This window comes from Callorhinchus milii, unplaced genomic scaffold (genome assembly GCF_018977255.1).
Source record: "Callorhinchus milii isolate IMCB2004 unplaced genomic scaffold, IMCB_Cmil_1.0 Scaffold10, whole genome shotgun sequence".
NCBI lineage: Eukaryota > Metazoa > Chordata > Chondrichthyes > Chimaeriformes > Callorhinchidae > Callorhinchus > Callorhinchus milii.
The window spans coordinates 4,658,675-4,715,884 of record NW_024704751.1 but is presented as its reverse complement, the minus strand read 5'-3'; the positions used below and the strand labels follow the sequence as shown (position 1 = coordinate 4,715,884).

At 41.6% G+C, this 57,210-nt stretch overlaps 1 protein-coding gene across 2 annotated transcripts; it reads right to left on the bottom strand.

Annotated features, from left to right (window-relative positions):
* Positions 1-3,451: 3,451 nt before the first annotated feature.
* synrg (synergin, gamma) lies at positions 3,452-47,386 on the bottom strand. 2 transcript variants are annotated; one of them, XM_042338460.1, is made up of 22 exons: positions 47,338-47,386; positions 45,757-45,890; positions 44,398-44,528; positions 43,489-43,594; positions 42,863-42,974; positions 40,041-40,304; positions 39,388-39,633; positions 38,056-38,133; positions 37,110-37,306; positions 35,979-36,233; positions 33,883-34,025; positions 33,028-33,143; positions 31,977-32,039; positions 28,256-29,248; positions 15,891-16,538; positions 14,988-15,148; positions 14,102-14,155; positions 13,466-13,562; positions 12,328-12,476; positions 10,606-10,716; positions 10,044-10,076; positions 3,452-6,333 (listed from the first exon to the last, which is right to left on the bottom strand). In XM_042338460.1, the coding sequence occupies exons 1-22, from the start codon at positions 47,384-47,386 to the stop codon at positions 6,202-6,204; spliced, it is 4,272 nt and encodes a 1,423-aa protein (XP_042194394.1). In that variant the 3' UTR covers positions 3,452-6,201. The 2 variants fall into 2 exon arrangements, with proteins under 2 accessions (XP_042194394.1, XP_042194395.1); XM_042338461.1 differs by lacking the exon at positions 10,044-10,076.
* Positions 47,387-57,210: the final 9,824 nt, after the last annotated feature.

The window sequence follows — 57,210 nt, the reverse complement described above, 5'->3', positions numbered from 1 at the left end:
ACTGCGCATTCACACCCGTTTCCCAGCGATAAGTCGAGGAAGTGAAAGGCCGAGGTGCAGCCCTACACTGGTTGACACCAATCCCCCAGCCAAAGGACTTGAATGCCTTGCGATGCGTAGGAGGGAGTTGTACAGTTTTACTCCACTTTACGCAGAACAACTCTAGACCCCAAGTGTTGCAGAGTAAGCGGTGCATCCATGGCTAAGTCTTGCCTTAAGGGATTTTTATAAGGACGGCGTTAATGATAAGCCCTGGATCTTTCCTCGATCGAGAGACGTTTTGTCCTCTGTGAACTGAGAAAACAGGCCACTGGCAACTCTGCATCCGTAAATACAGATCGAGAGTAGCCCGGCAACTTCGAGAGAGAGAGAGAGACAAATGTGAGTGTGAGACACTTGGTCCTCACATCAGGTTTATAATATTTTAGATTGATTCAGTCAGATTAGCCCGAAAGAATGTCTTTCTGGGCTGCTATGACTTTCTGCTGTTGATTTGGAATGCCCTGTGCTGAAGAGGTTTAAGGGAGAGAGAGCAAAACACGGAGCAGCTGACTAAAACCATCGATTCCAAATGTACCACGGGAACACCCACATGGTGAAACGTTTGCTGGCTTTTTATGCAACAACATAACTTGTTATGCAGCACAAAAGACGGAAATATCTCACATTACCATTTAATGTCAACGTTCGAGGGAACATTTTCTACACGCGCACAGTCTCGTAGACGAACACACAGAAAGGGAAGTTATCAAATAGGAATTTTAACACAACCTTCCAACAGTTGCTCAGCACAGATGGGCCTTCCAGTAAGAATGGTCCCTACAGTTAAGATCCAGATCAGATGCCCCTATTGAATCGTTGCATCTGAATCTATATTGGGACGTCCTCCCGATGTGAAAGACGCCATACAAATGTAATTTGTTGTTGTTGCTATCTCTATCCTATGATGGAGGGATTGGTTTATACACATCACAGCTTACTTGTATTCAGTTCACTCAGTGTATAATTTAATGCACAACAAAACAAGTTTTGAAGTTTACGAGCGATTTGTTACAAGCAATTTTGTTTCTATGTAATCCACCTTCCGAGAATAATAAAAAGGCACAACACAAATGCACATTAATCATGCAAGTGAGCGCGGGATTCTTGCAAGCAAAAAAAAAAAACCCATTGATTCTCAGCCTTGTTTAATATCTGCACAAGAGGACATGAAATCAATTCATTCCTGCTTGTTTCTCAAATCCCAACCACGCTTTTTTTCTTCTCTGGAAACGCAAGTCACATTCATACGCTTGGCAGAACCGTGTTTCAGATATTGGAACAAATCTCCCATAATTAGGGCAGATAATTCAAAAGGCAACATGGTACTATCAATCCCTAGATTAGGTCTTTTGGAAATGGAGCTGAACTGTGGAAGATCGACAACAACAACAACAAATTACATTTGTATGGCGCCTTTCACGTCAGGAGGACGTCCCAAGGCGCTGGACAGTGATGTAAACAGGCACTTGAAGACCCCAGAGCATTATAGCCTTGGGTAAATCCATTTAAATTCAAATCCATTGCATTTGCTGACTCTCAAGGAGTAAATTGTGAGCATCTGCGTGTGCGGAGGGAGTGTTCCCCCATTTCAGCCCCGTTAGCACCATCAAGGCAAATCATTCTTTGATCAAAGGAGGTACGTGTCACTGTTCAACTGAACAGCTCAACAACGTGTTGGAATCTCCAAGTTTGCCGTTTCAGCTTCTCCCCCCAACGACACTTATCTTAGCCGGAGCACTTTCAAAGACTCAGTCTCAGACTCTCTAATGCCATTGACAGCACTGCCAAACAACAGCCAACAGCAAGATTTGCAATGTTACAATACAAAAGCGATTGTTTCGTGCCGTTGAACAAAGCACAAATGACTCACAAATGTGAGCCGGGTGTTTACTGGGAGCACAAGTCTGTGGGCGCAGGCTCGTCATGTGACAATTAGATCATTTGCTTCATGGACCGGTGAGTATGGCTTCATACAGAGCGTGCACATGGCTGTTTGTGGGGTTGCTTTTATCAAGTTCAGCGAGATTCAGGCAGAATCCTAATCTAGCAGAGTCTGAAAAGAAAAGGCAATCGAGCAAAGCGGCAGCAGGAAACGACCAGCAGTTTGGTTCGCTCACATGACGTGCATCTTAGTGAATCTCAACACGTTGCTCTTTCGCCTAAGAAACCCCAGGGTTGTTCCTGTGGTCTGTGTTGACCTCAGCCGGGGCTGCAGTTGGAAGTGTTGCGACAATTGATCTGTGGTCCAAGATTGGAGGGTGGGGGTGGGGGTGGGGGGGGGAGGGGAGGGAGAGGAAGAGAGAAATCTGCTGGGGCTCCCACTCCTCAATTGTTGTTCACTCCTACTGTAGAGCGCCCGCACGTGTATATTGTAGGAGACAGAATTAGGGATCAGCTGTAATGCCCCCAAGGAGGAATAGCCGTCGAGCACTCACTGTCCAAGAAAAAGGGCCACTTGAGCATATAATGCAAGAGGGGCTGTGGACCTGTACATCAGCGTGAGTCAGAGTCTGGGAGGGGGAGGAGGAGGAAGTGGTGCGGTGGGAGAGGAAGGGGGGCAGAATTGTGAAACGTAATTGCAATGAAATAAAGTCACTTGGCCCTGGTGTTACGACGTAATTCCTTGAAACGACTGTACGTGGGTCCAAGGAGGTAAATTAGATTTTTCAAAAGGGACTTTGAAGCATAAACTCACTCGGAAACCTCAAAAGCCGTAAAGCAGAAACTAGTCACCGGCTTAAACCGTTGGGACTGAACCCGTGGCCGATGGAACGACTGACTGCCTACGTCTAACTGATGCACACGGTTTCTAAGCAACTGGCAAGTAACCTTGGCTACGGTAACCAAGGACACAAGAGTTCTTGGCTACGAGGGAGACGTCAACTGGAAGTTAACGATAGCGTTGACTCATTACTGAGATAAGGGCACCCGGTCGTGTCTCGGAACAGTCCACGAGGTCCCGGCAGCGTTCGCCGGCACCTTCTTTCTTCGGAGTCTCGCGAAAAAAAAAAAAAAATTTTTTTTTAATAAACGTGATCCGAAGCACATTCGTCTACATTCATCTTTATTAAAATAATTTAAAAGCCTTGTTGCCCCCCCCCGACAAAAAAAAAAAAAAACGGGAAGAAAACATTCATCGAGGGGAGGAGCGAGCACAAGCCAAGTAAGTACAGGAGCCACTCGCTGGCCGTGTAAATCTGACCGGCACACCCTGACCCCACCACAACATGCTGCTGCTCCTGATGATGATGATGATGATGACGACGACGGCCGCGACGACGACGATGTTGATGCAGTGCGCAGTTCAATATTGTAACATTTTTGGTCGACACATCAAAAGGTTTATACTATCATTTCCTCACTTTGTACAGACACACGGAAAAAAAAAACAACTCAGTTTATCCAGATGTTGGTTAATAGCCACAAACGAACAGGTCGGAATTTTTTTTTTTTTTTTTTTTTAAAAACAAACTTACCGAGGCGAAGCAAACGTATAAACAGCAACGACCCGCACCCCCCCCCACCCCACCCCCACGCGCACGCACACACAATAAAACAGTTATATAAATATACCATGCAGAACACCATCGTCACAGTGAATTAATGTGGATAAAAAGGAATGTAAAAAGTGCACGTTACTCGTGAACCGGTTAAAACGCCCTTGCAATAGGGCTCGATTATGACCAAGGTGGTACTTAGCTTGCCTCTGCCATTTAATGTGCCATTGTGGAAGATAAAGGTGGAGAGCTCAGGTGCACGTCTTCCTAAACCAGCTGGCCACCTTTATTTAGGGGTAAAGACCATTTTAACTACGTTCCGTCTGCACTTCTTTTATAGCAAACGGACGCTTTGTTAAATGTCAAGTCGGGAGACCTTTCAATGAACATGATCGCAAAGAATCTCTATCCCTGGCTTTAGTAGATTTCACTGCAAAACGACCAAATCAGATGTACTCAACGTTCCAATGGGCCAATATGACTTTTGCCGTTCAGTTCACTGTACTCTGCTCTCTGTCCGTGTGAGTGAAGGTCAATCAGCGTACATTTTATTGAAATGATATTCCGTGACACAAATTTGCCAAGTTAGAAATGGCTGACAGATGAGTGGTTTTTGAAAAGAAAAAAAAATTCAACCCACTTAAAATAAACTACCATAATAAACCTTTCCTGAATAAGGATCATCCCTAAAGAATTGTACAGCACATCTAAAGAGTTTTAACCCCAAATTGCTGGTTAACTGGGCATTTCACACAGGCAGGAGGAGACTGCGAGTTTGAGAAAGGCAGTCTGTGCCTCAACCTCAGCTACAAACATGCTGGAGGGTGTACAGCACCTCACAGGTTTCACACTGGGCTTTGTGCAGGTTAGTACAGATCATGGTGAAGAAGCAAATGTAGAGGAATCCGTGGTGTAAATCATCATGATGAACAGGGAGAAAGGTTCCATGCAGTGAGGTGGGGACGTGGGGGAAGAGGATACATTAAATAAATAACCTACAGATCGCAAACTAACTTAATCTGCAAATGAAAAAATAAACTAACTGTTTTAAAAAAAGAGAGATGCTGAACTTTTTTCAAGAAGCCTGGCAGGTTTTAGAATGGCACGTTACGTAGATCTGATTTGGATAGTTCTGAGTTACAGCCAACCCCCAGAAAAGGGGTAACGTCTTTGGTCCCCTTCACAACTGTGTTTTTCAGAATTGCACCTGGCGAGAACTGGGCAAGAAGTGATTTGAGCACATTCGATCCTTGACGATTCGTTGCAGGTGAAATGCAGCGGCTGAATTACCTGTGCTTATGGATAATATGTTTTGTGAGGACATCCATGCTTCCAATTCAGTTCAATGCTCAGGTAGAGAGAGCATGAAACTTGACTGCGTTTCAAACCGGAGACCCAGGAAGGGCAACCGAAGAAGAAAAAAACAACACAGAAGTGAAAGGAGTTCGGCCAAATGTTTGTGATTTTCTATTCAAAAGAATTGTGGTACAATTGTGGTGTCTAGATAGAGATGAAGGCCGTAGTTTACACACCAGGATCCCCACTGTCTCTGAGCAGGAGAGCCCCCAATCAAGTCGAGTGGTTTAAATAATACGTGGGTGAAAAGCACTTTAGAAGTTTACAATCCAGGCCTCCACAGCTTAAAAACAGATTGGAACCAGTAAAGAGTTTTTAAAAAGGCACTAAACCCCTGGCGCACATGGTTAACTAAGGGCGTTCTTTAATTCACATTCCAATTAAATAGATTGGTGATTTAATTTTAAAATAAGGTTTCACACTGAACATCAGTGGTCTGTCCTACCAAACAGGGCGTGTGCTATTTCTCTTGCCTCTAAGAAGCATGCAATTACTTACAGTTTACCTCTGCTCATGAGCATTTGCCTTTGCATTGCCAAATTCAGATGGAATTTGGGAAGCAAAGAAGTTCTCAAGGCTTCAACATTAGAGCAGCACATAGTACAAAGGTGCTCGCTAGAAGATGAAATGAGCTGCAGCAATATCTTTTCTCTCCCCTTCCCTACCCCTCTCCCTCCCACCCTCCCCCCAAACCCAAGGCACTCTACCACTACAATACATTCCACCTACTAGTCCAGCTGAGAATCAGGAAGGTGTGGAGAGAGCATCTTAAAGCAGATAAAACATTTCAGCATCTTTTCAACAAGCTTTTCGGACTAAAAGAACATCAGAGCTAAACAGAACAAAGTGAATACTTCCGTATCTGGATCAGAGAGATGTCACCATGTAAAAATTCTGTCCTGTTCAACCTAATGCCATCTGGCGACATCTCCAGCAAAGCAGCAACAAACCTAGTTCAATGTCTGGACTTCAGATATGGGAACAGACAAACAGATAAGAATGTGTTAGGTCTGAATCTGAGCTGTTATACCGCGCGCGTGTTCTGGTTTAATTCTGGAGCATCCTTGGGACCGTTATGTTTTGTTAAGAGATAATGAATCGCAAGTAAAATATCTCCAAACCAACATCGATGCGTTTTAAATAATCTTTAAAAAATAATAAAAAGTGACGAGTTGGTTTGCTTCTGTTTTGCAGACTGACCTGGGTGGGCATTGCCTCCTCCAATTCCTGCCCTAACGTCAGTCAGTGAAGCGTCACTCTGCTGGATAAGTTAAGTTTAATAACAGCGAGTTCTTATGACTGTGGGTCAGAGCAGGTCGGGGAGGATGAGGCCTGGTGGTTTGGGCTCCACGCAGTTGATCCAGAAATTGGCACAACTTGCATGATACTGGTGACCGCCGTAAAACAACTTAAAATTGTCGCTGTCGGAGTTGAATGCCTGGAAGAGAAGGGGAATAAAGAAAGCAATGTGAACACTCAGTTTAATCACACCTGCACATTACCTGGAAACTATAAAAAAAAGACACACACACGCGACTGATCTGTTCCAGTCAACATTTGGGATCATTTCATGAGGTTGGTGTTTAAATTTTAAGAAAAAACAACCGTGAAAAGTACTTTGCGTGTTACACAGAACTGATCTTAAAAGAAACTACTGTAACTGAACAAAATACTACAGATGCTGGAAATCTGAAAACAAAAACAGAAGTCGCTGGGAACACTCAGCAGATCAGCTGTTGCCTGACCTGCTGAGTGTTCCCAGCGACTTCTGTTTTAGTCTACTGTAACTAAAGTTCACAGGAGCTGGACTTATTTGCAGAGCGGGAGATGAATTCCTGTACGATTCTATTTCCATGTCAACTCCGTAAGCTAAGGGTAATGTGGTAGGAATCAGTAACTAAATCCTAAAACCCTTGCATCTGACATGGTGCCTGTGATGCCAAAGTGTCTGTAAAGGCTTTACAAATAATTGCTGTCAAAGTGTAGTGACTCTGCATTTGTTCTTGAATGGTGCAACCTGTGTCATTGGGATTTATTTTTCTGCAAATCTAGCCATCAAACTGTTTCTTTTCCAAGCAATTCTCTCCTTATAATAGATTGAGATAACTGTATCGGTGAACTTGTTTAAAACCAAATGAGCTGCTAAATGTGTGCACTGATCTTAACTAGAATCGGGAGCAGGGTGCCCTGAGCAACAGTGAACTGCAAGCTGTGTCAGAAGGTGAATGGGAACAATCATTTATATGTGCTGAGGGATCCAGCTACGAGTTCTGTTCCCAGAAAACTGTGCTTGAAAAGAAAATTGGTTACAAGACATTATCAGACGAAGGCCTCTTGCTTCCTCTCATCAGTATGAAGGACTGAACAGGTCAAAAACAAGTGGCACACTGACATAGGACACCAGAGTGGATGGTGCTCTCTCCGTTCAGCGCAAACGCCACGATAAACCTACAGTAGCCAACATACTGAGCTCACGACTGAAATTCATAAAAGAAAAATAATATCTCAGGATACAGGATAGTTTGGGACATGACATGTCAAGCGACTGGCAGGATGGTGAAAGGTGAACTAGATGGACCTTGGTCTTCTTTCGCCAGCAAATTCTTATGTACTTAACAAATTCTGCTAATATTTACTATCGTGAGGAGGCAACTTGTAAACAATGGGCAAACCAGTAGCAACTAGAAGAGCTGTCAGGCGGTGAAATTAGTTTAAGGAATTAATCTAAGTGTTCCTACACAGGCGAGGGATGAGAGGTTGAGAGATTAGGCGTTGAAAAATCCGCATGTCTGAGGACCAAGGCTTCTTTGTCCAACACAAAACTTCAGTATCACTAAAAAAAAATAACTAAAATGCAGCACAGCAATAATCAATTGGCAGCTCACTTCCGACTCTTAAGGTGCAAAGTAGATATTGGCACAAGATTCCCGCCGAGTATCTGAGATCTTTACGCTTTTATATCATTAGAAGATCATTTTTTTGTGGTTTCTATAGAATAGATTCTTGGACACGATGGGACGGGGGACAGAGAGTAATCAAAAGTACTGAGAAATCCTGGCTGATTACATACATACTTTACAATCGACCTTATCTACCCCTAAATCGGCTTTTATTGTCAGTCGGAAGAATCCAGCCAACAGACATGTTCGAGGACTGCGTCATGAGATTCCAGACATCACTTGAGACACAAATTTGAAGATGGGTTTTCAACTGAGAATATCCAGTGCTCTAGTGCTGTGGGCCAAGAGCATTTGAAGCAACTTTAATCCAGTGGAAGAGACTGCTTTGCTATTGTAAGATTCAAAACCCCAATTCATTGCAAGAATAAATTCTTTACTGCCCTTTAAGCATCAACTCTGTAGCCCTCAATGCTAGATATCCCTCATCTCAAGATATCAGCAACATGGATTTCTATCTTTACATCCCAAGATCCAACGCAAATCGTTGCAGTGTTTAAGGAATTTAAACAGAACTTTTTTTAAAAAAATGAACGTTGGAGGGTCAATTCCTCACAGGGTTAATTTCTCATGAAAATCAATCAGAGCGAAATAGTGATTGTTTTCTCCCCTTCTTTTGAAACCGTGTCGATCCTCTGGAGGTTTCACCGTTGCACACAATAGGTAACGCAGCCAGCTTTTCCACGCAATTACATACAATCATTCTTCAAGATAATGCAGGCCCAAGCTTTAGTGAAACCGATAAGTGGGACTTTTATTTGCTGCTGTGTCTTAATTATAACGCTGACAATTACAGGACCATTTGAATTCTGCTCATAGCGACTGACAGGCTGGTGGGCTATAATTTTAAGACTACTGAAGATAAACACTGCCAATCAACATTTAACCTCGTAAAGTCTAGATTATTTCGCGATTCATGTTGACAATCGTGTCTCTCAGAGCAGACATGGTGCACCTTCCTGGTCTGGGTCTAACCTTTTCTAACGAGAGCATTCCAGCTTTTTACATTTTTACTAACGTAAATAAAATACAATTTGTATTTCCATAGTGCCTTCCATGTTGGGATGATGTCTCAGAGCGCTTTCACAGCTGTCAAAGTGGGGAAGGAGGGGGCGAGTCGGGGGGAAGAGACCAGAATAGAGTTCCAGAGAGCATGGCAGATTGGGGGAGACAGACAGACAGACACGAGGCAGACCAGTGGGTGCAGTGGAGGGAACATCCAGGTCGGAAGGATTTCCAGAGATCGCAGACGTAGGGAGGGGCAAGACCTTGGAAAACTAATGTTTCTCTTCCCACATTCATTTTTATTGTTATGAAGGGGCCAGCAAAGGGGAGCAATCATGTACAAAACAAAACTGGATGACAGTAAAGAGGCCTGTTAGATTAGCCAACATTTAAACTGGAAGTTGATATGCATATTGTACAGTGTTCAGGTGAATTCTGAGATGGTGACATTAATATGGATCAAGGACTGTGAATCATGCTCTTCAAAACATTATTCAGAAGCAAGCGGTCATTATAAATCCTGCATTGCAGGTTAAATAATGGTGCAAGCTCTGGTCTACATATGAATTGGACAGAAGCCCAACTTAAAATGGCCCTATTACAGGCAAAATAACAAGGCAGCAATTTCCATCATGAGACAAATTGATGAGGGTCATTTTGGGAGTATTTTTCCCCGCATTATCTGATTCCCCCACTCAAAACGATTTGTTTAATAATGGGCGGTTGAAAACCCTGCATTATTGTTTTTTTTAATAAAGTGGCAGCACTCACTTCTAACAATGCATTAGATGAGAATGATGCGCTTTCAAAATTAGAATGGAGTACATTTGTTAGACACAAGGAATCACACTGGTAGCCAAAGGTTTAGTTAAGTTCCTGCAGCATGCAGCCCACAACACAACACACAGATGTAACATCTGCTCCCCCATGCAACTCAAATGCTATGCCTGGAAGACAGAGATGCTGATTAGAATTCGACCAGGCACAGTATTTGTCAGGAGACAATCATTTATAACCATTCCCAAATTTAAGATCCGAAAATGAAGATAGTGGAAGAAAGGAAAGGAGATTAAAATTAAAATTACCCCGTGCTGACAGTTTAAAAGGGGGGTTAATTTTAATTTGGCTCGATTCCGTCACAACTTGGTGGGTGAAATGTTGAGAAAAATTTTTTAGAAGGTCATACTTGTTTTGGATGATCCTCCAACTTTTCTTCCTTCTGGAACAAGTGAGATGGGAAGTCAATAACAATGGCGAAGGACAAAGCACATTAACCGACCAGATTGTCTGCTAGAATAGCTTTCCAAGCGTGTCAACCTCTGGGGTCAGCCGAGCTTGCTTGTAATGTCACACTGTATTTTCATCTTGACGTGGGCTGGCTGGAGCCCAACCGTCAGGATGTGTGACTGTAGACATCTCTGTGTCCTGAGTCAATCTCCTGTTCTGTTCAGCAAGCCAACGTGTGAATGGCCACAGACTGTAACTGAGATTGTGTCTCTCCCATGTTATGGTGCATCTCACTTGTCGACTGCACCGCATGACACGAGTTCACAATCTAGTGGGTCTTGGAAAGCACCACAATGGTTTTGTTGATTTTCCAAATGAGTTTTGATTTACCAGCTCCGAAGCGAGCTTTAGATTTGCATTATTGGACACAGAATGTGTTTCACAGGCTCAATCTGCAGCCAGTGATTAAGCAACAAAAATAATAATCTGAATATGAGTAAAACATGTGGGGTTGTGCCTACCTTGCTTCTGGAGTCAACATTAAGCAGGCAAACTCCGCAGGCTAGATCCTTTGCATTTTTTATCCCCGGACGTAGAATGCAGGAGGAGAAATCTAACGAGTTTTCATCTGGCTGCAAAGAATGTAAATATCTCTGATTTACCACATTATTCTTTAAAATATCCTTTCACTTTTAACGTTTCTCTCCTACAACATTGTGGCTGAATCAATTACTTACTCATTGGTCAGCACGTAATCCAGGATTGATTGGGGAAATCGTTTTAACAAGTTGAGAACAGATTTTGATCTAACACTTTCAAGGTTTTGCATTAAGCAGTTCATACAATACGTCGCCTCACCTAGAAATTACAGCATCAGTAGAGGCCATTTGGCCTACACAGTTCAACTGTTTGTTTTAAAAAAGCAAAACAAAAAATTATTTATGGTGCATTTTACTCGGTGCTACTGCTAAGTAATGAGATGGACAGGTCACATAAAGGGCACAAGAATTCAGTTCACAGTATTGAAGCACTCTGATTGATATGGATACTGGATATAATATCTATATTATAAGTGGACCCAGGTGATGCAGACATTCCAATAAAATTATAGTCATTTGAACTAACAGAAACCTTCATCTGCTTTGGTTTGATATGAAGGATATCTGACTTTGCAAAAGTCAAATACTACCTTCAGCAGGTCAGTAAATTGCAATACTGTCCTTCGAAGCGTTCTAGTGTGGACACTGACAACGGAGCCATTGAGTGTTCAGATCTCACTCAGACACACATTGCAATTATAACGTCCTTCCAAACACATCAATTTGGTTGCACAAGGCTGCACCTTTGAATTTCCAAGCAGTTACTCTGTGCGATGTGTGAAAGCAAAATTGCTTAAAGTTGGACAGATGTAACAATCATTTTGACCAGTTGGCTGGCTTCTTCCGAGACATTTTTAATGATTGAGCCTTTAGGCGGCAATCGCAAAAGTGATGGAACATAAACACCACTACAGAGAAAAATTGATGCATTACGCTTTAAAACTACCGAAGTAAAGAGATTCTGGATTTAAAATCAAAATTAACGTGTAGTGGAAGATAATAGCGTTTCAAAATGGATCACTGTTTGAGGGGAGAAGCACATTATTAGTGCTGACGGGCATCAGCTTTATATTGCAAGGCTACTTGGTTCAGCAAGGAATTGAGATGAGAGGAGAGAGGTGCCTCCAGTGGAAGAACTGAGGATCGATGGACAAATCGCTGCCTCCTACACTGCAATTTCTGTGATACTATGAGCTCTACCATGGCTAAAAATGGAACAGATGACTTTTCAACTTCTTACCGTTAATAAACACTGAGGTTTTATCGCAATCTTACCACTAGATTTTATCCGCTATGTAGCAGTATACTTCGCTCGAAAAAAACTAAACTATGTGCACTGCTTACCTTCTGTACCATCCCAGAGGAAAGCAGATATGAAAAATAAAAGACCCCAGTGAATATCGCATTTTCTTGCTACAAGGCACCTACATCAATGTCATTTCCACGGCTGTTTGTGAGATGCTGCTGTGCGCAATTAGCTGCCGCGTTTCACCCACAATATATACAGTCAATTCATTTGCCTAGAAAATATAGTGATGCCTCTTTTAAAGTATACCCTTTAAAGCGCTTTAGGATGTTCTCCTGAAAGGTGCTATATCAACTATGAAATGTCCGCCCTGTGAAGTGTCTTTCTTTTACTCTCACCGTGAGTGGAGTGAGAGACATGAACACTACCAGGTTGCTCCAGATCTTCTCAATTTCCTTCATCAGATGCTGAAGTTTCTCGTTACAGACGGCTGTCGCCTTAATTCCAATCTCAACCCGTTTTGTTACTCTGTAGACTTCAATAACTCCTGTTGAAACCAACACAAACTATTTAAAGCTTGGACTTTTATAAAACAAATCTTCCAAATTGCTCACTTGCTGCAGTTTACTTAACATACGTTATGTTGATCAAGATTTAAAATATAAAGAAAAAAATGACCAAGTGCGATACACCATAGAATCCTTAATGGAACAAGTAACACATGGGCTAATATCTTTAGGAGCTCTGTGAATGCAAGAGCTGTACTGAAGGACTTGAGGATAGCAAAGACGCTCCTAGTACTGAACTTGGCTCTCACTACAGAGCAAGGAAGATCTCAGTAGAAACTGGATTCTTTCCATTCTGGGGAAATGTGGGGGAGAAGAGGTAAGGGAGGAAAAATCACCTCAAGCTGTTTTAATGCAGGTTATATAATAATAATAATCCTTGCATTTGATATAGCGTCTTATCGCGTCTTCTAGACCGCACAAAGCGCTTCACAGAATATACTGTAAAGTGAATTGACTGTATATTTGTGGGTGAAACCGGCAGACAATTGTGCACAGCAGTGTGCCCCAAACAGTCGTGGATTGAATGACCAAATTTTTTTTTTCCTTGAGGGATTATTATTAGGTGTGAGGAGTAAGGAAACTTGCCCAAGGTTTTACCCTGCTGGGAATTGAACTCAGATCTCTCGCTTTCAAGGCGAGTGCTCTAACCACTGATCTACAGGACTCCACAGTATTGGCAAAGTCTTGGGCTAAGTCACTCACTCAATCTCACACTCACAGTACTATGGAAGATGTGTACTGGCAGTGCAGCAGCTAAATGGGAGGAAAGGGAAGAGCGACAGGACTCTAAAGGATTACATCATCTGGTTTGATTTCTGTACCGAAAAAAGCGGCCTTTAAAAGGATTCTTAAAACAAAATTGCCAACATTCCTTATTAATACAGCAATAATGGGTAACATGAAGTGTACAGACTTAAACAAACATGAGCAAAAGGAGCGATTAATTTGCCAGTCACTTGTTTCATACCCAGGAGGTACTCCATGCCTTGCGTGGACTGGATAACTTCACTGCAAACTGTTGAACTGCTGATTCCGTTCAGAGTATCACCGGCCTTCTTAATCACCTGGAAGATTGATGGAAGGATTTGAGTTTGCGATGATTTAAATGAAGGCTGTGAGAATGAGACTTAAGAGTAATGAAACCCTTATCCATAACCATTATACAGAATCCTTATATTGTAAAGCACAGCAAGTAGATGACGACTGTACAAATTGTGACAATGCTACTGGGGGACACCTGTTACAGTGTTAACAATTTCCGGGTAAAGAAATTATTGGAACAATCGTCAGAACTCAGGCAGACTGGGATCTTGCAATTGTGCTTAGATATAAAATGCTGGGTCTAGTGTCAAATGTCAAAAAGAGGAACACAGATGAGCTAAAGTCTCTCACTATGAACCCCTCAGATCACAGACCCTTAGCACATATCCCAATAGAATCAGTTGGTTTAGTTGTATTCAGTCCCAGGGGTTGCTGGGACACTGCGATGATGCCAATCAGCACCAGAAGTGTACTGCACTACACTAAAGTAGGTTATAATGTTATCCGATTATCACCAAATAATAGCACTAAGAATGGAGAAAGAAAATGGCGATGGTTTTACCTGCAATGCACTTTCTAAACACCTTTGCCATTCATAAGCATAACGTTCATTCTCCTGCATGAAAAATAAGAAAAGTAACTTACAACGTAGATTCTTACTTAAATGATGATTTTTTCCTCACATGTCCCACGCTACAAATATAATACAAAGCTTCTAAAAAAAACACTCCAAGTAGAACTGAAGTAACTACTACAGTAAATTATACTACAGTAAAATACTACTGGAATCTTGCACATGCATTGCTTTACAACTGCAAGAAATGTTGAAGACCATCACATGAGGCTGTTAATGATAGGCCGTACAGGTAATGGAACTAATGACACTACGAGTTCAGAATCAACCCCAAACTTTTACAATGATTCTGTTGACCCAATATCAAATACACAACATACACTGACTGTAAACATGACCTTGTGGGCAGACGTGATGTCCAACCCACAACTAAATCACTCCATCTCTTTCCTGCAGCTTTTCGTATCCCTTTAACCAGCGTCATACAGAATATCATTCAATATTGGTTCCCAAACTTAAAAATTGGTCTTTATTAGTAAAATAATTAGTATTTTATTTCAAAACACATGACAAAGTGATGCGTTTGGGAATAAATTAATGAATCTACCCTTCCAAGATGAGCACCAGAATTTTTAAAGGCCATTCCCTTTCTAGGCACGGTTCCTGAATATCACCGGCGTTCAGCCTTGATCCTTTGTTACAATATACCACCTTTCCTGTAGAACAAAAACTGCACGGGAGATACTAAGAAGGCCCAAGTTTGAAGCTTAAATTTGGAACTACTGGAACTTTCTTCCGCAGCTCTGAGTGGACACCCTAAACTGACTCAAGGCCAAGGCTTAATAAGCAGATTTTGAAACCAGAGAATCTTTACCTCCACTTCTCCAGTAAGGTCCTTATACTTGTCCCTGATGACGGGCAGAGGTGCTGGTTTCTCATTAAGTGTATTGGATCGGTCTCGGAAAGGCTGCTCTGAAGCTGCTGAAGTTCGAATTACTTCTTTATCCCCTAGGCTCAAACTTCTTTTGTGAGATCCTATGGGAGGGGAGACAAAAAACAACCCAGGATGCTTAGATGGGTTATTCCATTTAGAGAAAGTCATAAAGAAGCAATTTACTTTATTTCAATGTTATCAGAGCACAGAAAGGAACACTGCTAGCTGGTCACTTGTTGGAAATTCTCGTTTTCACAGAGAAAGTTTAGTATAAGACTTGCACAGTCAAGTTTAGTTAACAATCGATTATGATTTCACAATTAGATGAATGGAGTCTAAAGCCATTGTTAATTTCTACTTCAGCATCTTAGAACAAATTGATGGATCCTGTGAATTCATACAAGAGCGTAAATTACTATTTCCCCTCCCATGCTCTCTTTTTCTGAAGATTTTTTTCCACAAAAATCCAGGAGTATTCTGAATTGTAATAATTTAACAGTTTGATAAAGATTCATTTTAGCCCCTGTACGAAGGAGCAAAAAACTTCACTATATATATATATATAGAGAGAGAGAGAGGGAGAAAGTCTTCTATCATTCATCACATCTTAAGGTGAGGTTTGCTATAATCAATAACCTGGCTCTGAAGCATGCGTCTGCTCACTGTGTATAGACTAACCATTTTTTATGAACAGCCCCCTCCCCCCGCCTTCCTGCCCCAACAGAGGTCAATTTGAATTTTTCTTTCTAGCAAATGTGGCAGGTCCTAATAACGTCTACGGTTAGGTTTACTGGAGGCGGTCGCATTACTATCGGGTTAAGACAGGCGACGAGTGTACGATACCTTGGACAGAGAGGTCGAAAGTGGCCAGCTCGCTCTTGATCATCTCCTCGCTGGACTTCACCTTGGCCTGTGAACCAGCCAGAAGAAAATCCAATTTACTGATTTTGGGTTTCTCGCTTTGGAATTCGCCAAATTCGTCGAAGCATTCGGCTTTCTGCTCCTCAGCGTCGATGCCATTGGCGAAAGGCGATGTCGGTAGCGGGGCGGTTTCCTGTGCACGAGGCACACACAGCTCAGTCCCATTGGGTTTAGCAGCTATTGGTTCTGCCCCAGAGGAGGAGATGCTGGTGAAGTCCCCGAAATCATCGCCCTCTTGCGTTTTCTCTTTGGCCCACTCGTCGGTTTCTCTCGCATCTCCCAGAGCAGGAAACTTGTTCTCCGAGCTCGCCTCCTCGGCGGAGAATGTGGTTACCTTGGAGACGGTCGTCATGGTGACGTTCTCCGAGCTGCCAAAGGAGGTCTCTTTCTTCTGGAGCACCGAGGTGCAGGACGATGATCTGCTCTCGGAGTTGAGGAAAAACGCCGGTGGCTGCTTCTTGCTCTGGGTACCAGGGCACTCCTTCTCGGACCAATCGTAACTGGTTAGGCTGCTCAGCGCGGAGCCATTGCTGAAGTTTCCGAAGGGGTCAAACTTAAAGTCATCCAGATCTGAAAAAAACAGTGAACTCTAATCACCGATATAAACGTCCGACAATCTCAAATCAAGCAAGGCTAGAAATTTGGGGGTGGGGGGTGGAGGAAGTAGTGGGGAAATAGTAAAGAAGAAAGAGTGAAATCCCTATCAACATTATACACCACAAAGATCCATGACTGAATGTGCTTTGCTGGTTATTATTTGCATTACAGAGGATTAAATCATTTGCTAGCTAGCTCAGAGCTATTGGCTATGTCTTCCAAGGTTTTCATAAGCGCAGCTGACATCTGCTCTGAGAAATTGTAGTAATGGAGTTTAAATACACAGATAGTATCCCTTAAGCAGACTGTTAATATTCCCGTCAGCCTGTTCTCTGGAACTGGATCGAATCTGAGCTGAGCTTGTACAGAATGTTGTGATGTGCTATGGTTACTTTAAAACATGCCCACTGGGGCAACTTGGAATCCTTATTAAGGGATCCAGTTAATAAGTGTCCCACATTAGATTCCCACATGTCATTAAGAACTAGTTTTAATATTGCTGCTACACCATAGTCCTGAAGTTTATTTTTCCAAACGCAGGAGGAAGATCCTTTGGTCTCATTTATCCCAAGGTGACAAATGTTATTCATCGGTTTGTAGGCAAAATTATACTACTGTTATCAAAATGGCAGTAAAGCAGGTTTACAGAGCCATTCTGAACTGCTTTAACTAGGATAATAAATACACTAGCTTACTTCATCTACTTAATTTTCTTGTGTCATGATTAACAAGGTTCTTAGGAGTTAATGCATTTACTGATTGATTTTTTATTTGGTCAGCTGGGTGTCTGACACGTGCAGAAACCCATCACCATGCTTAAGAATCTCTAAACTAAATTTAGAGTTCAATAACAGAATTCAGTATCTGTGAGGGAAAAATAAATGTAAACGCTCTAAAATGAAGAGTTGCCTTAGGACCATAAGGACAGGAGCTCAATCAGTCCATTTCTCCACAGTTTATTGCATCCGGCAAATTCCGGAAATATCTGCTTTTTCACCGTGTGCCTTGATATCCTGACTCCCTACGCACTTGAAATAACGAAGCTAAATTGATGCTCAAACTCAGTATAATGTTCACAGTTCACAGCCGTGAAGCGAATCAAGGCTGAGAACGTCTTATCACAAAGACACTTTGCAGTGTAATCTGGGCTGTGGTTAGCTCATTGCTGCCTCATTTACTCATATTTAGTTTTCACTCAAAAGAAACACTTCAGTACCTCGGACATCACATAACTCATGTATTGTAAAGAGCCAGATCATTTTAATTACACTATTGTTGTCACTGAAAGATGGCTCGTGCCCCGGCACCTCTTGTCTGATCAGAACGACTCCTTGATCTTTGCCAACTTTAACCAAGACAGTGAAACAGCATTTCAATGCAATAAAATGATAAAGCATAATTACAGTAATAAGATTATTCCTTATATTTGATATAGAACCTTTCATGTCAGGAAGACATCTCAAAACGCTTCACAGGATAGACTGCAAAATGTAGTGACTATGTATTTTGTAAGCAAATAAAGACTGAACACAGTCGAATGCTGAGCACATATTCATGTATATAACCTATATTAATAAGCTTATTTCCGATTGTGCTGCTAAATGCTTTTATTACCTTGGGACTCTTTCAGGTTATTGTTCAAACGTAATCACGTAAGTCAATACATGGAAACACAACAGGGCTTTACTTTTCAAACACTTGAATCAGCTGGGGGCGAACAGAGAACACCAAAATCCTTCTCAAATTACTACATCTCTCCTTAATTAAGCTAACAGGAGGCAAATGGGTCATAACACGAGAGTAACACACATATCAAATTCAGTACATGCTTTCAAGATGGAAAAGTTAAACGCTATTATTTTAAAGATTCTCCACATGTCACAACAACCTTTAACGGCTGCAGTCTATTATCATTCTTCACCTGACCTCCTGACAGAATGGGCTCAAGAGGCTGAATGGCTCGCTGCTGAGGTCCGCTGCGTGGGAAGAAACACTCCAATCACTTGTATTCCGAATTCCAGTCCACAGATATTAGCTGGGAAATTTTCAGCGATGCTGCAAATTAGGTAAAGCGTGGGATGTTGTTGGATTGTGAAGGATTTCAGCAATTTTAGGTTGGGTTTTGCAGTATTCCAGGGGCAGCCTGACCACAGCACTGTGAGCCTTGAGTGTGTGATTGTTGGGAGACCTGAACTAGAATCAAATGATTTGGCAATATAGCCCAGGATCCTGTTTGCCTTGAATTATAGACAGAAACAGTCCTGCACCTCCATAAACACACAACTCCCAACAATTGAAGAACCAATGTAGGAATGATGAGCATTGATAAAACTACCCACCCCTGGAATGATCACTCTCCAAAGAGAAAACAGGAGTGTGCTTAGCAAAAGGCAGATCCAAAAAATGTTGGCAGAAGAGACGCATAACCTAACCGCAAGTCATTCCTGTTGTGGGAAATGCAAGTCGGTCGCCAATTTCCCAAGAACGTTTGTAATCGGATCTCAGGAGTTGTCACTGGTTGCTTTAACCCTAATGTTAATGTAACTTTCTGGAAGTCACCTTCACAGCAGAATGTGTTGGCTAAACTCCCAGTTTAATTACGCGTTGAGTGATTTACAGACTGCAGAGAGAAACAAGGGACCCACTTGAAAACAAATCCAGATAAATTACCCCCCACTCCCTCCCCCATCCAAACACATTTGTCTATTTATAATTGACAGCTGCTGTATACTTAGGGTAAAAGCACTGATGCAGAAAGGAGCAATATGCCCAAAGCATGTTTTATCACAATGGACATCTCAGTGATGTGCACGTGTTTTACACCAGAAAATAAAGATTAGGCCTGTTGATTATTCCGACACAAATCTGATGGGTGTTGCTTGGGATTATCAACAGATCAGCCTGCAAGAATTTAATTTGGGGGCTCAATCCCCTGCTTTTAATGCATGACATTGAATAAAGAAAAACATTTACCAAATCTTAAATTGTATTTAAGGTACATTTTTCAAAGGCTTCAGAATCAGACATTTCAGAAGAGAAGGCCATTTCACCATGCTTGCTTCTCTCCACTGAAACCACCTACTCTAATCCCATATCCGCACACTTCCCCCACTCTATCTTCACTCTTTATCCAAATCACTGTTAATTATCAAAACTCATTGGCTGTAACAGCACCTATGGAAGTGTTTTCCATATTCTAAAGACCTTTAGTTAAAGTCTCCTTTTATGCTTCTGGTAATAATCTGAGTTTATGCCCCCTTCTTGCCCATTCATTATTATCAGTCTCAAAGAAGGAACACTACAAAGTTTGATCTAAAAATATCCAGGTTATAGAATTGAAATAGAAAAATGAAAGAGATGAAAAGGGACCCTTAGCAAGTTAATTGGAAGAAATTCTGGGAGTGTTTTATAGTTGCTGAGGTGACAAATTAAAAAAACATAAGTAGACGATGAATTCTGTGCCCCCACAGCTCGGCCCCTATCAAAATGCAAACGGATGGTAAAGTTTAATATCCCACCCCCAGCGATCTTGTAACAATAGTGCTGTATAAGACTGGACTCTGAAGGAAAAACATGTTTGAATCCCAGTCTTGATTGGAGAGCAAGAGCATAGCAGAGAATGGGAGGTTTACAAATTGTGGATTGATAAGATTTCTTTGAAATGCTTTAATGAACCTAGTATTTTTTTCTTAAAAACAATGACTGAGTAAAGTTATTGAAATTGAGCTTATTTTGCCTTTGCGATAAGAATCTGACAAAAATATATTTTAAGTAATTGAAGCTTCATGTTTAGTTTAGGGGAAGTCAATAGGCCATTACACCATTGAGTAGTCCAAGATCAATGTTTATTAACAGGATGCCGCTTCAAAAAAGGCAGAAAATACTATAGGTAGTAAGTCATACATTACAGAATGTCACAACTATTTAAAATACAGATTAGTGTGAACATGCAACACCTCAGCAGACAGTGTAATACAGAGTGAAAGGATTAAGAAAGCAGAATCAGGTAGAAAATCGTACGTGTTAAAGCATTAGGCACATTTATACAATTAGTAATTGCATTCAATTACAAAAAGCAACAGGATAAAATCTATCAGAATACAGTTGAATCCTGATAAATGCATTAGTAATAGGTTACCAAGGCAGAGGTTACCAAGAAACTTGCACAATAGCATTACAGTAAATTTAGATTAGAAACGGTATTTGAGGTAAAGTTGAAGAACAAGTTAGAATTGGGCATGCTTTTGTTTGGACTCAACTGCCTGTGAAAATCTTTAGCAAAGCTGATTTGAAAGAGAAACGTACAGAACATTTTTGGTTAAACACAGGAAAGAAAGTTAGACAGAAGATCAGAGAAAATGATCAATCAACCCTGCTTTCAGCACAGACATGTTGGGGGGGGGGAGGAGAACGGTTCAAAACCCTTTGTACCAGGCTTGGTAGGAATGTCTTTTCAAAAACCTGACTTAAGGGTGGAATTTCAAATCAAATAGTCCTCAGAATCCGACCTAGAATGATCTCTGATTCAAAATCAATTTCTACTATAAACATCAGTCTGTAAAACTGTATAACAATGTTTCCCTAATTAATGTGGTCAGGTTGGAGAGGGAGAAATCAACTTGCATTTGGAAAAAGAGGTAGAAAAATATTTACTGTTGAATTGCATCGCCACAGCGCAGCAAGAGACGCGCAGCGCAGGAGACCTATATTCAAATAACAAACAAGTCATTTCAGATTTGCATTGTTATTTTACATCCCACTCCACATCTATGAAAGGCGCTATACAAATGTAATCATGTTGTTGTATGAAGTCTGGAGTCTATGCACTGGCAAATCTAATAATAATTCCACTGAATACCTCAATATAGCATGTTAGAAAAGCCTCAGTAAGCATCAAATGTAAAAATAATTAAAGGAGTCATCAATAAACTAAAATGTCTTGCTCTATTTGTGCAAGAAACAGTCATTTAATTTTGATTTTATCCTTTGATTTGGTTTCTCCACATACGGTGCAATTTAGTTTAACTTGTGCATGATCCGGAACATCACCTTTACATTGGTTTGCCCATCCTAATGTGAGCCTTGTAAAGCCCCGCTGTAAAAACTAGATCTCAGAGAATGTTGATCATTAAGCTCTCTGGGACACTGCCCCGAGTGAAGAGCGCTATATAAATGCAAGTTGTTGTTGTTGTATTTGGTTTTCCTGCTTTTGCTGCTCTGTTGTTGAGTGCATTGTTCTTACAGAGTTGCTGTAGTAGACCGTGAATTGCTTTAAAAATTTAAATAGATCTGTGTTTATAATGTTGGTTTGCCATGTATTTACGCTGCCCCTTTTTCTCTTACCGGACATCTCTTACCAGACAATGTGAGAATGACATTCCTACAGACATAGATGAGGACACTTTATAAGACATCCATAGTTGGCTTTTCGCCTACTTGGGCATCTGTTGAAAACAACTGTAAGACCTTCAACATAATCTCACAGGCGGTGCTTTTCCAAATACCCTATGTTCCAGCCTGTACTTGGTACTATTCTATTCAGCTCTATTCTGATCGTACTGCTACTTGCCTCACAAATACACCTGTAGGAATGTCAAAACTAATGCACTCACATTACCAAGGCTTCTGAGAAGGAGGTTCTTCACTCAACAATAAAAAATTACACATTCACACTCAGTACCAATCTCTCGAAGGCTGATCATCTACTTACCCAAAGAAGGTTTGTTACACGAGCTCGGAGTAAACTCATGATACAAGCTCTTCCAATTTTACAAGTGTATCAGCTTGAAACATGTCCCATGAGGACCTTCTGTGTCTCATATCTCCACATCCAACGATATCTATCTTTAGCACCTTCAGTACTGTGATCTTGAAGGAAACTGCCGTACCACTGGTGACCAACAGTACCTACATCCAATAATCACGGTTGGCACTTTTGATCATTTATGCCCTTACCCTGCTTGAATTTGCAGAATGACTGCACTGGACCATTAGGATGGTAGGAGCAAGGGACAGGGTACACAACATGTAGCAACTCCAGGCTCTGAGGCTACCAGGAACGTCGACATTGCCCTGTCCTTTCCTAGACTTCTCCTGGTGTAACACTGATCTATGTCCTCACCTCATGTCCGGTTAGGAACATCCTACCAACATTCTCACATCATCAAGGGTCAGAGCCCATTTTCCCCTTGTAAAGTAGAGAAACTAGACAATCACACAGGATTCTGGTTCTTCAAGCTGAAAGCTATAGCTATTTATTTGGAAACTACCACACAAGCACTTTCGGTCCAAACTGCATTAAATATACCTTACAGCAAATCCCTGCCCGACAGCAATAGGTTCATTGAATTAATTTCAGCGGCTACCTGAGCTTGGCACTCTTCAGTCCGTTCGGGAAGATATTCCAATCTCGCTCTGCTTCCCACCACTCCAGAAAAGTGGCTAAAACAACAGATACTGCAGTGTAATTCACCGAGCCAGGAGCTAGCTACCTCAGTATGTGAAGGCTGGGTCAGATCAGACTTGGCTGTTTTTAATCTGATTTTCACGGAAGGGAAGCGTAAGTGATTTTTCCAAGCAGATCCATTTTAATTCCCAAGATTCCCATTTGGTCAACCCGCAAGTTCTGCAAAGTGCCTGACTCAAAACAGTAATACAGTTGGATCAAAATTGGTCTTGACTGAGACAATTGCTGACTTCTGCTGTTCCAATTCAATCTGTTTTTATCATGTCAGCGAGGCTTTTTAAGCGTTATAATCAAATGAATACAATTGTGCAACTAAATTCCATAACTAATCACTCACTGTATGTGAGGTTTCTGCTTCAATATAAAGCAGCTCTGTCCTAATCAGTTATGCTACACGTTTTAGATATAAATAAATATTTTAAAGAACACATATTGGGAAGCAGTTTATAGCAAATGCTACAGGTGAGATTTTTCTAGTGAACTTTCGTCAATGTATAGAAGATTTTAGGAAAATGCAGCTACTGCCTTATTTCCCTTATTTCTGTGCATCTGTTTAGGCATGCTGCATAAACACTGGACTATAAATTCCTCGTGGGAAATGCTTTTAGCTTACAAGGTTAACAATTACTTTACATAAAGTCAAAGACAGACTAAGAAGCAAAAGGTTATTCAAAAGAGCTTAGAGGATTGGTCAGGTTTCTATAATACTGATGCAAGGAGAGGAATGTTCTAACAAAAAGGAAAACATTTGTAAAGTTACTATCTTATATTTAATGGCACGGTGATTTATAAGACTATTCACTTCTATAACTGAAAGAGTCTCAAGTTTAAAAAGTCCTTGAAATAGTCTCAAACACTTTTCTACTCTAAAACTCACAATCCCCACACGATATTGATGCAAGGAAAATATATTTTGATTTATAGATTGGTATGAATGATATTCTCTGCTTATTGTTATTTTAACCGCATCTCTGTTGGAGAATGCACTTTTTGTGAGTTGATACCTAACAACACACTTTGTGCATTCTTTTTGCACACAATCTTCAGTTTCTGTTACTTCAGTTTCTGACATTTTCATATGTGGCTCGGCACACAATTAAGGTCAATCAATATTCCAATTAATTGAACTTACAGCTAATGTAAGGATAACTGTCTTTTTTAAAAAAAAACCTAAGCATCATTTACTGTAGATTTGAAAACACTTCTGTATTGCATAGCACACACTGCAAAATCAAATCAGCTGGCAAGCAGCAGCAGATATCGGGATCATTCAACTCTAGATGACACCTGCTAACATACAGCAGTTTAAATAGTTTAAATAGGCTTTTACAAGCTCTGTAGCTTGAATTTGCCGTGTCTCACTCACCAGCCACTACTAACAATGCAGATTTTTTTTTAAAAAAGTGCTTAAAATCGACACCAGTGTTGAAATACTTAGAAGAAACGAGTAGCTAGTTCACAAGATCCAATGACCATATTGCATTTACTATGTGCACCAGCCATTTGCTATTTTATTTCCAGGTTACTGTCCTGTCTTCATTCCAGTGCTGCCAAATTATTTCTCCTGTATGTCACTAAACACAGCTACACTTAAGGTTCCAAAAAGCAGCATTATGCACATTCATAAGTAATCCTGTCAAACAAGAAGCAATATTGATGTTCGTTCTTATTCCTAAATGCCTGAAACTATGCAGGTCACTGGGATTGCACAGAGCAACAGTGACGCAGCTCATAAGCAGCAGCTTTGGGTTCGAGGCAAAACAATACTTTTAATCTTACAATTTCTACCTGTTTATTTCCTCCGGATGCCTTATCCTCACGCAGCCAGATGAAGAATGTAGTCACAAACCTCACCAATAAATACCACTGATATTCTCATTCTGGAATCAGATATTAGAAAAGATGACATTCTCACAGAGGAAAATGAATACTGTTGTTCTGGTCCCCTTTCTTCCACTTTTTCCTTCACCCTCAACCAACTGCTCACTTGATGACTGTCCAAGTCAGGAAAGGGCAGATTCATTAAATGCAAGGCAGCCAGAAATTGTATCTAAATGTTTTTCAGGATCAGTTATATCACCAATACCCACGGCACTGTTAAAACACTTTGTAAGCAGTGCCCACTGCAGAGGTATGAGGGCAACAAATTGGGATGAAAAGGTTCTTGGAGAGTTCAATGGCACTCGTCTGTACGTCGAGCTGGCTTGCTGGGTAGAAATAAAGAAATTCAGCAACAAACCTGTGATAAAACTGCAACTGATCCTGTGCACCAGGGGAATTGTCAGAAGAACAACATGCAAAGTGCCAGGGAAACACTGTTCTTTGTTCTCAATCTGGGGCAGGAATGAGAAGCCGGATTCAACACAACCATCCTTAACCATCTTGAAATGTGCTCAACTGGCTTGGGAAAACAATTTTAGACAGCTGGCGATAAACAATGCCAGAAAAATCATTCACAGAAAGGAAAATGTAAAACAAATTAAATGTGGCTGCCCTAACGGGTTTGGTGAGTAAAGAAATTAATACCCATGGTGATGGTATGACACCCAGATCAGAACAGCCGTAGGTATGTTCCCTAGCCTGTGCAGATCTGAAACAAACAGTGGAAACGTCAATCATCCATAAAGATAATCCGAGTCAAAAGCAATCTTTTTGTTGGACGTTGCTGTTTGTTCACATGTATCTTGGCGTGCATGCTACCCATCATAAGCGACATCCTATAATGAGTACAAGATACAAGTGGGCAAACGTGAATTATAAAAGTTATACTTATTTGAGGAAAAATAACCTGCAGGGCAGTAAGGGCACTTCAAATCTAATGCGGAGGTTTTATTGTTCAGGACAAATGGGAAGGTCTTTATCTTGAACATTCATCTAAGTGTAAAAAAACAAGGTGCATTTCTCCCACAGAATTCAATTTTTTCACTATTCCTGCAGAATTCACAAGTTTAAATGGAATAAAAAGTGAACTGAATGTACTGATACAATCCCGTGCAAAGCTGACTCCATTTAGTAGGCATTTGCTACAAAATACACTCACTGGAGTTCGGAAGTGTTTTGAGTGTATTACCACACCTCAAACACAGGGGAGGTGTCACATTTTTTGGGTGTGATGTACACCTCTACAGGATTTATTATTATTATCCTTGAAGCATATTAATAACAACAAAAATCCTCACATTTGGTAAATCACCTTTCGTATCAGCAGTGGTCCTCCTGACCTGAAAGACGTTGTATCAAATACAAGGGTTATTATTTATTTCCAGATCAGAAGGTTTCTCCGGGACACTACTCTATGTGAAGGGTGCTATATAAATGTAAGTTGTCTTTTTACTGCTCTCCAGAGGGCATCACTGTAATCTTCAAGATATCCTGATCAGGTCAGTTTCAATTACGAACGTAACACTGGATCACCCAAAGCAATAATGGTTATTCCTTTTTCGCATCCACACTGTTATAATCCATTTGATTCCTTGATACCAGAGCTCTACATGAGATCTCTTCAAAGCACTTCTTTTTAAAAAAACCCTCTTCAAATTAATGATGCCATTTGATAATCTCTAATTCCATCGGTGTCCAAGCAAGCTCCAATAGTTTTACTGACCTTCTAACTTTCCACGTGCGCATTCCCTAGTAATTAGTTCAGTGGAGATCTAAAATTAAATGTTGCTTCAGTCTTCCTGTTAACTCAAAACGTTTGAGGGAAAACTCAACATATTCTATCTACTATTTTGCTCTCTTTCCAGCCATGCTCAGCTAGCTGCATTACAAAAGCTAAAACTTGCCCGTTGATAGAGAGAACAACCCCTGTACTTACCATTAACTTTGCACAATTTTTAAAAAAGTACATGTGCATAGCTCCATGTTTCAATGATGATAATAACACTGTGCACCGATGGTATCCCCACCTATATGTGGCATGTTATATGGAAGGTGCAGTGAATATCCATGAATGTTCCAGGTTAAACATTACCCAAGCATTTGATACTTAACCCCACCTTTTCTATCAAACTAGGATGCCGATTAAAAGCAGCAAAGGTAAAGAGGGGAAAAAAAATTATGAACATCCTCTGTCCAGCCTCCATTTGTTTATGTCCCCAAGAAACCCTATTTTATCATCATCCTAGATTAATGTTATTTGGAGATTCCCCCCTACTCCCCCACCTAAAAAATGAAAGCCATGTTTCTCCATTGTGTTTACTGCCACGTGGGTTGGCATTAAGTTTGGTTCAGTGCATCATTCCCACAGGATTAGCACATTCATCCCCACGATTTGCTGTTTCCTCAGCAAAAAAGACCATTCAGCTATTCCAGTGTTTGTGGGACAATGCTGTGCGCAAATTGTCTGCCGCGTTTGTCCACAAAAACACACGTCACACCACTTTACATTATATTCTGTGAAGCGCTTTTAGACGTGTCGATGATGTGATAAGGGGCTATATTAAATGCAAGGATTATTATTATATTACTTGTGTGCAACCAGTTTGGGAATATGCAAATTAAAACTAAACCTAGCATGACGCCAATGCTCCTTTAATCTAGTTAACTGTTTTAAAATCTAGCTTCAAAGGATCTTTGTAGATGTGCAACAAGCCATCATTGGATTTCCATAGCATTGGTCTTTCGCTCCCACAGCAATTAATAATTATGTGGAGCACTGCACAAAATTTGCACTTGAAACTAGAAATCCAACTCTTTCCTATCAGAGTTTTATGAGCAATAAGTTACTGAATGTGGTTGTCCACAAAGTAAAAAAAAAAAATGACAAACTTAAATTCTACTTGGATAAAATAAATACATCAGATCAAACACGTTACTCCCTGGACTGTTTCTATGGAGCATCTCCTGGCGCACTCATCCACAATCCTTTTGGATACTAAAGTGTTACAAAAATACAATGGCCAAATTGGCCCAACTGGGGTACCCAATGGGCTAAACATGGCACAAAAGCAGCCATTACATATCCTAACTGAAGTGGTTTGGCAACAGCTCCGAATCTAAAGTGACCATTGGATTTTCACCCCCATTACAAATAAGAGCTAAAGATAATTATGTCCACTGCAGCGAGACAAACACACTTCCCCGGAGGGGTGATTATAAAGAACGGACCGTTCGATATACTTCACCTGTATCAACCAGTGCTGCATTACAGAAAGGTAACAGCGGTGTGCGTGCAGGCGGCTTGGTACTGCGTTTCACCAGATCAATCGAACCATTTCCTCACCTGGAATAGGAGGCTGCTGACCAATGACGGGTGGTAAGTCCAGCGAGCTGTCAGACAACACGTGTTTCAGGTCACCACCGACCTCAGCTGACTTCATGTCAAATTGACCGGATATGGCATCTTCCGAGTCCTCTTTCCCAACACTGCTCCCACCAATAGAAGGAAGGTCCAGAGATTTCACAGAGGCAGAGTCCTCTTTCGCCTGTTTAAAAGCGGAGAGCTTATCTATGAAAGCTTTGTCCGAGGTGCTGAAAGCGGGAGGGAACTTTGCAGCCGGAAAATCATCATCATTCTTCTCTTGCGAAAGGGAAAGGTTGTCTTTTTGCTCCTCAAAGCCCATCACAGGACCCTCCTCGGACAGCTGCTTGAAGACATCGTACTTGTCTGTGGCTGAGATAGGAGGTGGTGGCCCACTTTCCGTCAAGCCCAATGGGACGTCGAAAGATGCCGTGAAGCCATTGTTCTTCTCCTGCTTGAAAACACTATATTTATCATCTGATTTTTGTTCAGAAGATCCAGTACTGCCGGCGCTGCCAAAAGCTATAAAATCTGCAAATTCATCCTGCCCCCACCCCCCACCTGACGAAGCACTGGTGGCTGCTCCGAAAAGGTTGAAGTCCCCAAAGTCATCTGCCCCACCAGCAGCTTTGCCACCGGTCGAGGTACAAGCACCGGATGAGAGTGATGGTGACAATGAGGATGTGACACACACAGATGAAACAATGGACGATGTCACAGAAACAGGTGGAAATGGCACAGGTTTGCTCTCTCCGCTGGAACTGACAGAAGTAAAAAGGTCTGTGAGATTGAAAGCGTCTTTAGGCTGAAGTGCAGGTTGCTGTGGCGGCTGCTGAAGAAATGGCACAGGGGGAAAGGCTGCCGTGAAGGTCTTTGCTTGCTCCGAAGGTTCTAGCGGTGAAATGCTGTCCGCGGTTTTGAAGTCTGTAAATCCATCATCATTCACTGCCGACTTGAATTCTGCAAAGCCCTCCCCTGTAAACACACATCTTTTCAGTGACAAAATACCAGCAGTTAAGGTTGGAATATATGCATCACCGTCACAGCACACAGCACACACACACACACAGGCAGGCAGCGCCAAAGTCTGTAACTAAACCGAAAGCACCATAAACAAGCATGCACTAGCAGATAAACTCCCATGGAGAAGGAGACCAATATTTGTAGTTTCTCTGATCCCACACAAAGTACATAGAAAATCTGAAAACTCGGTTAAAGGAGACTGGGGACCACAAGAGCACAGGTGAAATGTAAAAATAATCATTTGTCACAAACACAAAAAAATCAAGCCAAGAGAGAGATTGACTTGCTGTTAGATAAGACAACTAAAGCCAAGAGATAAATATTGTACTATGGAGAATCTCTTAAACACACCATGTTGGTTCCCTATCTTTGCGATTAGTGTTTTTTAAAAAAAAATATTTTCACCAGTCTTTTTTCACGAAAGGGCAACTTACTCTGTACACAAAGAAATGAAAAATAATTCTGGTGAAAAAACAATCTCTAATTTCAGTGAAACAGTTTGTTTCCAGATGTAAGACTGCCTCCCAAAAAACATTTGCTCATCTTTCCTCTCCCAACCCCCCACCCCAACCCCACCTTGGCTTTTACCCACCCCTAGCTCAGGTGCCAAGCCAGGACTGTCAAACGCCTTGTTAAGTCCTCCTGATGCAAAAAGTGCTATATAAATATAAATTTGTATTTTATTCAGAACTAGAATGGTCCTCTACAACGTTATCAACATGGCATTCATTTTCTACATTGAGAGGTTTACTAATGCAATGTTTCCTTGCTTACCACAATTGCTGAACTGTTTTTCTCCCCTCCTCCCCATTTTAACTCACTCTATTCTGTAAATGACAAAAGAAGGGAGTGTCAGCTCCCTTTCCTAATGTCAGACAATCCTTTAAGTGCAGGATAGAAACTCAGGACCTTCCATTCCTCCTATATGAAATATCTTTCTCTTCCCTCCACACTCACCCAAAAAACAAACGTGGTATTGGGGGTTCACAAGCTAAGTAACAGCAAGGAGAAGCATCATACCATTTTCTGGTATTAATATACTACTTCATCCATGCAATTTTTAAAAATTATTATATACAATTGGATATCAATACATTTAAAACAAAGGAGGAGAGCAGAAAAACAAAGCAAGTAGAAAGTTATTTTTTTTTACTTACTTAACTTTTTACACACTATCCTACAACTATTTTGGCTGTAACAAGAAAGAATTAAATATGTATAAAAAAATTAAAAGCATACAGATCACGAAACACAATTGCAATTGCACTTTATCCTCACTGCTATACCCTTCTGCAAGTAATGCAAATGTGTGAACTGTGAGAATTCAATTAAAGGAGATGTTTGTTATTTAGAGCATCCGTGAGTATTCAGTCAAAATAAAAATGGGATATTGAGTGGCAAGAAATTGCTATTCAAAAGGTTTGTCATAATGGGAGGTTATGTACTTCAGTGTGCTCCTCAATATATTATAATCTGGGGCTAATGTAAAACAACAAGAGGCAGTTTTAGGAAGGAAACACAGGACATTCATTAAAGATAATACATTGAAGGCTGAATTTGTGGACCCCCTTTCCCACGCACACCCATAGATAAGAAATAGACATAATTTTACAATTAAACTGGCCTTTTTCCATTCTATTAGTTCTGAGTTCTGACGATGATGCTAAGATCTTACAGCTGACTTTATTAGCCAACCCCTTAAGATGAAACATTTATGGCTTTGGCAAACCTCAAACACGATGAAGAAGCAATATTCCTCCCTACCACCCATCGAGCACGCTTTCATCAAAGGCAATTGATTATACATTGATTCGTTTTGAAAACAAACTAGATAAATCAGGTGGTTAACATGAGATTAAAGCTAAGAAATGCAGATACAGACCGGTACCATTGCTCTATGCAATTGAGTTCTGTTCCTTTGGGGTGTGAACCCTCAGTACACACCACACCTTACATATTATAAACACAATTGCCGGTTAGTTTGTCACTGACAGTATATTATGCTGACTGTTGAACAGTATGGTTTTAGTAGTGGACCATTATGCTTAAAGGTTCGTATTTTAATGGTAATTTTTACACTGATCTGAGCTTTGTTGATAAACGACCCTTATGATTAAACAAAACACAAAATACTGCAGAACTGACAAAGTGTCGTGGACCCGAAACGTTCACTTTCCTTTCTCCATAGATGCTGCCTGACCTGCTGAGTGTTCCCAGCGACTTCTGTTTTTGTTTCCTTATGATTAAACACTCTATTTGAACAATACAGCTCCAATTTTGTAAGTGCCATAGAAATGTAATCTGTGGAATGAAATTGGTAAGAAGTGAATATAATATGGACTGTAATGTTAAGATTGATGTGGTGGAACTTTTCTGAATTATGGATGGGGAACAAAGCATTTGTTCGAAAATGCTTTCTATTCATCTCTCTCTCTCGAAATTAAATTGGCACAAGTCCTTATTTACAAAAAGCAGGAAGCCAATCAATCATGCCCAATTGAACAATATTTCAGTCCCTATTGACACTTGCATGTCTACAACCTGGAGAAAGAGTATTATGATTTCTAGCAGTTTACACACAACCCTTCTCTCACAAGAACTCGTTATTATACACGTTATCAAATATAACCAGAAAGTTCCTTACTGCTTACATTAATTTTAGTGTTCAATAGCTACTCACCTGAAGATTTATTCTCCATACCATGGTCAAGCTGCCGGAAGACACTGTATTTGTCTCCAAAATCTAAATCAAAAGAAATTTTTAAAAAGTGAATCAACAACAAGATTACATTTGCATAGCGCCTTTCACGTCAGGAGGACGTCCCAAGGCGCTGGACAGAGTACAGCATTTCAAACTCGAGCTGGGGTTGGGGGCGTAAGGGAGGGCAGGGGAAGGGGGGTGACCGATGGCATGGTCAAAGGAGGCTCTTGAGGCGGGACTTGAAGGAGGCTAAGGAGGAGGTGAGTCGGAGTGACTGAATCAAAATATTCAAATTAATCTCAATACCAATTTAGGTCAAATGTAGCCAAACAAAATTCACAGCTGGAACTTTCATTAGTCAGAGAGTTAACTTCCTGATTTATATGATCATTGTATATACGATGGCTTGGGCTCACTGTGTTTTAAGTAGTAGCTCTTAATGGTGCTTTTGCCTAAAAGTTGCCAACTATATAAACCAGTTTGAGTTCTCCTCTTGCCCTCTCCCATTCCAATTGGCCTTCCAATTCAAGAAATCTTACCAATCATAAATTCAAAATTTCCCATCTCAATACAATTACACAATACACTTCACCACAAATTCTCAAAGTGGTCAATATTGGTTCCATTCATTGCATTCACCTGAGCATTTAATCTCACGAGTACTCGGTGGGCTCCCTGTTCAAGAAGGAATATTGGATAGGTCTCTCCACTCACTAGTCTCCTAATACCTGCGTAAAAGTTGCTTTAATAATTGTCTGCCAGCAGCTATACAGTCCAAGACCCAAGAGAATTCAGCAAGACAAAAACATCAACAAATTGCATTCGTATAGATCCTTTTACATCGGGAGGATGTGCCAAGGCTCTTGAAAAAAGCTCAAGAAACAGAGGAAGGTATCCTTCAAAAGAAAATTACATAAATATCACATAAATTTACAGCTGTTTGGAAAGGCGCTGTGTGCAGTGATTAGATTTTTTAAATGATCAATATCCGATTGAAATTTAGGCCTTGGCAGAAGACAATCTGCTGTACCTGCGAATGATGTATTCTCTGAAGGCTTGTCTTCCGTCAAGTCTTTAAAGACTGCATATTTGTCAACCGAAGATGATGCTGAAGTTCCAGAGATTGGGGTCAGCAATGTAGGTGCACTAGGAATGAATAACATAATAGAAATGCATTCATAACACAATTTTTTTTTAAAACGCAGAGGGTGGCGAGAATGTGGTTGATGCACAAAGCACCAACGTATTTAAGAGGGAGCTAGATGCGTAGATGAAGGAGAAGGGAATAGAGGGATATGGGAGAGAGTATTAGAAGGGAGGGGCTCAAGGAGTATAAACACTGGCACGGACCAGTTGGGCTGAAAGGCTTTCTACACATTGGTTTTAAAAGGATTTACTGATACAATTGGCCTACGTCCCTTTGCTAAGGAGAGGAAAGGATGAGCAGAGGTTAACTACTCGAGGTTAACTACTTAATTGTTTATCCTGCTGGAAAGTATTCAGAGACAAGTTTAGACTCTGTTACATCGCCTGTGCTCAGTCAAAAAGAATGCAGGGACTCACTGGAGTCTCACACATGAAGAGTGGCATATTATAAAATGCAAAGGTATCTCTGTAGACTAAGCCTATCGTCTGAACTATCTTCAAAACAGAAACATCCCGTTTTGCCAAGGCTTATTTGGCTAGAAAAGTGATTAGTGTTGCTTTTAGATACAACATAGTAAGGTACTAATGAATACTGACATTAATTATGGCGACCTTTATTTTTATTGTGCGAGTAAACCGACGAGTTTGGCATGTTTCTTTCCGTGGAATATGACAGTACCTATATATATCTATATATAGATATAGCCATGCCTTTTAACCATTGTTTTAGTAATCTAACCTGATTCTTGTCTGAGAGCCGGGTGCTTTAGGCAAAGTTCCTGGGGCCTCGCTCTTGAATGCTGTGAACGAATCGTCAGCTGCGCTAGACTTAGGAGCCTCCTGAAAATCCTGGAAATCATCATCATCATCACACCTTACAGCCTGGATAAAGGAAAGGTTTCAGTTAACAGTTACGTGCAACCCTGAAATCATCCTGTAAGTAGCCATTGTTATTATACCGTATTCCACACCTGAGCCAAAGCAGATCAATTTGCAGTATACCTGTGATCTCACAGATCATCTGAACTGCTTAGAAACAAGAAAGGGCTTCAGGGGCAGATTTGCCTGGCGACCTTTTCAGAATGGTTTGGGATAAAAAAAGAAGAGGGAGAGGGGAGGAAACAGCAGAAGGGAATAGTTCTGAATTAAAATAGCAGCTGAATCACTTTTTATTTGCACACAGAATTATATTCCCTGCGGAGGGGAAGAGTAAGAAGGATGATGAAACATCACAACCAGGAATAATTTGTAAAGCACGTTTTACATGCCACACTTCTCTGAACCATAAGGATTTGTTACTTACATTTTCCATTTTTGAAAGAAATGCACAAATACACATTTTTATTGAGTCGAGTGAAGTGTTTGACTTAAACGAAGCAGACAGGGTTATAAATAAAGTCTTTAAGGGAACCTTCCACTCAACTGGAAATTATTTTGGTTGACAAGTCCTGGTTTTATTTTTGTGGCAATCTGGAAACTTTCCGTTAATCGATGCCTACAGACGTAAGAATGTGGGACAAGCTGCCTTTTAGCAGAACTTACGATTAAACAAGCCTAGCACTGACTGAAAGGTGCATTAAGTGTAGCACGTTTCACTTTTAATTAAATGTCTCGCCCTTTTTGTTTTCTTTCTTGTACCATGTTAACCCATTCCACACAGGAGAGTACAGATTAACTTGCTGGAAAACAAATGTAATTTCAAATCAGCTTTGACGGGAGCACATTTGTCTGAAAGTGCAATCATTAAATCTTGAGACTTTGCCAAGGAGGTTTCACAGCCCAGTTATTGATCTATTATTCAAAAGCAAGGAAAGTATCAGAAAGTATCCAAGGAATAGAGCAGAAGATAAGGGTTTGACACCAACGCTGCAGGCAGATGAAACATCTGGATGCCCATTTTTCACATCCAACCTCCCTTTTTTTTAAATCTATTTAACATGAGTGAACCCCTTTCAGGGCTAATCTCACAATACCATCTTCCAGTGAAGCACACGGTATTCAGAGGTATTCATTTATAATAGAGATGAACCAGAGCAGGGCTGGGTGCCTCATTTCCTGACACATCGGCCTTTTTTTTAATATAATCGCCTCTAGTTTACACTGTCATTTATGCCCCCAATTTAAATAGTTTATTTGAGGGAAAAAAAACCACAACGTAGCTCAGTGGTTGGAGCCCTGTAGCTCAGTGGTTAGAGCACTCGCTTTGCAAGCGAGAGACCTGAGTTCAATTCCAGGCAGAGGGCGAAACCTTGGGCAAGTTTCCTTACTCCACACACCTAATAATAATCCCTCCAAAAAAACAAAACAATAATAAATTGGTCATTTTCAATTCATGACTGTTTGTGGGACATCGCTGTGCGCAATTGGCTGCCGCGTTCGCCCACAAATATACTGTCAATTCACTTTACAGTGTGTTCTGTGAAGCGCTTTGGGACGTCCTCCCGACGTGAAAAGCGCTATATCAAATGCAAGGATTATTATTATTATTTTTTGAGTCAGCTAAGCAATTGTGATGTTAATGCATTTTTTTGGTGCTATTCTCAAGTCCATGTCCAGGGTGTCGAGGACTGCATCAATACTATTCAATACGGCCTTGGATGTATCAGCCTAGGTAATTGAATTCAAAGTCCTGACTTGGGGCTTGAACAGAGACCGACTCAGAAGGAGGAGTAGTACTGTCAGAGCCAGGCTGATACCTGGCAGATGGTCACACTCACAATTGGTTCCCAGACCTAAAACCAACTTTGCTTAATAAATCATTACACTGTCATAGCTTCAACATGCCTGCCACAGAGATGCTATTATTATTATTATTATTATGCTATTAGTAGTTACCTGACTGATGGGGAATGATGCAACAAAACCACCGGAAACTTGCACAGTGCTGCCACCCACTGGTAGAGGAAGACTCATTCCCACCACAGGCTGCCCTGGGTGACCGGGCATAGATGCAGCACTGGACGCTGGCACCGATATAACAGGCTGCTGTGGAACTGAAGCAGCCATCGTCATTGGGATCCCGTTCAACGTAGGAACCAGAGCGGAAGGAAACTGGTTGAGATTTTCAAAACTCACTGCAGGAATGCCTCTCTGAAAAGGTAGAACATTGATCAGTATCATGCACAGTAGGGCTGAATGCAGAATGAACACTCTATATACTGTACAATGATGGCAGTATCATAGCATGAAGTCACTCTGCCTTATTATGAACTCGGTGCACAGTACTTCTGAACTATACAGTTCGTTACCTACAAAAACATTTTGTATTTAAGGAGCCGGAAAACCTTTATTTACAGCCACACTGTCAATCATGGCGCGGTCAGCCCTGTGTCAGTCATTATTTACTGAAAGGTTCAGTTACACGGTCGAAGGCTTCACTTTCAAAGCCAAATGACCTCAGCTACAAAAATTGCAATACCTTAAAAATAAAACTTATCGTAACAGTTAATTAGAAGAGGTGCAAATCAATACAACATATCTGCTGCAAATTCACAACATTAAAAATGTCCTTCAAGCCGGTAATTTCAGGGCGAGCTGTGAAGGTTTACAGTAAACTTCAAAGGTTACACTTCATCTGAACCGCTGATCAAATTACTGGCTTGATTAGTTCACAAAGGCTCAAAATGTTGCCTAGTCTAAGACAATTTGGTCTTGATGGTTAAGATCAAGCAGAATTGTAGAAAATTCTTAAATTCAGTCCCAACTGCTGGGTCTTTTTAAGAACAGCTTCTAAATTAAGGTTGAATTGAGGACAACAGCAATTTAAACAGGTTGAGACCAGATGGAAGGAATGTCATTTTGAAGTTGAAAACAAAAAGACATTCAGGAATGAATTGGCACTTCTTAATCCCACCCACATTTTAGTGGAAGCTAGAAGTTTGAGAATTGAGACTTTACCAAGACATATTTTGCTTTCAAGCAAAATGCTTAACCCAATCCAAAGTAAATCTTTAAAAGTTACAGTACCTGTGACATAGCTATCATAGCTAACACAGTATAGAGTTCCTCTTTAGTAAGTTTTCCCGGTGTCGCTCTATTGGCAAGAGCCCATATCTGACCCAATGTCTCTCTTGGTAGGCCTGAAGACAGAAGAATTGGGTACAGTTTTCCTGTATCAATGCCAGCTGGGGTAATGGTGAATTCAAGAACTTTCTTGTACAACTCTGTTGAAACAATTTTAAAAATTGTTAGCATAGTTCAAAGAAAAAGAAAATTCAAACAAAAATGTAGGCTTCGCTCACTGCTGCTATACAATTCTATAAGAATTGTAAATTCACCTCATGCTCTTTGTGGGACTTCAAACCATGCAAAATGGCTGCTGCATTTACTTATTAAAAGGTCACTTGATAGTAATTGCTGTAAAGGACGTTTCAGCAACATATGCCTCAATTAAAAATTGCATGCTCTTTCTTTATAAATAGGAGATAGACACTGGAGGAAAATTAAGTGGATCCGGAGGATCTTCCGCTGAGAAAACGAGTGAGATGTAGTTATTGCAACCGGCAGTTTTAGTTCATCTGAGCGCTTGCTTTCTGGTATATGAAAAGTGCTGGAAAGAGTTGAGTCACTGCCCCGAACATTCTCGAACCTTGCTCATCAGAAGAATAATTGGTACAATTCTTTGACATGCTAATTACTGCTCTACAGAAATTTACCCTCGAAAAGGTATTAGGGGCTCACAGTAATGCTATCGACTGGCTCTATTTCCAATAGTAATTTGATATAAAAACCCTTGCATTTGATATAGAGCCTAATCACGTCTTCGAGACGTCTCAAACCACTTCACAGAATTTACTGTAAAGTGAATCGACTGTATTTTGTGGGCGAAACAGCAAACTTAATAAGCAGCCGCTGTAGCCATTGCCTTAACCTCTCAGCTCGGGGAGTTTTAAGCAAACCCGGAACCTTTTACCTGGAACAAGGCCATCGTTGAAGATCCAGGCCGGCAGCATGGGATGGAGAGCGTCTTGTGGAGGAAATACTCCGACCCCTAAGGCAAATAAAACCACATCAACCCTCACGTAGGACAAACAGCATGATGGATACAAGTCGCATCTTAAAAATAAAATGCTTTCATAAAGAACGCCGCCATCTGCCTTGTCCTCTCACTGAACTTCCTGTTCAGAAATATTGGTAAAGCACAGGAAAAACGATTGATAGTCTGGTAATAATAAAGAAGAAAGCGTTTTTTTTAAAAAAAGAGCAACATTTCCTTAGTCTTGTTAAAGGCTTAGTGTTCTTTTGCTCAGATGACGAATTGAAAATGGCAGTAACAGCTTAAATGTAGAATGATACTTTTTCTCCCCCCCCCCCATTCAAATTGAGTCACCCATCGCAACAAATCTAATCACTTCACTTCCAGTGTTAACCCTGGTGCAGTGCTGCTTTGTGGGGTAGCAAATTGGATTTCACTACAATGTTTGAGAATCTCAACATCATTACAATCATGACCGGGTCTAAATAATGAGCGGAAATTCAGTGTTCAGCAAAGAAAATATCCACGGAGCATTTTTATGGGTCACTTCAAATGATATCTAACCCAATACGGTCAACAAACCTCACAACTTTCCAGCATTACTCAGCTGTCAGTTGCATAAACTCACTGAGCCATCACAAGAGATTTGTAGCAGGATGCCTCATGCCGTGGTATACAGAAATCCAGGAGATTAAAACTAAAAATAGTCTGGATAAACAATAAGTATTAAACTTAATTATGATGAAATGCCACTGCCATTCTCAATAGGGTCAATGTTCTTACCTGCTGTCAAGCACATAGATTTAGACGGAACAAACCAAGTTAACAGCACCGAACGCTGTTGCTGAAAGCAAAGGCTGCCTCGATGTTACTTTCATGGTTACTTTCATTAGTGGAAGGTAATTCATTGCAAGAGATTACTTTTTTCCTTGTGTATGAACCAGTTGCGACACTGCACATGCAAGGACGCATGAAGAAAACACACTCAGTACAGCTCCTACTGTGGTCGTGTTAGTCAATAAAACAGGCCAACCTGCGCTGAAAGGAACCAGCAGAGCGGCATTACCTGATTAAAGCTGCATAAAAATTAGAATGGGATTAAAACACGCAAGCTCCTCGTTTTACACACGTAAAACCGATCAGGAAGATGGCGAGCCATGAGAAAAGATAAGCAGGGTTAACAAATGTAGATATTAGTTTAAAAGGGAACACTCTTTTGTCCTGGCTGTCGGTTCCCAGTTACCGTGGATGATAATAAAATTTGCTCACCACTCTCTTTAGCTGACATGTCTGGTGCTGGCTCTGGCTCCTTTGGCGTCTCTCTTGCGAAGACGCCTCTGAGGTTTTCATTTTGCACGGCCCAGTTACAGGCTTTAACACTGGGCTGAAACTGAGGTGAGACTGAAGCTTTGCACCCAATGCTGGCCTGGGGCTGAGGTTTGTTAAACACAACGTGCGCCTGCTTTGGTGCACTGAGGTCACAGGAAGCGAACATTTTCTCCTCCAGGGAAGGGCCTAAACAAACAGGAGTCGGAACAAGCGTTTCCTAGCTTAGTTCATTCAGCGTGTAAACACAAAACCACATTGCACTGAAATTTCACAGGAGGGACTCCAAAGATTACATCTTTCAATTCCGTAAGGCGTGGCACTGCCAATCAAATACAATTTTTTAAAATATAAATCACTTATTGCCTTCCCCACAAAGAACCCAAATCTGAAGATGCTCTTGTGACATGATTTTGTCAGCTGGCAAATTGATAAATGATTTCAATTTGAAACATTAAGTAAATGCATTGTGTTCAAATCAGTTTCAATGTTACGATTGTTCTTAAATTAGTGCAAACTGATTGTTTTTTTTTCTTCAATTTGATTTGTTCTAAAGAGACATTTTAGAACAATCGGTGATTTCTGTTTTCGGTTACCTTGGCTGCTTTGTGCAGAGAGCCCTGTTGCTGCGTACAATGGATTCACAGATGGGGAATGGGTTGAAGTGACAGGCTGGGCCGTAGCCATAGGCGGGTTAGACTGCGGCACAGCCTGCGACGTGGGATGGAAGGGCAGGAAGCCTGCAGCAACCGCAGGCGCGGTGGACTCGGGGCCTTGGATAAAGTCACTGAATTCTTCATCGTCGGGAAAGGCGGGGGATTGGGAAGGAGGGACAGCAGAGAGGGGAGTTTGGGGAGCATCTGAAAAACGGATAAATCAAAATCATAGAAATACAGAAAACAGACACAAATTCAAAGAAATCGCAAAAAAAAAATACGAGTACATGGAGACAAATGAGAATTAAAATGTTCTCCGAATCAAAAATTAGAATGGGATTACAGTACTCACAATTACAGTACTTCAAATGCTACAAGAAAACACGTCAATATTTTGCTTGCTACTAATTATACGAATTCAGATTTGTAACTGTAATCTCCCTCTGCCCCCCAAAACACTGAATATCTAACTGATTAGAGGGGGAAAAAATGATAAACCATGTCTAGACAATAACTGAAACGAAAGCACAAACATGTGAGCACCTTAGCTGCTTAATTATAAGTCTGTTTTACAAGCGGCAGTTCCAGAGGTAGAAAGCTGAGGTTGATAGCTTTGGACAATAGTTTGTTACAAAACCAGAGCATAGCAAAGCAGAAATAGAATCAGCGACAGTAATCCTGGGGATCTTGCCCGAAACTAAATAAGAATTCTCATGTCTTTCAATTGCAAGTATTAATATTCAATACTTACAAGAATTAAATAACGGATTATTTATAAGCCTGTAATATCCTAGGGTTTAACTGCTCAAAGTTCGCAGTGCTTTTAAAGCCTTCTTTGCTGGCATGAAACACCTCGAATTGCGTCTTACCACAAAGGGTAAAGGAGAGTGCCAGTATATAATGATTAAAGCTCTACATAGTTGAAGAGGTTGGATTGCAAGTAATGGCTTAGAGCCCCAGTATCAGCAACGAAATGTGCTTCAGGAATATAAATACCGGTGAGACATTAGAGATCTGTGTCTCTTTGGTGGACACCACTTTCTTTTGAACAGCTAATGAAGAAGCTACTTCTCCGCATTTACTTTTACCTGTATTGAAGCAGGCGCAAATGCCAAATAACCACTAAAGGCCAACGGTGCGGTAGAAAATAATGTGGACATCGAAGAAGAAATTCACAGACAAGATAATTTCCCCGAGATTGGTTCTGATCAAGAAAGCCCCGTAACCCATTTGTTTGTTCTCATCCATCCAGAGTACCGACTCTGCCATCTTGCCTGCATAGAATCGATCAAGCCTTTTTTTTAACATTTAAAAAAAAAACAAGTCCAGCATCCTGAACTGAACCACTATTGTTGACCTGTTCGTCAGTGTCACTTTAACCTGATTTAACCATGTCTCTGGGATTCTTACCGCATTATAATTATCAGCGGCCACCAGTGCCTTCAGTTCTAGCATTGTATTTCGAACACTTCCAGCATTTATGTGTGTAATGATAATAATCCTTGCATTTGATATAGCACCTTATTACATCTTCAAGACATCTCAAAGCGCTTCACAGAATATACTTTATGTATGTTGTATGCACCTAATTTGTCTCTCGACCCCCTAACCTTCCTATCTAGTTGCCTGGTCTTGCTATCTGGAATTTTCTGGGATCTTTGTGCTCTTGCTTTAAATATTTTGCCTGTTTTTTTGATTGTGGTTTCCAAATTTTCTCATTTTTTCCTGATGGCCATCAGACCTGAGTTCATTTTTAAAAAAAAAAATCTACATCATCCCCCCTTTTCCCCTCTCAAAATCTAGTTCAAATGAAACACATTTGCTACTTTTACGCTTTGTGGCAGAAGCTTCGATCCCAATTACTTTGGTTTCATGTTATTTTTGGCCCAATCTGAACTATTCAGAAAGGTTCCAGGAAAGAGGTGATAAGATTTTAAAATATTGAAACAGACAGTTCCCATTGTTCCCGAGCTGATCCAAGTTACATTCTTCATCAGTCTTTGTTCAGATGACAATATCTGTATCGGGAAAAGATTCAATCTGCACAGACAGACAGACAAGCAACTTTTAGTTAAAACTCCTGCGCTGGAGTCATAAGAAACGTAGAAAAAGTGGCACGAAAATCAAATTGTATGAACTGGTTAGTCTTCAAAACACACGAGAAAGCACAAATTCATCTTCCCCATATGGAGAAACTCAGAGGCATGCTGTTAGCACTTTGCTAGATGCAATATCGCTGGAAGAACAGACACTGGAGTTACACATTGCAGGTTAAAACAGCTCAGTCAGATTACAACAATCCTCAATAAGCAAACAACTGTAATCTTACATTATAAAAACACAAACAGAGTTAAATTCAGGATCAAGAATGAAATCAATACAGCAGCACTGAGATACCCAGTTGGGTTATTCTCAAGAGCAGAGTATACGTAACTCTTAGCTAAGGTTCTTGAGCTAGCTCAGTCACAGCCCCAAGAATAAACAATTGTGGGAGCTGTGGGGGGGGGGGCGAGATTTAAAATAAATTGTGGCCAATATCTTTGAAAACATTTCCAAGGATTTCCATCTTATATTGATGAAGCTTTCCTGCAGTTTGCCACTGTAACTTTTCAGTACTAATTGTTTGATCGGACTGCTAGATAATGAATAACGTTCGTTATGAACAGCTTGCGAACTACTCTCAAACAGGACTTTAACACCTGCCTTCCATTATCTTTCCACCGTGTACAAAAATAGAAGCTTTCCGCAGGGACTGGCATTACCTGATTTACTAGGATGTGAAGTGGGGCCTGGGTGCATCTTTGCGTCCCTGCTGAACCCAGCTAGGTTTCCTTTAATTGCTTCCAGGGCATCATCTCGGTTCTTTTCCCCACTCTGAAAATGCAAGAACAGAGCAGTGATGGTTTCTTTATTCATAAGATAGACCTACACCGAGCGAGATCTATGCCCTTCACAGTTCATTCACTCGCACCTCCCTACAGACCTGCTTACCCCCCACTCCACCACCCCCTGCCTCCACTCGGCTGGCTCCGGCCTCCTAATTGTCGCTCGTGCCCTCCGTTCCACCATTGGTGGCCATACCTTCAGCCAGAGCGCCGCAAAACTCGGGAACTCTTTCCCTCAATCACTCCGCCTCGTCCCCTCCTTCCCCACCATCAAATCCTGCCGAAAGACCTTCCAAAAGACTTCCCCCCTCCCTCTCCCCTTGGCTCGTTGTCAAGACTCCACCACTGTGAAGCGCTCTGGGACACTACCCCACATGAAGGGCACTATATAAATGCAAGTTGTTGTGGTTACAGGATAGCCTGTGAAGCGTGTTGAGACATTCTCCTGACATGAAAGGCGCTATACCAAATGTAAGGCATATTATTAATATTATTAATATTACCTTCGGCTTCACACTGCTCAGAAGACGTAGCTTTTGTTTCTGCTCTTCAAACTGTCGCCGTTTGCGGTCCTCTTCCATCATCCTTTGCTGCTGTTCAAATCGTTTCCTAGAATAACAGGAGAGCTCCTGAAAAACCTGGATTACATCAATGTGATCATGATGCCGCTGTTCCGAACAGCATAACTCTGAACTCATTCTTTTCTTTTATGAGACACCGCACCTAAAACAAGTGTTATTTATATCACGCAAATTAGAGGGTTTGTCTAGCATGTTAGCGGAGCATCTCATCCAAAAATACATTCATTACAATTCGAGTGGTTTTCTAGCAAAGGGCAGATTTTCCTGCAGCTCGATTTCTCCCTCCACATTCATGGAGTCAAAAGGAGCAGGAATTCTTCTCACCTTTAAACTCGCAAGCCAAACCCTAAAGGATTGCATGTCCTAACTGGACAAGCGGCGGGAAGTAGTGTTCCCAATGACATCCCTGATGCACATCCTTCTTTCCGGATGAATGGAAATTTCCACACATAAGTGGAACTCTCAATAATTTGATTTGGATGGTCTGAAGCAATGGTGATGTGTTTCTGAGCGTACTGGCTGACTACAAAAAAAACATCTGGACAGGGGCTATCTGAAGAGTTAAAAAAAGATTCAACATTGAGACTGTAATACAACAAAGGCGCAATCACAATTGCTGCACTGCTGGTAAATCTAATGTTCCCCGAGGTGTAAGAGAGGTCTGGAATGGTTGCCTTGTATGTTTGTTGATTCAGCACAAGCACTTTACAAACGGCATAGCCGCACTGAGTGCACATCTTTGCTTAAAAAGGACGGGAGGAAGTAACGTGTACGAATGATCTTGCTCAAAAAGCATTCTAAAACGAGTTGAGCCTCAGGAAGCCATCTTACTGCTGCTCTTCAGCAAACTGCTTTTGCATATCTGGTGTGTACTGAGGTGGGGGAGGACGCATTCCCATGTACGCATGCTGCGGCATGTAGGGCATCCCAGCCGAGGGCATCGGCCCCATTGCCATCCCACCCTGAAAGAAGAACAGAAAGGTTAAATAGATCAGTGAAGTAACAGAGTTTCTGAATGATGTTCGCATTTGATATACTGCCTCATCACGTATTTTGTGGGCGAAACGCAATAGCCAATTGCGCGCAGCAGTGTCCCACATTAGGGAATAATAAGGTATGAGGTAATAATCCCTTCAAACAAACAAATAGATAAGTCACTCAATCCACTGTGTGCAATTGGCTGCTGCGTTTCACCCACAAAATATATTGCCAATTCCCTTTACAGTATATTCCGTGAAGCACTTTGAAACATCTCAACGACGTGATAAGGCGGTGAATCAAATGCAAGGATTATTATTATTGTTATTATATTTATAAGAACACAAATAGAGGGAAGAAAAGGCCACTGAAACCAAGTCACTTCCCTTGTTATTTAGATCCAGTTAGAACAAGCTCAGATGACTTTCACCTCTGCTGCAACTCCTCTAGACTTTGTTCGGTAACATCTGCTATTGGATTACCATAGCAGCCCAACATTCTTTAATTTGATTGCTAATAATTAAGCTCCAGGACAAGTCTAGAATCTCCAATGGACTGGTATCTCAGTACGCGCAGCTTTTAACATAAACTTTCCAAGTCCCAGGTGCCCCTCTCAACTTCTGTGTATTCCTTTTTGCTTGTATACTTTAAAGAGCATCCAACAATAAATCAAAGCAAGTACTCCATCTCAAAGCTAAATCCAAATATTTGCACAGCTTGGGTGGAGCTGTCACATCCACAATCTTAGAGGTATAAACTATGTCAGGCTGACCTTATAAACAGGGAGTTTAAAAAAAGAGACCGGGAAGAGCATGTTCTCTTGTACACCTTACGACCCAGTTTTTTTTAATTATAAAAACGAATCTCTCTTTTTCTTCTTGGGCCCTCAATCCTATACACAATTTACAAGGCAGGGCAGATACCATTGCTACTGAACTTGGTAACTTGCAGGTAGCAGACAAAGAATACTGGCTTCAATAGTTTCGCCCACAAAATATAGTCAATTCACTTTACAGTACATTCTGTGAAGCGCTTTGAGACGTCTCAAAGACGTGATACGGCACTATACCAAATGCAAGGATTATTATACCTTCTAAGCATGGCGCAGTTGATGTTGAGGACTCAATCCTCCAGACCTGCCATTTCGTAGCACGGACTGCACGAGACACGGCAAGCATTACTGGGGAGAAGTAATGTAATCTCTCTGGTTACCTGCATAGGCATCGCTCCTGGAGGAAGCTGTGACCCAAAATTCATTCCTATCATGCCCTGCATGTTGGGCTGCATCACAGGAACCATGGGAAATCCTTGCTGCTGCTGCTGCTGCTGTTGCATTGGCATCATTCCTACAAACACAAACCGTGCCATTTCTGTTTACACACCCGCCTGGTCAATCTGCTTTTCAATTAAGAGTAATGAAATAATGCCGCAAGTAATCACTTTTCCAAAATTTAACCACCAAACCGAGTACTCAGTGCTTGTGCACAACTGCGTCACACAGTACTGTGCGCGCTTGAAGCATTGCGCTCAGTAGTTTCCAAGCGCAGTGGAAGACAAGCAATGTGGCAAACGATCAACAATGTGATCAACGCTGTCACTTAAATGGATATTTCACGGCTTTATGAGATCATAACCGGCGATGTCACAGAAGCTTCGAAAACACCCAAAGCAAAGTAGCGATTATTATGCATGGATGCATAACATGGTCCTCTATGAGTGAATAAAGCGCTGTGACTGCTACACGCGCGTGCAGGGCACGCCACAGCAAACGCGCGCACGGCTAACACAAACACACGCACCACAAACACACGCACGACTCAAAAGTAACCATAGAGTTGGCATTTTCGGGATGAAATTTTCCCTTCAGGCGCAACACAGGGCTCAACGTTTTCCCGTTTGAATTGGATAGCCTCAACCTCCAATTTTAGTCGCCAAGTTAACTTCTTCAGCAATCCAACACTTCACCAATTGCCACCCATATTGTTAGTACAAAACAGCTAATGTCAACCCACAACTCTGACCCTGAAGCGGCAAAGCCTTTCAGGTATCAGTAACAAGGAAAGGTATCAATGCTTATATTACATTACAGAAGAGGATAAAAGATCTGTTCGTAGATACAGAAATACAGCATTTCGTCTATTCCACCTGTTAAAGGATGCATAAGATGCCTCTCAATAACTGATGTATTCAATAAGTAGCAAATGAGAAGACCTTGCGGTAATTTGCCTTTGAACAGGGAAACCTGCAACACCTCAACGTCAAACACAGCAGGATGGGGTAAGTCTGTAACTAAACTGACTATACGAGAAGCGTGAGATTTATACACTGATGTTTACGACATTCAGCCTTGAGTTCCGAGAGATGGACTGAAGCGAAGTTTGGCAAGAGATAGCAGCCTCATTTTGTGGAGTTATTTGGGGGGCATGAGAGACATTTGATCCCATGTTACATCAGACACCAATGTGACATCAACCAAGGAGCACAAATATACAGAACTGGATGTCTAAAAAAAATAATCAGAAAGAAGAAGAAACTGATTAAGTATAATTGAAAAACTATTCATATGCAATACGGGTCAACAAACATGCCACCTGAAGAGCACACTTTAAACTGGGCAACAGAAAGCCTTGTACAAAACAAAACTAGGTCAATGGAAGAAAGGTTTAAATATTAATGTTAGAGCAGCTTGCATGTCCTCCTCAGTCATAAAACAAAGAAGCTAAGGATTAGAGAAAGCAAAAGGGAAAAGTCATCAAAATCTGCATCATAGAATAAAAAGAATCCAATACATACCTTGAGGCATACCTTGGGGAGAGCCCAATGCTCCTGAAACAGGGAACATGAAGCTGCAAACAAAATAAAAGATAAAGAACATTAGAATATCTTCACAAGATTTTTTTTAAATCCAGTTTATGAAACAGAACTTAAAACAGTTAACTGGACCAATATCCTGCATTTCTAGGGCTCAACGCTTCACGAGTAGGAGACTGTGTGAAAGAGGAGTGAGTGGGAGAGAGGAGAAAGATCACACTGAACACCAATGTTTACCCTGTAAATGTGAACTTCTGCATCAATTAAAAACTTATTTGTGTGCATTTACGCTTCGGGTGACTGTGCAGGATTGCAGCCAATAATAAACCAAGCTATGAATCAATCAGAAAAGCACTGAAACACTGTTATGCCAACAGAGACGAGCTGATGTGTGAACTCACCGTGCAAAGTGGCAAGACATGGCTCGGGCCCACAATATCACCACACATAGACTTTGGGGTGGGGCGAGGGGGGCTCAATTAAGGATTTAAGGATATTTCAGTAATCAAAGGAATAAACAGGAAAAATGTTAATATGAGCGACTGTAAAAGTCAGGTTCCTAAATAACCTGCCTTTTTTTTTAGCTTTGAATACTAGATACCAGATTTCTGAATTTATTGAGCACTTTAACACCTGAAATTCACATTCTGAAGAACTGAGGAGGAATTAATTAGATGAATGAGTGAAATCATCTTGTTGGCCAATGGATATTTACAGGAGAACAACATCAAAATACGAACATGAAACTCTAATGACCAAACATCTTTTGGTCCACATTTGTTAATGCAATATTTCACAAATTTGGATATTTCATGTCAGAAATAATTACTTTGCTTTGTGCAACTCCCAATACTTCCACAACTGGACAGAAAGCGAATCATTTTAGTTGAGCATTCCAAATGAGAATAATAATACTTGCTTTTGATATAGCGCCGTATCACGCCATTGAGACATCTCAAAGCGCTTCACAGAATACATTGTAAAGTGAATTGACTGTGTATTTTGTGAGCAAAACGCCTTCACGATAATACTGATGCTTGCATTTCATTCAGCGCCTTACATGTCAGGACTTCTCAAAGCATTTCACAGGGTATATTGTAGTGATTGTATTTTGTAAGGCAATACAGGTCATTGGATAAAACATGAACACTGTATGCACTCAAGAAACAGTATGGAAAGTCAAAATCTAGTGAGGACAAGTTGTGTTTCCTGATGGGAAACTTCAACTGCCTCCTGACATGAAGAGATATTGCCAACAAGGCTACAGTCTAATGCAGTTGTGACTCAGGAGCTGACAGTCCAACAGAATTTTCTAGAGTAAATGTTTTGGGAATAACACAGGGATTATTGAACCAAAATTAACATGCAAATTAAAAAAAGCAACAAATTAATACAGGTTTCCACGGAAAGGGATTTGTTCCTTTCAGTTATTATCTAGAAAACAAACGTTCTTCCTTTATTACTCTCACATACCCCCTCCCCACCACACCCAAATAATTGTTAGCAATCTAAATTATGCAGCAGCAAGCAGCTATTATTACCTAACAGGCACTACTCATTTTCACTCCACTAAGTTTGTTGCATGATAGTGGGGCTGTCATAAGCTTCAGATATCTTAGATGTGTAAGTGCTAACACTGTCTTCTTAGTTTAACAAAACAATATAAACCAGTATTTTCAATATGTACCAAACAGTTGTCAAGGGTCACAAGTCACCCATCATCAAAAACATCTTATCTCATCACACAGATCCAATTGCACATGAAAAATTTACAGCTGAAACAGGCTTCAAAATGCAGGCATTTTGCAGCAGGATTTGAGTGTTGATTGCCTGACTCCGCGCACTCCTAACCTCCCCCCGCCCGCTCGCCCGCCCGCCCCCAATCTCCCTCCCTCCCTCCCTCCCCTCCCTCACGTTAGACGGCTCGCCTGTCTCACCCGGAATCTGTTGGCGTCTCGGCCGAAGCGCTTGAGGTCGAAGCGGGCTCCCGCTCGCAGTTTGGCGAACAGGTCGGCGGCGTCCATCGCCATGGCGGCCCCGCGCGTGCGGTTTTTTTTTCTCTCCCCCGCCCCCCGCCGTCGGGAGTGCAGGCTGTTGGGCTATTTTTTGGGGGGGCCGCAAACCGGTGAGTAGCCCAATAGTAGCCCGACGTAGAACAAAAAGGGGACGGGGGCGACAAAAAAAAACTCGCCCAAAGGGGCGTGGAATCCGCCCACGATCGGGCGGCATCGGCGGGGAGAGCGCAGGGCGGAGCGTCGAGACTCGAGCGCCGAGCTCCGACGGCGCGGCGCGGCGCGCGCGCGCGCGGCGGTCGACTCGGTAGTCATCGATCCCCGGCTCCCGCAGCCTGGAATTAAAGGGACCCACTCTCAGGAGAGAGAGACAGAGAGAGAGACAAGTTTTTGAATGAATGGGGGTTGGGGGATGTTTTACAAACTTGGGGAAAGAATCCATAACTTTTTTTTAAAAATTAAAAAAAAACACTAGGTGTGTTGTTTGAGAGGAGGAGGAGGAGGAGGAAGGTGATGCGGGGAGGATGAGACAAGTCACAAGAGTTTCAATAGAAGAGGAAAATAATAATAAAAATGTTAATAAAAAAATCACAAAGTTGTACAAGCACCTGCTAGGGAGGGGGAGGGTGGGGGGGCGGGGGCTGGATAAAGTCAAAGAGTTTTACCATCCCAATTGTAGGTGTTCAATCCTATTTATATAATAATAATAACCTTTACATTTGATACAGCGCCTTATCATGTCTTCGAGACGTTTCAAAGCGCTTCAAAGGATATACTCTAAAGTGTAGTGACTGGGTATTTTGGGGGAGAAACGCGGCAGCCAATTTTTTAAAAAAAAATTGGATTCCAATTGGATATTCCAACTGCCCATAATCCAATGCTAATTTGCACCAAGAGGTCGGTCTTGTTTTCAGGGATCACAGCAGTAAGTGAGTGGCTGACATGCAGAGTGGGAAGGAAATCACGCAGGTGCTGGAGGGATGCTCTGCGGAGGTCAGGCTTGTTGAACCAGAGAAGAAGAAGCTTTATTTGGAAACTGAGCCATGCACCTGCCGTTCATTACTTAATGCTGCCATCGTGACAAAAATATGGGAAAGTATTCCATCTCCCTACGCCAGCCCCACACCAGGTTTCTATCAGGTTCTCGATCAAAATGCTTTGTGGATCTCAGCAGCCGATACTGTCCCTGCTTCAAAGCACCATTCCCTCTATTCTCCGGAGCTCTCTCCCTTAATCGTTCTGCCTCGCACCCTCCTCTCAAAACCCATCTGAAAAATTATCACCCTCAGCCATGTCGTCTTACCCTCCTTCTATTTCCCATCCTGCTCAGTCTCCCACTCCACTTGTGGATAGCATTTGAGACTGTTTTCTCACTTCCTGAAAGGTGATCAATAAAAGCTGGTTTCGATGTTGATAACGCTAGGGGTTTGGGTAGAGAGAAAAATGAAATTGAGCAAAAATAAATAATGAGGTGGGTCTCAATCTGGCTCAGTTGGTAGCACTGTTGACTCCTTGGAAGGTTTACCAGTTCAAACCGCATGTCGGACCTGTGAGCTCACGGTCTATGCTGATACTTTTAGCACACCTCTAGATTGTCATAGATGCCATGAGACATTAAACCGAGGTGCTGTCCCTCTATTTATAGCACTATTTGAAAAGAGAAGAGAGTTTCTCCCGCCAGAGAAAAAAGAATCATTCACTTCACGACTGATTGTGGGACATTGCTGTGAGCAAGTTAGCTTCAGCATTCATGTCCAATCGAGCACAAAAAAAGGCAGTACAATTTACAGATAAAAAAATAGTTGGAGCACTTTGACATGTTTCAAGGTGCGATATCAAATACATATGCTATATCCTGCATCAGAATGATCTCTATTTAATGGAGGGAAAGCAAAAAAACCCACAAAAGTGGGCAAGGAGTGTAAGAAATGTCAGGCATGAGAAAACACCAAAGCTGATCTCACCAGCGCATTGACTCTCCCATCTTGGCATCAATGGTATTTTTGACACAAAGCCTAAATTGCAGAGGAACACAGAAAAAGTGCAGCAAACTCCTCCGTGTTTCCCAGTAAATTGATGCCAATGGAAACTGTTGGGACTCTTCCCTGTTTGCGCTCAGTTTCACTTGAAGTTCCTAATAAAATCAAAATAACTTGTTAAAGTGCCTCCAACATCAAAACTTCTAGAGACACTTTACGATAATTATGATAATAGTTAAGTATAGTGACTGTGTGTTTTGTAGGCGAACACTACAGCCAATTCGACCACAGCAATGTCCCTCAAGCGTCCGGGAGGTGAATGACCATCTACCTGGTGGGTTATTGGTCAGGTCATCAGGAGCGAGAGGTCCCATAATTTTCTACAATGCAGAAATCAGCACAGAATGTGATTATGTGCAATATGGATCCGTGTGTGCACAATTGCTGTGTGTAAAATTACTTGGCATATTTGCCTGCCCACTCCACAGTCACTTGACTTGACACCAATTTGATCCTATTGGGGCTATATCAAATGCGAGGCATATTTTTGATTAATTATTTCAAATGCATCAAGAAATAAACCTTGGTAAAGTTTGGAACAAATTCTAAATCCGACATATATACAATATATATATATATCACCACAATTTAATTGAATTACCTTGTCTTTTGTCCGTTAATTATCCATCATTAGCAGTCTTATCTGGTCTGTACTTTGTAGCCAGCGGATCATACACTTAAAATCCCTTTAACTCAGCTCTTTTGTTCATACCTGCCTCTCTGGCAAGATTTACAACACGGATTTACAGTAACAATCCCCGAGTCCCAGGACAGTGACAGCCCCTCTTCCCCACAACGACTTTGCTATCAATCACATCGAGTCCCGCATCTCGCTCCTTCCCAGCAACCATCCATCAGCAAGGGATTCCACCTAGGCCATCCTCTCTTTGAACCTCGAAGAGGAGAAAAATAATAGAACCAGCGCATTTTTTTCCCCTCCCATTTAGGTTATCATACGAAATATGCACATAATTGCCGGTTAGCCTCCCGATGTGCCCCCGCGACCTCTTCCCCACTGTGACACCCAATGCATTTCACAGGACAGTGGCTCTCAGATCACAGCGTGGTTCTGTTGTAAGCCCCATTATCTCTCAGCAAAGAAACATGCCCAGTTATTCATCCTTGCAATTCCACATTCTGTTCTTTTGTCGCAGGCTTCTGTTCCCCGCACTGCGAACCTGCTCGTAACTTTTTGACCTCCTGTTCCAACTCCTCCCGAGGGTGTTGTTAGCTCGCTTCGCAATGGGGCAAAAGTACCTTTTGTTCTTTCGTCATGGAGTGAAGTCAGCAGAAGTGTTTCAAGTGGGCGGAATTTTTTTTTACACTGTGTGCAACGTGTGCGTGTCTTTCTGATGTGTCGTGACTACTTTTTTGTGGGGGGAGGGGGAGGGTGGGGATGGGGTGGGATGGGGGGTTGATGGGGGCTTTTAATCCCATTCCCCAAATGGCTGAATTTCAGTTTAACAATCTTTGGAAGTCAAATTAAATCCCAAACCTTTCGATAAATCTTCCAAAAATGGGATAATCCTTACGTCCGATATATGACGTTGATGAAAGCTTTACGGCTTTCTTTGGATGAAAGGTTAAACCGAGGTCCCGTCTGCCCGTTCAGGTGGACGTCCGAGATCCCATAACTATTCCAAAAAGACAAGGGAGCTTCTTTCTCCCGATGTGCTGGCCAGCAATCCCCCAGATAAAATTGGCCACTCACTTCATGGCTGTTTGTGGGACATTGCCATGGGCAAAACAAGCTGCCGTGTTTGCCCACAAAATACACGGTCACTCCCCTTTACAGTATATCCTCTGAAGCGCTTTGAGATATCTCAACAACGTGATAAGGCTCAGTATCAAATGTAAGGATTATTATGATGATTATTATTATTATTATTATTATCGGACAGGGGATGTGAAACAGGCCGGTGTTTAACGAGCAGAGAGAGAGACCGAACTGCATTCTCCCCAAATCGATCCCCTTCTCTCTCTCTCTCTCTCTCTCTCCCTCTCTCTCTCCGAGTCCATCCGAATAGGAAATCTACGGAATGACCTTGAGCGCACTGGCTCTGCAAAGGCAACTGCCAGCACTAGGGGACAGTATAAACAGACTATCCACTCCAAGCCAAGCACAGATACACTGGTATGTGAATTGGCTCCTGCCCATTACATTTCCACTTGGGGACTTCATTGATAGCTTTCCGTTGCACAATTTTCCATGGACTTTGAGCAGCTTTGAATGATTCTCAGTCGGCAAAGGGGAAGGGGGGGGGGGGGAGGAAAATTCCACCCGGGTCTAGATTTACTCCGTGGACATAGCATTCCACAGCGTGATTAATTTGACAAATTGTTGAATTCAGTCTTAACTTTGAAAACCCGTTTGTATTTTTCCAGTGAAACAAATAAGTAAATAGTTGTTTCACGCTACTGATGAAAAAGTTAAAGAGCTATTTCGATCCAAAAGCTTCAAGCGACTGCCAAGCAGCAGCGTTAACGACTTCATTTCAATTTAATATTACAGTAAATCCTGAGAAAGGCTTTGAGCCATCCTCCTGATGTGAAAGGCGCTGTATCAAATGCATGGATTTTAAAATCATCTTTGTTTTTCTTTTGCTCACTGAGGTAAGAAAAGGATTAAAGTTTGAACACTGATCCAATTAATGTTGATGTGTCATTTTATTATCTCCCTGTTTCATAACTCTGCTTGATTCTCCGATTGCCTCGAACAGCATAGTGATCTGGCCAGAGGACAACAACAACACCAACAGTAACTTGCATTTATATAGCGTCCCTCATGCAAGGGTAGCATCCCAGAGCGCTTGACAGTGGCTGAGCACGACTCGGAGCTGGGGGGGAAGGGGAGGTGACCGAATTGGAAGGTCTTCAAGCACGACCTGAAAATGGGGAAGGAAGGGGCAAGGTGGTGGGATAGAGGAAGAGTGTTCCAGAGGTCACTGCTCTCTGGCCTCTGCAGCGTTGCTCTACCTCACCTGGTTTCCTTCATGCCTGTGTTACATGGGAGGTGATGGAAATTCCAAAGTATGCAAAAATCTCTTGCCCCCCCCCCAATTGTGGTGATGTTGATGAAGTATTATGTGCAGAATTGGGTTTCCAATATGCAGATACAAGCGTCAATCAGTTTTTTAGCGAGGGTGCTGCTGGATTGGAAGGGTGGTGAGGGGTGGGGGGTGGAATCAGTGGGACAAGGGATGTGTGGGGAGGTCGACAGTTAAAGAGATCCATAGATACAACAGGAACAACAAAATTACATTTTGAGCGCCTTTCACGTCGGGAGGACGTCTCAAGGAGCTGGACAGTCAGGGGTCAGGACCCGAGCATGGGGGAGGGGTGGGTTAGGGGTGAGGGAAGGCAGAGAGGTGGGAAGGCGACTGAAGGTACAATCAAGGACTAGGGTCTTGAGACTGGCCTTGAAGGAACTTGAACGTAAGAATTTGCTAGGCGAAAGAAGACCAAGGTCCATCTAGTTTGCCTTCCACCATCCTGGCAGTCGTGTCCCAAACTCTACACTGTATCCTGAGATATTATTTTCTAGCAGAAATCTAATTTTTCTTGAAACAAATGACATTTTTTTGCTTCCACTGTCTCCCCTAGGAAGCCTGTTCCATATGTTTATGATTGGCTCACCGAATTAGTGTTTATAATAATAATAATAATAATCCTTGCATTTGATATAGCGCTTTTCACGTCTTCTCAACGTCTCAAAACGCTTCACAGAATAGACTGTAAAGTGAATTGACCGTATAATTGTGGGCAAAACGCGGCAGCCAATTGCGCGCAGCAGTGTCCCACAAACAGTCGTGGATTGAAAATGACCAATTTATTATTGTTTTTGTTTTGGAGGGATTATTATTAGGCTCTGTGTGGAGTAAGGAAACTTGCCCAAGGTTTCGCCCTGACCTGCCTGGAAATGAACCCAGGTGTCTCACTTGCAAAGCGAGTGCTCTAACCACTGAGCTACAGGTTTCCACAGATTTTGTTCTGAATTTACCAGCCTTGAATCGAGGGCCATGTCCTTGTGTTATATAGCGCCCTTCATGCCGGGTAATTTCTAAGAGCTCTTTACAAAAACTGGGTTGGACACCAAGCAAACGGGAGGAGGTGGCTGTAGGCGCATTCAAAGAGGTAAGATTCAAAGCGAGATGAGATGGAAGGGTAGAGGGAGGGAATTCCCAGGGTTTTGCACATATGGTCTGAAAGCTCAATCACTGATGGCTTAATGTGAGGGTTAATATTAGGCCATTGAAGCTTTCACATGTTTAATGGTACATACACATACACTGCTGACTCTACAGCAGATGCCAGAAACACACAAGCTCCTGCAAAAGCAATGGCAATTGCTTTGCCAACCAGAGATGTGAATAGGAAGCAGGCTTTTTAAGTCCAATTTCTAGCCTTTCTCTCAGCAATTTTCTTCTTTAATTTTTTGTTAATTCCCCCTTTCTCTCCTGAATGTAATCGACTCGTTTGCCTCCCGTTAGACTAAGGTTCTATGGATGTTGAATGGTCACCCACTGGGTGCAACTCACCAAAGTATCAGATCATAATAATAACAATAATAATGATAATCCTTGCATTTGATATAGTGGCTTAACATGTCATTGAGATGTCTCAAAGCCCTTCACAGAATATACTGTAAAGTGGATTGACTGTGTGTTTGTGGGTGAAATGCGGCAACCAATTGGGCACAGCAGAGGTCCACACACAGTCGTTTTACACGCTATATTTACACTATATAATGAAAGGCGCTAAACAATGAACTCATGACAACTCGACTGACACTGCCAAAACTGGTCACGACCACTTAAGTCATCATTGCTGTCAATATTCTGATCGCATTTATTCCTGTATTTATACATTATGCCTAACTTGCCGCTCCTGATAACTCGGCAATGAGCCTTTTTTTTCTTTGGAGTGATGAGTTATCAGAGGTTTGCTGTGTCATTATTTGTTAAAATCGGGTATTGTTGTTATTGTTGTGGTTAGAATTGAAACTATTTAGCTGTGTGTGTTACAAGCACAGAAACCGCAGACTTATAAGTGGGACTGAGTGATATGGAGTCAGCTGAGCGAGTGACTGATAGGACGCAGCAAATGAGAAGCTCCAAGTGCCAGTGCACTGGTGGCATAATGGGGTTAGTAACACAATGGGTGTACTTCATGCAGAAAGGACACGTCTAATTGGGATATTCAGTGTAAATTTGATTTATTGTCCATTGTTAAACGATTTGCCTGACATTCTTCGGGGCTCTCAATAACCATTAGTCATTCCATTATAAAAGAAGGGCCGGCAAGTGAACTGGGGGTTAATGACATTAATCACACTGCTTCGGAGATCTGCCCAGCGAACTTTGCAGTTGGTGAATAAAGTTCTGTGAATGTGTATCTACCTCGCTCTGCGCAAGGCTGATCTTTGTGTTGGTGTAAATATTGTCATGCTAATGTGTAAAAATAAGTTTGGAGTGTTTTGTTATAGTACAGAGTGGCTCATGAAAAAAGCATTCCCCCCGCCACCACCAAACACACCCTCACATACCCCCCCCAAAAAGTTGTCATTTGCTGTGTCAAGCTAATGATTGGCCGTATTCACCCACAATCCTGTTGAGTACCTCCAAGTTTTCAGGACTAATAATCCTTGCGTTTGATGTTTGATTGCTTCTGATAATTTCCTCAGTATTCCAGGGCACTCTGCTGATGACAGCACAGCCAGCCTGGCTCGTCAGCAGGACTTGGAGGGGCAGGGAGTCATCCCACTCAGCTCCTGTTAACCCTGCAAGCCAAAGCCCTAACGGGTA

What these genes read in the sequence shown, in the direction of transcription:
- synrg (XM_042338460.1), bottom strand. Translation starts at nt 47,386, where the DNA reads ATGTTCCCTGTTTCAGGAGCATTGGGCTCTCCCCAAGGTATGCCTCAA. An exon ending in TTCACATCCTAGTAAATCAG is followed by an intron (nt 40,305 to 42,862) that starts GTAATGCCAGTC and finishes TCCGTTTTTCAG; the next exon opens with ATGCTCCCCAAACTCCCCTC. An exon ending in TGTCTCTCACTCCACTCACG is followed by an intron (nt 10,717 to 12,327) that starts GTGAGAGTAAAA and finishes CATTCTTTGCAG; the next exon opens with CCAGATGAAAACTCGTTAGA.